Below are 72089 nucleotides of genomic sequence, written 5' to 3' on the forward strand. Positions count from 1 at the left end.
CATACTCATGTTGATCATCCTTTAAAGATAAGACAAATAAAATAGCCGAATTTTTTCATGGAACCTTGTTATTTAAAATTAGTTCGCTTTGTTCAAAATATGAACGACTAAGGCAGATAGATACATACTCGAAGATTTATTACATTTCAGCAAACTATTTTTTTTTATATGTTTGGTTATCATAAACATCGATTCAAAATATAAAGAAATTCTTATGACTCATTAATTTTCAATCAAATAATATACATGTACACAGAAATAATATACTAACATTTAAACGAACCTACTACATGTTATTTCAACAAAAGCTGAAGTTAAAATGATTTTGTAAGAACACAAAGAGACGTTACGACAGTGGGGAAAAGAAGCAGATGCATGTAACATAAGTAAGTGATTTCGTTTAATTCCTTGTAGCACGTGCAATAAATATATAATCTTAATTTGTAAGTAAGTGATGTTATAATATGTGAATTTTTCTTAAAGTTATATTATCGTAGAAACAATAGAATATATAACACTTGCAATACAAGGTGTAACATATGTTAGAGCTGCACGCGGTTTTCAGAAGCATAAACTTATATCTGATTAACCATACCTATAGAATTATTTAAAGAATTTGAAAGAAATGCATAAAAGGTTCAATAATTATTGACACTTTTGTAAGAAATATGATAGGATTAAAATTGTATTACTTTTATCACCATTATACCGGTTTATGGTCTATAGTTGCATATTTTGGCAAACTTCAGATGGCATACATCATCTATTTAATAACTTTATACTAGTAGCTGACGACGTGTTTTATTCAAATTAAAAAGATTTTTTTTTCGGATAACTATTTAAATCTGGAGACGAGCTGAAGTTTTGAATCAACTGTTAAATGTATAGAAAGTGATTATATTTTTCCTTTCATAATTTCATGATAACTCGAACCAATTAAATAATAGTCAGGGATGTTTTTATATACAAGACAAAGAAATCGTTTTGATTGCGCAAAAACCTTCTGAATAATATTTACCATATTCCACCAAGTCTTGTCCCCGAAATAGAAGCCAGGTACTGTTTCCAAATGGTCAGCTGTCGTGAAAGTCCACTCATTAATCGTGTTGATCATTTGGCACAATTTTGTTCTTGGTTCATAATTTATGAATCTACAATTTTTCCTCCTCTTGCATGCGTCTATACAGTCATTTATTCCATACATTGAGAGGTGACTGTCAGCAATGTAAAGATTAACATTGTCTACATTCAACCGACGGGCAAACTTAAACTCTAGTCCTTGTACAGATATGGTTAAAGATACAAAGAGAAAAGCGTTTATTAGCATTGCGAATTGTTCACAAAAACAGTTCAATTTTTAAAATTAGAAAACCCTTACATTTTACACTGCCTAAATTTGCTTTGACAATGTCACTTAGAGAAATTCAAAGTTACAGTGAATTTGTAAAAAGTTAATCAAGTCACGCTTTATAGAAACTTTTTATTTAAACAACTCTACGGACAATATATTTTTGAATATATCGCTTTCCAATTTTCAAAGTACAGCAAGGGTTTTATAAAGTATGCATGAGTCGAGCTTATCAATCATAGTATTTTTAAAATGACTGTGCGACAAACTAATGTATGCTTTATAAAATCATTAATATTCAATAAACCGCTAGAAGTTTTCAAAGTTCATAATTTATATTTTTTCGTCCTCTTGCATGCGTCTATACAGTCATTTATTCCATACATCGAAAGGTGTAAATCTACATTCAGCCGACGAACAAACTTTAGCTCTAGTCCTTGTACAGGTATGGTTAAAGATACAAAGAAAACAAAACACTAATAAGCTACACGAATTTGTTCACATAAAAAATCCAGTTATCTTAACTAAACAAACGTAACATTTCATATTGAAATATACTCTTGCCTACATATGCTATCAGAATAGTATTTAAAACACAGAACTTTAGAAAGTCACAGTAAGAGTTTAAATTTGTTAAAAATATTGATCTGGTAAGTTAATTTAAATTCAATCAGTCACGATTTTATAGAAACCTCTTATTTAAACAACCCTACTGACATAAATCACATATATTTTTGTCAATTACCCACGTACGAAAAAAGTTTATAAAGTATGCATGAGTCGAGCATATCAATCATATATTAATAAAATGACTGTGCCACATGGAATTCAAACAAATTCATTTGTGATTAATCAAACCATTTATATTCAATATAACGCTACAAGTTAAAGTCATTATGTTATTTTACGATACCGTTGAATACTGTCGTTTGCTCTGTAATTTGGTACCCGGATTTTGTTATGCATCCATTCGAATAAGGATCATTCCTGCTGAAGCAATGTTTAAAGAGTGAGGGTCTCGGAAACGACGCGTGTTGAAGCACAAATGGGCAATAATTTACATTTGTGCATTCGCTAAATTTGGAAGCCCTAATACGATTTGTTATGCAAGCACAGTTCGCCGCTTTATTAGCCGTGCCTCATGCACCCTCGTACCCTTGCTCGTTGTCACGGCTATTTCTTAAGAACGGAACTCCCTCGGCGTCATTTAGGGTAAAGATAGAAGCTGCCAGTCTTCAGGATTTTCCACGATGTAATTGTTGAGTCGATCTGATATGATATTCTATAATGAAACACATTTGTGGCGCCATTTGTTTGTTTGTTTGTTGTTTTTTTTTTGTTGTTGTTTTTTTAAATTTCTGTAAATACCGTTCGGAATTTATTAGAAAAGAAAACGAATGGCGCATTCTTTTTATAAAAAGGAGGTATAAAAGTATATCATCCTAAACATTTTTTTTAATTCAATAATAGGTGAGTCACCATTATAAAAGTAAATCTTTTGAAATATTTTTATTAATTCAGCTGAACATGACAGCAAAAATAATGAGCATATTGCACAGTTATAACGAAAACTTTGCAGAAAACATATAAGGGCATGGGCTTGGTCATTAGCGGCGACCAAATTTAATGTAACCTTAAACAAACGTCTCGTCCCTAATGTATACTAAATGACGCTTTAAACATTGTCTACTGAATCTTTTTTCTATATACTTTAAATTTCAAAACTACTACAAAACTTTACATCAAAATCATTAAAATATATTACAAAGAGTTTAATCGTAATTTACTTTTATGAAAGTTTACGGCATAGATACTGATATAAATCATGTAGAATGAAGAAGTCAATATGGTGGCTGATGTGTGCCATTCGTGTTAACGCCCTTCGACCCCGCCAAGGGAAAAGTCGAGAACGAAGAAGTTAAAATGGCTGGCCGCGGAGCCAAAAAACGCTATTTTGCAGGAACAAATACAAATTTGCCAGCGCTCCTGCTAATTAGCTTTTTTTCGCCCCGCGCCCCGTCGTTTTATTTCATAAATCTCGCTCCATACCCACGCGGAGCGAATTTTTATCTATTAAACTTCTCCCCGCGCCCTGCTATTTTAAATTGTTAATTCTCGACATATCGCTTGGCGAGGTCGCGAGTCGAAAACATGATAAAAAACAGGCGTGTGGGGAGAACTTCTATTTATCAAATTTCGCTCCGCGCCGCCGCTAATTAGCATGTTTTCGCTAAGACCCACGCATTTTAACTATTTAATTCTCGACTTTTTGCTTGGAGGGGTCGCGGGGCGGAAACACAAATAGCACAAATTAGCCACGTACAATAAAGATATTTAGTAAAATTCCTCTATCAGTCTAGTCAAAATGATCTTGCGGGCTAGTATAGTCTGTGGATATTGTTATCTTGGCTTAGATATTCATTAACAGCAATCTCATTTCATTTTATATTAATTATTACTTTCAAAAGCTATAATGTATAGAAAATATGATAAAAAAATTTCTTACATACAGATATTTCAAATCGTAATAATTAATTTCTCATATAATCTTGTTCACTTATTTACGGAATTCCATAAACGACAGTCTACTGCTCACTGCCTACTGCTAACTGGACAGCCTGCTGCTCACATCCTACTGCTAACTGCTTATTGACAGTCTTAGTCTATGTATGGATCAAATAGAAGTATTCCGAATGTACACACATGTGCACCCGCCATTTTGTTGAAAAAAATCTGCTGGGAAAACAATTGTAAGTAAACTAAAAAGGATTATTTTATAATTAAGCCTAATAATTTGTAATTTTGAATTCATTGCAATGACTTGTGTATGTCCCACCATTGCACACTGCATTGATTATGTTATGAAATGGTTCCACGTGCCTCTTGCACAGGTGATTGATAAATTGTCAAATATAGGACTCATTTTAGGGTAAATCAACTTAATAATAACTTGTTCACAAAGAATCTGTGTTCAACAATTAACATGGATGGGCTTGAGCTCACCACTATTCCTCGGTTGAGAGGCGGAGATCTGGACCATTATGTCAACACTCCCTTATCTTATTTAGAATTTCATAGTTTATTACACGTTCATTTGACAATGTAATACATTTCTAGAAGAATATCTCTAATATACTGGTGAAATCACTGGTGAAATTTAAGCTAAACATTCTCTCATAATCAAAAATATGTGAGTTCATTTACGAGATCATTTAGGTTCAGTTTTCATTGCCTGTTAGTTATAGCTTTACAGTGGCGTAGTACTATTAGGCCATGTAGGCACGGGCCTACAAAGTGGTCAAGAAATTGACATTTTTAAAAATCCCCAAAAAAATACAATAAAAACATGCGAGGGTGGGGTTGGTAGTGTATTCAAGCTGTTTAGTATAATCAAGTGTGTGCATGATTTACCATCCTCAGTAAATTTGCATTTAATCAATATCATAGTTTAAAATTATTGTTTTGATAATTTTCCTTGAACATACTTTGAAACGCGCATTTTACTCTTTTTAATCTGAACTTGTTTTTGGCTTCTGGGACTAAGCCTCCACATCCCCTTTTCATGTGCCTACAAGTTGAAAAAAGCTAGCTACGCCCCTCGCTTATAAATGTGTTATTCCTTATTAGATGTAATGCATTTTTGTTAAGTTGATTGTATTTTTGATAGTTTATGTTGCAAAGATATGTGTTTTGAATGTTAATAATTCAATTGTAGAATCAATTTTATTCTAGTACAGAGGATAAATCTGACGGAGGAACAGCCTATACTTTCATTGGCTTCACAGACAAGTAACATAACCAATACACCTGTATGAAAATATTGAAATAACAGTGGAAGAGGAAAAGAATGTATTGGATCTTAAAGGCGAGTTTAACTCGGCTTCCTTATGAAAGCATAAACAAAGACAAACTTGGCTGTATTCAAATTGTTTCAAAAACGTTCAATATTTCAATGACATAAAGAGTGCAAACATGAAGTGATAAATTACAGTTTGAACCAGCTTATTTTATTTTTATGAAAAGCCATCGTTATTCTCTTGTTTAAATTCAATTGTGCTATTGAAAAACTATGAGAAATAATAGATTCTTAACTATTTAAATTAACTTAAAAATTTCTGATAGACAAAATGATCATGTTAATGTTACAATATATTTTTTGACGTGTTTGTTTAAAATCCATCTTTTATATATTTTTTATAATTATCTTGTTAACAAACACACTTAAAAGTAAACTTTTAGGTTGGTTATTTTTTCTATTTCTTTTTGCAATTACCGCAAGTAAAACCAATGAGCAAATCTGCCTTCGTATTTGCGAGAATCATCCAATGAAAGTCATTACTATTTTTATCAGGGTTCTAGAGGTTTGACAAGTTCAATTGACAAAACAATGGTAAACAGTTCTAAGACGTCGTGATAGTGTAGACCTTCTATGATATGATATGAAGCATTTTAAGTTACCTTTCTTACAACATGTATATCACTTTACATTGCAGAGTATATTTACATTAATATAATTTCATAACAACTACATGTATATAATTCATAACAGAACTTTTAATTATAATTCTGCTTTTATATTAATTGCTTTCCCCGAAACTTTACAAATATTTTATATAGATTTTGATTTTTTACAGGCGTGTCATAGTTTCTATTTTAGATAACGGTGTATACGAGAAAATATTAGCTTACTGGTCTCATTATTGGGGCTAAACATACTTTTTATGTGGTTATCAATAAGTGTATTTTGTTTTCGTTTTAATTGTAAATAAAAAAGTTCTTTAAAAATAAAATATCATAATTTTCTTGTAATTTTGTTTATGTTTAGCTCCCCGGAAAACAAAATTATGACAAAATGAATTGAAAATGGTTATATTAACCATAAAGAAAAGTTTGTTTGTTGAATGTTGTAACATGACCAATTTGAAAAAACAATATTCAACATTGTCCACATTTAACCCATTACTTCATGAGCATTTTGTGAAAAATGGCTGTTTCATTGAAAAGTCTCTCTTTACAAGTTCAAATTGCTATAAAACTTTAAAAACTGCTTCAATACTGATCAAACTTGGCACAAATGTTGACTTGACCATTGCCTTTGTAACAACATGCCCAGGCTTAAATTTCCTGTTACCATGGCAAGGAAGGGACATCTCAAAATTGCCAAAATTCACTATTTTGCGTTCATTTTTCCATCAAAATTGATTTCAAAATGCTGCAACTTCTAAATGAATGATAAATGAGATACAGTCAAATGCTTTTCAGCGTTGGTTACACGTTAACTTATAATCGATCTGGGGTCATTTAAAGCCTCCCAAAAGTCCAAAACTTTCTTGTGCCTCCTTCTGGCAACCCCTGATGTATCTTTTGGTTGGGGGCCGCGCCGAAAATGTGGTCACATTTTTAAACAGCATTTCTCAAACAAAAACAAGTGCTGGGGGCCTAAGTAAGGCATTTTTTCACCATTTGAGACAACAAAAAAAGGGGTGAAAAGGGCGTTAAAAGGCGTGTATATAGGGTAATGGGTTAAACAGTGTCTTAGTCCATCAATTTTAAATGGATGGGATCGCAAAAAGTATGTATTAGGAAGACGAAAATTACGTTATATCGTTAGCTCCATAAGAAATACATCAGAAGCTCGAATATCTGGCAAGTTAGCTGAAAATTTTTAAAAACAGCTTTACAAGTTTACCTAAACACTCTTTCTTAAGGCAATGAAATAAAAAGACGGCCGTCCAGTAATATATTGATTAATCTGTTTTCTATCATGTGGTTTTAATGCCTTTAAATCAGAATGTAACACAGGCAATACTGCAAAAACTAAGAAACTACATGCGGAAGGCATTACAGTGACTCAAATTTAGGATACCGCAGTTCATCATACCGATAAACAAATACTTACAACACTTTGTATTAATAATGCCCAAGTAACTCAAAGACCTTTCAATGATTTTATTATGCATCGACTTTCCAATTATAACACAAGAATTGACATGTTACTCATCATGCTTTTTTAACATCTACTAAAGTAACATTTTCTTGAGTCAAAGAATTAAGGTATAAATGTACGGTTTACAATCACCAGAACAAGTAGTAACCTTTTTAGATAGAACTAAACGGTTCCGTGTATGATTTGGACCACGTGGTGTGTATACTCTCCCAATACGTTAAACGTTCATCAGAATGAACTACTGGTAATCCGAGACGTGACTGGTATATATATTTTTTTCTGAAAATCTATATATCTATGTTTTGAGAACACATTACCTAGATTATTTTTTAATAAAACATTATAGCATTATTTTCAAAATGCGAACTTAAAACTGACCATTGTGATTTAAATGTAAAAACAAAGACGTTCATGACATTACAAGGCCTCCGTTTAAAGATACCATTAAGCTCTATAGTTATAGGGTAGGGTCAATATCATTAAATGAACAAATATTATAATATACATGTTTCATAGTAGATGTATCTAAGCTTGAACAGGGATATACATGTATAAGTAATTAAGCAAGCAGTTATATTTGGTAGCTAAAAATTACCGAACAAGATTTAATGACAGAAAAAATTGTAATATTTGGTTAATTAACATTTCTATAAAGTTCACAGGTCTATGATTTGGAAAAGTTCCAGATGCCTGCAAAGATATATACTTATTTTTCTGCTTAAAGTAAAACGAGAATTATACATGTACATGTATTAATGTAACAAGTTCCAAGGTTTCAGTCAAAGTCTTCATAAATGATACTGAGTAATTCCTTGACCAATACTGTTTCAAACGGCCTCATTGTAAGATATAAACACATTAGAAGAAGGACATAGAAAGTCAACATTCAAGTATAATTGAGGTGCATTGCATTAAATGCTAAATAAAACAAGGTAGTACTTGAAGTATGATAAAGAATAGGAATTAAAATTGTGGACTTTATAATGGATTTTCAGGTTTCGGGTTGAATTTTACTTGTGGATCATATAACCGTTTAAAGTTTGAAATAAAAAACAGAAAATTATGTCCTTTTATTATATACTTATAAATGAAATATTATAAATTATTGACAAAATAACATGCGTATTATTATTTTCCATATTTTCACTAGATTTTTTTTTCACTGCAGTGAAACATATTTTCTATATTTTCACTGGTGTCTTGCCGGATTACTTTCTTCTAAATTCAGCCAATACACAAAATTAATAGGAAATTCTTTCTATTTATAAGGTTAAAACAGAAAAAGTATATAATAAACAGAAAATTCAAGTTTTTTTTCTATAAATACAGGATTTATTTTCATCTTGTGGTATGAAAATTTATAAAATCATATTTTACTTGTGGCTACTGTGGCTTCTTAATTTAGGTTTCTACTGCACAAAATATGTTTGTTGATATTTAAGAAAAGACATTGTTTAAATTCTACCTTGAATGTGAGTTATTCTACAAAGGCTTAGTTTCCTTCCTAACACTTTAAATATCATAACTAGGGTCCTATATATAAATTATGCTCCGGTTTGTCATTTGTCCAGATAGCTTAAAGCATAAATTTAACTAAGCTCTTCTAAACTGAATACTCACACAATAAATAAGGTTTATAAAATTAAATTTGTTATTTAAGTATTATTGGATTCCATAAAGAAAACAACAAAAACAGACACACGTGCATGCACAAACACTAAAACACACACACGTACACGCACACATACATACACACACACACACACACACACACACACACGCGCACACGCACGCACGCACACACACACGCGCACGCACAAACAACAAAACACAGCAATGAGGTAATTATGAATGTAATAACGACACATCTGGTACCATTAAAATGAGAATTTCATTTATAAAAAACTTTACATTAGACATCTGCTCCTTTATTTCTTTTAATTTTATTTCCCAATATAACAATATTATTGATCGCGTTAATGTCATATATTCAGTATGTTACATCTGAATGTTTTACTTTGCTCATTGTAGCAAATAGTATAAACAGACAATAAGTTTACTTAATGAAAGATTTTATATTTCATTTCACCTTTATTCCTGGTCAAAGGGGATAAATTGCATAGACTTTCAACGAGAGTTTGGATTTTTTACACGTGAAACGAATTATTCTAATCAAACGCTTCTATTAAATATTAGAATTTGAAACGAAGGAAGAGTAAAAAGAATAACTAGTTCTTCAATTGCCATTTAGGATTCTGTTTATCTCATTAAAGAATGCCATAAAATCGATAATTTGGAGAATGGAATAATAGAAAATTTGTTACCGATTGTATTAGCGACAACTCACAAACATCTACGCAAATCATGAAGGTAACAAATGTTGAATACACGATAGTTACTTTAATTTTGATTATTTTATACTTCACATATCATATACATACTGGTATGTATGACTTTTCGATGTACCTTGATGTTCAAAAATATCAAGTTCCTCCACAAAATAAAAACAAAAGCGTTCTTGTGACTGTTGTTGCGCAAAGTACACAAACATTTCTTGAGTCAACTCTGAATGCACTGAACAATTCCAAGCATGAAGCTGGGGTTTGGATATTTAGAAATTTCACAGATGGTGGGCAATTAGAACACATGTACAATAAGTACCCTGGTGTTAAAATTGTAAACGTTGAAGAACAGAAATATATGATACATTTTGTTTTAGATAAATTTATATCCTCTGAATATTCTGTTTTAGTATATATTAATTCGTATTCAATCTTATCCACAAACTGGTGGGATATACTTCAAAAGAGCTTGGATACATCACATGGTGTCATTTCTTTATTCAGTACAGCGCATAATAATTCAGCAATGTGTCGTGACCTATTATGCTACACAACATGGTTAGGACTTGTAGGATCCGTATGGAGAAAACAAACAGCAAAGAAAGTTTTATCTGAAACAAAACACCTTGAAGGGTATCCTGACAGAAATATAGAAGAATGGTGTGTTATAAACAGTATTCCTTTGCAAACAGTTCGATATCCAGCAATGAAATTAGTGCAAAGCAACGCAGAAACCAAGCTTTTAAGTCGAACAAAACAAATTGATAGCAACAATGAACTTTTATATCAGACAAGCCATAAAGAAACAAGCAACAAAGAAGTAAAAGGTAAAGTAGATCAAATGAATATTGGACCTATTGAACAAGCTAGCAGATTACTGCCGAAATGTATTGCCGCCGTTATCAGAGTTCGTATTTATCGCGATGACAAACCAGAATTAACGGCTTATGAATTGGAACAGTGGATTCGGTATGTTCAGTTTGCAGGGGCTGACAAGGTATACCTGTATGATGCATATGAACGTGAGGAAGAAAAACTAGACTATTGGACAAAGCAGATATTTGAACCAGGAGAAGTCGTTTATCATGACTGGTATTTTGACAGAACATACGATATACATACGTCCCAAGCAAATGCTTATCAGCATGCTATAGATCACTACAAGACTGATTGCGAATGGCATCTCCATATGGACATGGATGAGTATCCATTCGTACCCAAGGACACTAAAAAGGGTTTCTTGAAACGTTTGATACAACAAGTTCAGAAACAGAAACCGAGCTGTTCTGAACTTTCTTTCCAAAATTTTCTTTTTATTAGTTACCCTACAGAAGAGCATTGGCTAATACAAAGGTTGCAACGTAGAATGCCTAATCGTGCCAATGGACTTGACAAACCTCTTTGCATGGCACAATTAGTGACACATGTAGGACTGCATCATAATAAACTGGCAAAGGGACAATCAGTGGATATAAAACCTAATATAGCAAGAATGAATCATTACTGGGGATCACGTATACAAGACTGGAAACCTGATACTCCTAAAACATTGTCCAGTACAATTCATGATTCTTCTGTGTTGCCAATATTAAAGCATTTGAAAAATATAACATTATTGACAAACAGGATGCCAATGTATGTAACAAACCGATTTTGGAATTTATAATAATGATTTCCAACGTTATATTGATTACAGGTGATACACGTTGATTAGTTGGATACAATTGAGATAACAACAATGTTAACTGCTTGAATGTTAAAATGTTAAAAATGATCTTTTATGTATAAAAGTTAAACTACTATTATAATATCTTTTATAATTACATATACTAATTGGTTTTTAAAATGTAAGTTGTAGAAGTTACACACTGCTGATTTTGGTTATTGAGGATAGGAACAATTTTGAACAATTAAGTTTCTCTTTTGAAGAAAACAAACGACTTTTCATTTAATACAATTTGTTGTGAATGCGCTGCTCTTGATTTGTCACACTTAGAATGCAAATAAAGCATTTTGTGATGGGGGTATAATAACTATATACTGTGCAGTGTTCGCGTACCCGTTGAACGATTGGCCTCATCTTGTTAACATGTGTCTTTGTCCCGGTTTTCTTTGAAACAGTCTAAAGTTGCAAGGTTTTCTTGTAAACTTGCCGTCAATAACAATAAATTCGCCAAGAGATATATGAATTTCATTCAGGCTATGTTCTCCTGTATATCCTGTTAACAACTTGTATAACTAATTGTCTAGATTTCAGTTTCATGTGTAATAACTTCCATACACGTGAGATAAATTCTATATTACAATTATTACATTATTGTATTTCGTAGAGTTCAAGTGTCTTTTATAAAATACAAACTCTTTTCAATATAATACACATTTTTTTTTAATAAACAGTGTTCATTCTCTTGATAGATTCTATTCCTAAAAAAGACAAAATTAATAATTATACAAAAGATTTGAATTTTATATTTACTTATAGATCTACAAAACATTGCCACTTACTGACAAACGTGGATATTCAAGATAAGGATCTAACAATGGCTGCCATATCTAGCACGAGGGTAGCTGTTGGCGGTGATAACGAGGCTTTGCTTTTCTTATAGCAGCTTATGAATTTTCAACCTTATAACGGCAAAATAACGTTATCCTAACAACGCAATTCATTTTTAAATGGCGCGTGAGAATGACATCATTTAAAACACACGGCTTGTCTTATATGGGATGTAAGCACAAGAGTTAACAGTAGATTATCCAGTCTGATATGCAAGAATGATATAAATAACTACAAGAAAAGCATTGATGCAATGCCAAGCAACGAGGAGACATCGCGACAACGCGTCGCACGACAACACGCCGTTTGGCGTGCTTCGCTAGCGACAAGATGACAGGACGAAAAGGCGATAACGATATAGGTTGTCTTGTCGCTATCGACAACGCAACGCGCAAAATGCCAATAGATAGGAGAATAGTGTGGAGCGTGTAAGAATATACATTTTTTTTTACCTAAAACGCTATTTGAAGCAAAGAAATGATACGCCGGACCGACGCGCCGATCAGCCAATATACAACATGTCGTCGCCTTTGGTGCATCGTCTTGATCGCTTTGGCATGTTGTTTTGATGTTTTATGTTTATCAAAGACCGTGGATGTGAAGAAACGATAGCCGTTTCGGAACATCGTAGTCTCTTTAAGGGTTAATGGTTGTCCCTCTTAGGTGATTACAATTGAAACATATTTACTTGTTTGAACTTCATTCAAAATGAAATAATACGATACGCTAAAATTATCTACAGTAGCAATGGGTCATTTATACTAAGTACTTGGAATAGATACATTTCAACAAAGCAGATACTGTTTTGAAAATAGCAGGTCTTCACCACTTTACTTATAAAATATATAGTAATGTATAGGAATCTAATGGTTGAATTTCAAATGAAAAATACCACTGAAAAACACTAGTACAATGTACATTTCGATTTGAAAGAAAATAATTTGAGTCATTGACTACTTATTCTTTTAATGATTCGAAAAAAGTGTCAGTTTGATGTAATTTGAAATCTACTGAATATCAAAAATAAAGGCAACTAACAACAACAACCACAAAAAATGTATGAGTGTCTCTTTTAATTTAGCTTGGTTTTACGATTTCCTTCACTGTTAAAACTAAATCAACTTCAGAAATGTCTTTTTTTTAATCAAAAAATTAATTCACAAATTGCGAAACACAACGATTGACAACTTTCGTCGTTCCATTTGAAACCAAACCATTTCCTCAACTGTACACACTTCTCCGTTTTCGGACTACTTGGTTCGTTTTTATACCAGTGTCCGCCTTCATCCCCAACAGGAATTTTTAAGCCGTCTCGCCACACCAAAGTTCCATCTGTATTTGCTCTACCACCAGTCCAGAAACAATATGCGTTAAACGAGTCTGTAATTAAAAAGCAAAAAAATATTGCCCGTAAAAATCGCATTAACTGTAGATTTTAAAGTGTATTTATCAAGCATGCATTGGAATTCAATTGTTTTATTCATATGAAGCTCCAATGATTTTTTGTCGTTTCATCACGGGCATTCTCTGGTATTTTAATCTCTCAAATTCTTGACATAAGTATTAAAATTACGTTTGCTATTGTTTAACAATATATGCAGATTTGTATATTTTGATATGACATATCTGTTCAAACTTTTGTGATACTGATTGAATTGAATGTGTTTTAAGTTTAATCATTTCAGCACGTAATATAACGTGTTACTATATATTTGATCATAAACATTTATAAAACAAGAAAATGTTTATATGCGTCACATATGTATATCTGTTATTTATCAGAACAGAATATCCGATTTGCTCGGGCAAAAAACTTGCACAAAATGCATCAGTATTTAACATTTTAAACATTATGAGTTGCCTTGATTTTACTTATTTTTAAGTCGATCAAAATTAAAGTAGAAAGTATAAATAGTTTAAAATAAAAAAAAGACTTAACGATGAATAAATAATTGTTTGTTTTTTTGTTTGTGTTTTGTTTTAAATATTTCTTAACTTACTTTCCCTAATGAGTTTTATAATGTAGTCTTGTTCCTCAGCTCCTTTGATATTTACTAGTTGCATTGTCCGTATTTTGCAAATCTTCTGATGTTTAAAGCAAATAGATAAATAAATAAATAAAAATAATGATAATAATAGTTATAAAAATAATAGATAAAAATAATTTCTTTTCCTAGACGTTCTATCTTTAAAATAGTTTGAAAATATTGTTGTAATAATAATTGTAAGACAACAATAAAATACATTGTATCATAGTTTGGGGACCTTTCTGTTGAAAATGTGTTAGAGTTAAATCGTATACATATACATGCACAGTGCATTAACTGGAGTGCAGGTATTAGTTACCCGCACTCCAGAGCATGTCCATTGATTGGCTCATTTTTGCTGGGGTTTACATATTGTGACGGCAGAGTAAGGGGAAGCGACAGAAAAATCAAATTCAGATGTTCGTTCATTGGTTCCTTTTTGCCGGGGTTTCATATTGTGACAACAGGGAATGATACAAAAGAGAAAGAACATCAAAACACTCGGCAATCTGATTAATACTTGGGGGCTATGCCCCCTCGTACAAATCAGATAGCCTCGTGTTTCGATGCTCTTTCTATTACTTGTACCTTTCTGTTAAAAATGTGACATGAATATACATGCACAGTGCGTTAACTGGGGTGCAGGTATTAGTTACCCGCACTCCAGAGCATGCCCATTGATTGGTTCATTTTGTCCGGGGTTTACATATTGTGACGACAGAGAAAGGGATAGCGATGGAAATATCATATTCAGATATTCGTTCATTGGTTCATTTTTGCCGGGGTTTCATATTGTGACAACAGGGAACGTGCTTTTATGTTTGACTATGATACAAAAGAGAAAGAACAACAAAACACTCGGCAATCTGATTAATACTCGGGTGCTACGCCCCCTCGTACAAATCAGATAGCCTCGTGTTTCGGTGCTCTTTCTATTACATGTTCACTGTTATCTTAAGAGCTGCTTGGGTATGTGTTTTTTTTTTTTTTAACTTTATTCATTCAAAGTGAAATTATACAATTGTTTTTGTACATGATAAATAAAACAATACCGTTTATTTTCATTAAATTTATTTATTTTTGTCTGCTAAATGAATTAAGAATAAGTACTAATTATGTAATTATAACTAAGAATTAAAAAAACCTACATCTGCCTCGTCCCAGCTATATGATCTCTCCAGGATGATTTTGTAGACTTTGTTGTCAAATGTATATGCATCGTCATCAAAGGCGGCTTCTATGATTTAAAAAAATGGAATTTTTCATTATAATCTATAATGTATGTATTCGACTGAGTTTGTATCTGTTACGTTTTATCAATAAAATCCAATGAATAAATTAATTCAAATTAATTATAAGTATAGTAAAGTAATTATGTCAGTAAAAATGGTTCTGTTTTTGGTAAAAAATGGAGTGTATTTCGACGATTTTTATCGCTAAGTATAATCATTTGTATTTAGATAGAATTATAAATGATAAAAATGTTTGAACTCGTACTTAAATTGAGAGACGAAAAAAGGTAAATTTTCGATAAAACGGAATATTTTGAATAATAATTCATTAAAAAAATTCTTAAATATCAGTTATTTTGTTTGTGAACATTTTTAATATTATTGTAAGTTTTTTCCCCTATTCATACTAGATCTAATATGATATAATAGGCCCAATATGCCTAAAAAAGAAATGCTTAAATTAATTTTATTACTCGAAAGCTTTTTTCTTTTTGACGTCAAAAAAGTAACTCATAGGAAAACTACATGAACCATCTATTGCTTCTATTTGCTTATTGACAATGATCTAGTATTTTGAATGGTCTTCCATTCAAAATACTATATAAATACTGATTATACTACTCAATAATTTCAAAACCAAAATACCAACCGGGTAAGCATTCTACTCCAACAGTACTCCACGACCCATTATCAAGGCACACTGACGTCATTGGTTTTGGGGTTGCCTTATTGAAGCCTTCCTTACATTCATACTCAATCTTATTACCTATTGAGTACATGTTCCCGCGCAAAATGGCGTTCTTTTTCATATCAGGTCGTTTGCACCCTGGAAAATAAGAAATTATATTCATTTAAAAAATCGATACATATGGATAATAGAGTTGCTGATCGACTACAGGATGTCTCTAAGAACGAAACAACATTTCTACAAATAACACATACCTTGGAAAATGAATGTGAATATAGAAATCTTGATTAATAAAACAAGCTATCACCCTTGATAGAAAATATTGATTTCGTATATCTATGTTCAGAGGTTAAATCATTATAATGCTGTTTATGAATACTCCAAAAATAAAATAAAACTCTTACCCGAGTTGAGGCACTTGAAATCTTTGTCTTCGCTGTTAACTTGGCAGACACCATAATCATGGCAGTTTGAACAGTTCTCATAACCAGTCTAAATATAGAATAAAGTTCTCGATCGGTTAATATTTATGAATATCTGAAATGACTGACATAATATACATTTGCTCTGACTGAAAATAGTATTCTATACGACGTAACAAGCGTCAAAATGGTTTTAGAAAAGGACATGACACTGTTGATAATATTCAGTCATTGACCAGTATATAAATACAAGAAAAAATAGTTTCATTGGTTTATCAGTTTTTTGTCTTCTTATATAATAGATTAATACTACATTATTGCACCAAAATATATGTCTTTTTATCAAAAAAAATGCAACGCAATACTCGTTTTTTCCGCAAACGTTTTGTCATCTTTTAAATTATGCTTGTTGTCATAATTCACTGGCTTTGTTGAAAATAAGATTTTGCATTGTATGTGTTATCTCTGATGCTTTGATATATTGTCTTGATAAGCTAACTTCGTTAAATAAAGAGTTTATAATTATCATTGTTATTATTACTGCTGTCTTAAGCGCGTTGTGCAACAACGCTTTAAAATAAATACTAGGTTTTTGTTAAGAAGCTGATATAAATCAGCTATTATTTCACAGTATAATAACAAAACAATAGAACAATAGTTCTTTGATAACAAAACTAAGCCGCTTACCTAAAGTACCAACAAATGTTAAAATGAAAATGTACTTTGATAACAAAACTAAGCTACATGTATTCACCTAAATTACCAACAAATGTTTAAAAGAAAATGTACTTTGATAACAAAACTAAGCTACATGTATTTACCTAAATTACCAACAAATGTTTAAAAGAAAATGTACTTTGATAACAAAACTAAGCTATCTACCTAGTTAAACAACAAAAGTTTAAAAGAAAATGTACTTTTATAACAAAACTAAGTTATTTACCTTAATTACCAACAAATGTATAAAAGAAAATGTTCTTTGATAACAAAACTAAACTATTTACCTAAATTAAAAACAAATGTTTAACAGAAAATGTTCTTTGATAACAAAACTAAGTCACTTACCTAAATTACCAACAAATGTTTTAAAGAAAACGTTCTTTGATATCAAAACTAAGCTACATGTATTTACCTAAATTACCAACAAATGTTTAAAAGAAAATGTTCTTTGATATCAAAACTAAGCTACATGTATTTACCTAAATTACCAACAAATGTTTTAAATAAAATGTTCTTTGATATCAAAACTAAGCTATTTACCTAAATTACCAACAAATGTATAAAAGAAAATGTTCTTTGATCACAAAACTTAGCTATTTACTGAAATTACCAACACATGTTAAAAAGAAAATGTTCTTTGAGTACAAAACTTAGCTATTTACTGAAATTACCAACACATGTTAAAAAGAAAATGTTCTTTGATAACAAAACTTAGCTATTTACTGAAATTACCAAAACATGTTAAAAAGAAAATGATCTTTGATAACAAAACTTAGCTATTTACTGAAATTACCAACACATGTTAAAAAGAAAATGTTCTTTGATAACAAAACTAAGCTATTTACTGAAATTACCAACACATGTTAAAAAGAAAATGTTCTTTGATAACAAAACTAAGCTATTTACTGAAATTACCAACACATGTTAAAAAGAAAATGTTCTTTGATAACAAAACTAAGCTATTTACTGAAATTACCAACACATGTTAAAAAGAAAATGTTCTTTGACAACAAAACTAAGCTATTTACTGAAATTACCAACACATGTTAAAAAGAAAATGATCTTTGACAACAAAATTAAGCTATTTACTGAAATTACCAACACATGTTAAAAAGAAAATGTTCTTTGATAACAAAACTTAGCTATTTACTGAAATTACCAAAACATGTTAAAAAGAAAATGATCTTTGAAAACAAAACTAAGCTATTTACCTAATTAAATTACCAACACATGTTAAAAAGAAAATATACTTTGATAACAAAACTAAGCTAGTTACCTAAATTACCAACAAATGTATTATAAAAGAAAATGTTCTTTGATGACAAAACAAGTTCTCACCATGTCCCAGTCTCTCTTATCGCCATAACTGAATCCAGGTTTCCGAATTAAATAGTCTTTAATGTTGCTATCGTATTCAGTCAGAAACTTAGTGCTATCACAGGTAATATGATAGCAAAGTTTGGCCCGATGATCATAATTTATAAACTTACATTGTTTCTTAGTCTTACATGACACAATGCAGTGTTCAACATTTTCCTTTAAGGCCATTTCAAACGTATATAGCTCTGAATTATTTTCTGGTCCATCTGTCAAGATCATGTTTCCAAAATAAGTGACTTCAGACTTTGATTCAGATGCTATAGCAACTAAAATCATCAGCAGTTGTTTATAGTTAAGCTCCATTATACTGTACTGAGACAATCACTAAGTTTTGCGATGATACAGTTATGACAGTTAAAATTATCGATATGTAGATCTATTTAGATGTAAATAAATATCTTAACGATAGCTTCTAAACAATCTGCTAAACAAGGTTAAGAAAGTGACATATTTTACCCAATTTCTAACAAGAAATAATACATATTTGGTCGTGTTCACTTAGTCAAAATCTTCAGTCAGATGCATCACCTTTGAAATATTATTATTTTAGATGAATTTTAATCACAGAGAATTAGTTTTACATTAATGATTCAGTATCGCGCGTAGGCATGTTATTTAAACAATATGTAAAACAAGACGAGTAGGCCTGAAACTGCGTTGTCAATAATAAAATGAGCCGCGTCACGACAAAACCAACATAATGGGTTTGAGACCAGCATGGATCCAGACCTGCAGCCTCCGCTATCAGTTACTCTACTTGTGATAGGGTTGGTAAGCGAACAGCATAGATCCTGATCAGACTGCGCGGATGCTCAGGCTGGTCTGGATCCATGCTGGTCGCAAACCCATTATGTTGGTTTTGTCGTGACGCGGCTCAAATTTAGATTAACAACGTTAAATACCATTTCAATATCAATATGAATTTTTTGAATGGCTGATTTATTCAAGTGGCTGTAACAATGTGTCGTATTCATTAAAATGCATTTCTCGTATGATATGTTGGCATGTATAATAACTTATTTAAAAAGCAATAGAATACAAAATTCTGCACAATTTTATCTAAACCATCAAGTTTATGATGCATTGCTTGTTGTTGGTGGTATTGTTGTTTTGTGTGATTTTGTTTGTTTGTTATTTACGGAGTCAGGTTGCTTTAATTCACTCTTTGAATAAGATAAATAATTACTTGGAACTTGACGTCAACTGTTTATAACTTGTCTAAATTAACTGTATGCAATTAATCATATCTTAAACGAAAAAATGCTTACCCCCCAAAACACACCAACATTTCTGACAGAATTATGCTGTGTTCTCACCGCCGATCAGATTAACTTGATCAAGCACGATCATATGATCGGGTACCGGTCTAGCTCGGTCTGCGTGCGTGATCGGGGGTGGTCGGAGTGGTCTGCCTTGGTCGGCATGGCTTGGGCTTCCTACCCGAATTTTTTGACATGTCAAAAAAAAATCCAGTATGTTCCAGATGATATTTACCATTAATTAAGTGGTTATAGGAATTAAAAGTAATTTTGTTAAATAATTCATTTCAAACATCAGAACTTTCCGTTTAGCCACGGATTTATATTACATGTAATATAAATCCGTGGTTTAGCATTGCTTAAAAATATTTTTAATGAATTATTCAATCAGTTCAATCAGTGTAACTTGGATTACTATAGTAGTGAATTAAACAGTAACCGTTTATATTGATTATGAAATTATCTAGTGAACTGGTCTAGGTTTTCATAAAAATGTCATTGAATTAAAACTTGTAGATTTGTTTCCCTGCTCTCTATTTCCTAGTGTTTCGTTTTCGTACTAGGGTTAGACGAAGTCTAAATTATATATATATACAAGTATTTTTCCACGTCTTAATTCTTATTCAGTGCTATACTTTTCAGTTAGGGGCAAATCATGTAATTGTGCTGTCCAATGTATACATTTTATAGATTACTTGCATTTGTTTCTTGTAATGTATATATCACATTTGTATACTTGTTCTGTCTGTAGTTATTTGAAAACTGGTTGTGTAATTGTCGTTCAAATCTTCATGTATTATGGAGGATAATAAATAAAAATAATAAATAAAATAAATATGGTCGGGTGGAAATCTGGCAACGATCGGGCAGAGGTCCAGTTAGTCTAGTTGAGATCGTGTATATATGACTTAATTGCGTATTGGTCTGGCTGATCGAGAAGAAGTCGGGATGTTGGTCGGGTTGTAGTCGAGAAGAACTCGTAAAACATCGTGTAGGGTCGACTTGATGTCGTGTAGGAGTCGTGAATGTGCATTTAATCCAGCTTGGTCGGGCTTTATCGGGGAATTAATATGATCGGGACGATCGAGTTGATCTGATCGGGGGTGAGGACCTAGCATTATATAGGCCTATCCTCTTTTTAACATATGAAAGAAAGAAATACAGCTAAGTATGCTTAGATTAATTAAAATATTTCCTTTGAAAATTAATTTCAAAGCATAACATACATGTAGTTAAAATTACAGCTAAAATAATTATCTTAATTATATTTACGGATTTCGCTCTGTAATACAATGTTCGCGCATCTTTCCGCACTGAAGACTTTTGCCAAGTTATTTTTCGTGAGGTTAAAAAAGACGTTTCAAGATGGCTGCGTTCAGGAGTTTAAATAAAATTGTCAGAAATTCCACGGTTACCCGTCGAAGTAAGAGATAAATGATCAGTTTTGTATGATTTATACAAAACACTTTAATCAAACATTCATTTAAATTATTGTTATCGAGTCTTATATTTGTCAAAATAGATCTGTTATGTAAACCGGTATTTGTTTTGTAAAGAGCCAAAGGTCAGGAAGTGTAACGTGCAGCGAAAAATTTCCTATGGGGCCTTCTGTATTTTGCCACTTGGCAAGAATAACTTTTATTTCCAATCAAGGGTCATGTTAAATGACATGTGAATCACTATAATAATAATGAGATCAAAGATCAAATAAAGACGTTAAAGAAACTAAAACTTGATTTGTATTATCCCGAAACAACCAATTTTCAATCACAACCTAAATTCAAACACATTCTTAATTCTGTGGCACTGATGTCATGTTGGACTAAATTGTATGAACTCACATGTTGTATTAACTTCAAAACTTGCAGAAATGCCACACTTGATTAATTGTCAGATGTTATCAGAAAAACAATAAGAAACTGTTTGATTTAAGTGACACAATATAAATTGTCCAACTTTCACTATATATCAAAATAGACACTTGTTAAAATAGTGGTAAAAAATTTTCTTAGCAAGTCAATTTTTTTTTATAAAGTATTGGCTAAAGAGTTTTACCATTTATCTCAGTCCTAGGAGTAGTTAAACATTTATTTATATGATGTACCACTAAATATTCATCAGTCTTTACATTGGGGTCCTTATTAATAAAATCTTATATTGTTATCAAATTTTTTCATGTGATGATTCACTGTGATTGTAGAAGAATTGTTTTGTAAGCGATACCAGCTGGCAGATCTAGACAAGTTTCCATATTTGCTAATATTATAAAGTGGGGAAGGTAAAATGGCTGTAAAGATTGGATGCATTTATCATTTTGCACCCCAAATAGCGTACTAAGAAGTGACACCTTTAACTGCCTTTTTATACACATTGACAGTAGTCATACCAATGCATTGTGTTGTACATATGTTATAACATTGAGTGTAAGTTTTTTAAAATCTGGAAAAAAAACTGTTGAAAATTGTTGAATAGACTATTGTGAAATTTTTTACAATTTTTAGTGGCCCTGATTAATCTTTTACAAATTTTCCAAGGTGATTACCCTGCTGTTTGAATTTAGGTTAAAATATTCCTGGGACTAACCCAAGTGGGTCATGTTGTTTTTATTGAATTTCTAAGAAAGATCAAGACTTGTTGAAAATGTACCAACCTGAAAATGAATAAGTGTTAATAGATGCATTAATAGCTAAAATAAATTTAAAGTATAATTTCCCCTTCCATTTATTATTGGCTAAAAACAGCTTAACTGATTGAATATTGGTTGTCCCGGGATATAGTAAGAACAATAAACTTAAAGAAAAGAAAACAAAAACAAAACAAACAAACACAGCAAACGACAGGGTTCCGCGAACCACAATTAAACATCATAACTACATATATATATGAATTGAAAATTACATTTTGTTTTTACTCTTCATATATCATCTAATTTACACAAACAGATAGCGTACAGTACCTGTTTTGTAACAAAACTGTACAATACACATGTCTCTCTCAAAAAAAAAGAATAAATATATATATATATACCAAGTTAGATTAATTTATGTTTTCCCATTATCATTTCTGAGTTTAAAACAAGTAAAAATAAAATCTACAAATTGTTTTATGATTTTTTCATCTTCGTTGCTCATTAACCAAATGAATTTGCTTATTTCAGACATTTTTTCAAAGTTTAAATTCTTATCTTTTATTTCATTATATATAATGCTGCGTTGACTAATAAAAGCATTGCAAGCAGTTACAAAATGTAGCTCGTCTTCAACTTCATTTGAGTTGCAAACTTCGCAAAATCTTTTATCAGACTTGATTTTTTTATATCTCCCAATCTCTATTTGTAATTTGTGAGAACTTATCCTTAACTTTGTAAAACAAGCTCTAATAGTTTTATCTTTGATTACTGCTAAATAAGGTTCCCTACAAAAATTTGTTTTAAACAGTGCATAAGTACGTAGTTTTCCATCATTATCAACAGCATTTTTTAATTTATCCATAAATCGAATTTTAAAAGTGCTCAATAGTTGTTTTCGAACAACAACATACAGATGCTTATCACTATATTGACTTTCAGGTATTTTAAAATATTTTAGTATGAAGAATACATTGGATAACCAACTGTTTTTTTTACAATTGTACAATTTTTCACTTTCAACATAAGCATTTTTTAAAAGTTCACTAATTGGAGATTTGGTTAACCTTGTATAATACTTAATACAACTGATTATGCAATCAAAATATAATGGAAATCTCCCTAATTCACCTAAAACAGCATCATTGCATGCTTTTTTGTGAACCCCTAACACATGTTTTAGGAATTTTGTATGTAGGCAATGACTCCAACATTTATTGACGTGAGAACAAATATTGGACAATGTTTCCAGATAATTTAATTTACGATACAAATACATCCTAGATTTTCTAGAAGAGTCTAGCTAATGTTTTTGTTGTTATAGTACTCCCCGCGGGTACCGCGTCCTTGCCCATTCCGATGTAATCAGAAAATTTGTTTCTTTACACATTGAATGCCACCAAATACTGTTTCCACCATTAAAGTGAAAGTGCTGCTTTTTGTGAATTTGGATAGAAATTGTTAGAATTTTTTTCATTTCAAATAAATTCTGTCATTGATAGGAAAATCCAAAGCTGCCGGTGTGTGTTAGAAATACTTCTTTATTTTACCCCATATTTAACGGTAAAACTTAAAATTTCATGTTCCGACAAGTGAAGGTCATCTGCTGAAACTGTAGTGACATCATATTCTGTTACAAAAAGTTCTACTGAATCCAAAAAGGGCCATCAATTAACATACCACCGTACCATAGTGCTCTCAGTTTAAGCTCCCATTCAAAACATGGCTGACTGACCATAGATGTCTCTAATTTAAATCATGGAGTTATAGATTGTTTATTTAACAAAAGCACTAATTGCACTGTATGTATGTCTGATATTTGTTGGGCAAGTGTAATTTTTCAAAATAAGAGTCACGAATCTACTAGAGAATAGCATACAATATGAAGTGCAGAGCTACAGATAAGCTTTTGAGTTAATTGGGTATTTACCCCTGGACTTGACAAGCAATTGGGTAACACAGAAACAAAATTGGGTATCATCGAAAATTTATTGATTTGCATAGATTTGCATCGGTAAAAGTATTGTCCAGTATCTCGGAAACAATATACACAAAGACTACGAACAAACATTGTCTAAAAGTTCATTTAACAAATTTCTTACAACATCCTTAGGCTCTGGCTCGGTAAGATAACCAAATATTTTCTTAGACTGCGCTGAAATGATTGATTTTTTTCGGCTCCGTTTCGCCATTTTGTTGTAGCAGAAAGTAAAAAAACCTCAGTCTGGGCCGCGATTTAGTTATCTCTCATAAGTATATAAAGCTTTTGCCGTGAAAAAAGGACTTTAATATAACCAGTCTACTCAAATGTACGTGGTTAACAAATGGAAAATGAAAGTACAGAAAGGAAAACAGGCTATTTTGGGATTTGTTTGGCAGTTTTTACTAGGTGAATTACGGTCCGAGATATTGGAAATACGCTAGAGTATCAAAACAAATTGGGTACTGATATTTTGATTTGCGTTTTTATTACGCAAAGATTTTATTTTATTTGGTGAATTTTCAAATTATTGGTAATTACGAAAAATACGCGTTACTTAGCTTTGTGAATTTTTAAAAAAAAATTTAGATGGCATCTGGAAGCGTTAGGTGCTTTTCCTCACCCGGGGTTTTCCATTTTGTCAGAACTCACAATTTTTGGAAAAACCCCGGTTTTTGCTGAAAGGGAACGGGCCCCCTTAGCTCTAAAAATGACAAAGCATCCTTTTTCAAAAGCGGGAAAACAAAGCATTTTTGACTCAAAAAGATGTAATTTATCCCCCCCCCAATTTTTCTTTTCTGGTCTTTAAAGTCTTTCTAAGTCTTTTTACACAAAAAATTTTAATTTAAACCATTTAATGATTTGTATTTTTTAAATATGTAAAATTATTATTGTAAAAAATATTAACAAACCAATTTTTTCCCCAACTTTTTACTACCATGTTTTTATCATTTATGGCCTTTTTAAAAGGGAACTCATCAAGGAATTTTTCAAATGTTTTACAGATTTTTTTGGAAGGGGAGTTTTTTTTCTAGTGATAAAGGCGTCTACCTCTTTTGATGACTTATTTTTATTCGGGGAAAATGAAATTTTTTCCTAATAAGGGCAAACTGGTTACACTGTATTTTTAAGGAAAAACTTAAAAAGTTTTTTGAATAGTTGTTTCACTTCCAGCAGAAAATTTTCAAATTTTTAGTTTTTTAGATTAAAATACAAAGAAAAGTTGACAATTTTGAAAAAAAACTACCATTTTGAGCTTTAACTTAAAGGGTGCTTTGAGGAAACCCTTTTTTTTTACGCAAAAGATATATATCAAATGATTTTATCGTAGGGAAAAACCTTTAAAAACATAAGACTTCTTTTATTTTAAGGGTAAAGTTTGGAAAAAAGGGGACTACTGTGTGTTGATATATCAGAGGAAGATGGTGGTACAGGTTTAGATTATCTAGCATATGCTATAGCCATGGAAGAGATCAGTAGAGGATGTGCATCAACTGGCTGTATCATGAGTGTAAATAATGTAAGTGGGTGTTTATCTTGGCCTATTTAAAGGGAATGAATTCAGTTCACCCTATGGTCACAGCTACATTTCTCATTATGGTAACCACTTATGTACATTTCTCATTATGGTAACCACTTATGTACATTTCTCATTATGGTAACCACTGATGTACATTTCTCATTATGGTAACCACTGATGTACATTTCTCATTATGGTAACCACTTACTTATTTACTTGAACCTTCAATGCCTTTTGGTTATTGTATTTGATTCATCATTTCAAGTGTAGCTGTTTAGAATTACACTGAATTATCTCCCTTTGTGAACTAAGAATGCAAGTTTGTGTAACTCTGAAGTGGTGACCTTGAAACTTTATGCATGATATGTGTCTTCATGATCATAATTGTAAATGATTGAACCAAGACCCATTACTCTAGCATTGTATTGTACAGATTATTCCCCTTTGTTAACTTAGAAAATTATTGGTTATAGAAAATTCCTAGTTCATATAGTGTTCAGGCCGGAACATCATCAAGGATGCTGAGCTGAGCTTCTTAGCCTTAGGCCTAGTTTATTGTGTAAGAAGCACTTCTATCTGTACCGTTTATGAAAATTATGAAAATCGGAGGTTTAAAAGTTGGTAATTTTCCCCGTCCCAAAAATTAAAAGGATATTTACTAAAATTCCCCTTCCCAAAACCCCTTTTAACTATTTAAACACTAAATGTTTAAAAAGAACCTTGTGAGGGGTTTTATTAATTGGGGGGAAATGGGGTTTTGTAAAAAAAATTTAAAAAAAAGCATTTTATGTACAGTATTTTTTTAAAAAATTTTATGTTATGTTTTTTTCCCGGGCAAACCGGATTTTTTTTATTTTAAAATTGTTCTACAGCTCTCAGTAGTATTGACATATCATCATAAAATTTTCTTCTGAATATCAACCTGCAGGCATATCTTTTACTTTAAAATGATTTTAATTGATTTTGACTTTCAAATTAACTAGGATGTAAATAAGTTATGTGTATTGGTGCATGTATTAATTGATGCATGTGGTTTGTAAAGCATTTTAGATGTATGTATATGTACATGTGTATATGAAAAGAGTGTCATATTAAATAGTTCTTGTTATTCTTGTATATTTAATTATAATGATGATAGCGGTAATAATGATTTTAATAGTAATGTGTGAAATTACAAAAATATAGCAATACATAGTTATTTCTGTCGAGGGATTGGGGTAACAGAAGAATTTCTACATGTATATAAACTTTAAAGATTTGAGAATTTTTGTTTGTCATTTCCAGTCATTGTACCTCGGACCTATCAAGATGTATGCTACTCCAGCACAGAAAGAAACCTTTATGAAACCCTTCCTTCATGGGGAAAAAGTTGGATGCTTTGCCCTGAGTGAGCCAGGTACCTATACAAATGATAATATAGAATTTTTAGTCAATTGCAGGGAAAGGAACTATTGTACATTTCACAAAATTATTCTTAATTTGAATGGTCTCCCTTTATGTGCATAGTTCTATTTATCAGTGTTCTAGTTCTTAAATGAGACCTTTATTATCTTTCATGGCTTTATGTAGATAAAATCACAAATGTTTTAAGTAGAAATTGAAGATTTTTTTTTACTTTTATATGAATGAACCAGTTTTACATTCAGTTTTAACATATTAGGAGTCTTCAAGCAATTTTGTCATGAAACCAGAACTTTTTCTTGATCTTAGAAGCTAACTGAAGGTTTATGATGAAATTTATATTCTGTTTTAGTACACAATAGCTGTGTGGTTAAGGTTGCAGGGTACTTCATATAGATCACCGTTAGTTTTTCTACCCTATCAATTTAAAACGAGATACAATGAGTTTTCCTTAACCATTAAAACTGGAAACTTTCCATGTTATTTGTACACTGGCTACATGCATGTAAAATGAAACCTTTACAAAAAGGCTTGAAAAGATATGCTGTTATTGATTATATGAATTATTAAAGGTAATGGTAGTGACGCAGGGGCAGCCTCTACAACAGCTAGACTGGAGGGAGATGAGTGGGTTTTGAATGGAACAAAAGCTTGGATAACAAATGGATATGAATCAGAAGCTACTGTGGTAAATATTGATTAACTAGTTTTTAGATTGATTGTCAGCAAAATAGTGGATCTGTTCAGTGCACCCTTGTTAAGGCGTTGTCATAACATTTGGGTAGTTGTTAGGGTCCATGTTGGTGACAGCGTCAAACATTGGTTAAGATTTTCTTGAATGCAAGTTGGTATCTTCAAAACTACCGAAAAGAATCCAAGGCCCATAACTCTTATTATGGTTTTGACAGAATGATAGTCCTTTTTGAACATAGAAATTTCTACATTTTCCAGGCTCTGATTTTACTTTCAAGCACCGAGGATAGTCAAACACGCTGTCCTACCAACAGCATATGTTTCAATTTAGCCTGTGAATTTATTTCTATCTTGCCATTGGATGTATATGTTGCAGAATAAATAAATGTCTTACATGTAATTTCTAGCATTGACCTTTACTTAATGTTACCTCTTTGTGAACTTTGGAAATATATATAGAACCTTATGTTAGTATAATACATATATCAGGAATCTCGAATTTGTGATATGTCTTATGAAAATACTCTACAAGTTATCGTGATGTTAATATTTTAAAATGTCATTTTAGGTATTTGCTACAACAGACAAAAGTAAAAAGCATAAGGTAGGTTGTGTAAAATTATTGTCAAGTTAGATATCTCATTATCATTAAGTGTGTATTTATCTCATAACCATAAATATGTACATGTAATTATCTCATAATCATTAAATAACCTGTATTTTTTGCAGCTACAACTTTGGTTTTTAAATATTTTAAGATTTAGTTCAGCTAACTTTACTGTAATTTGAAAACATATTTTAGCAAAAAATGCTAATTCTGATATATGACGATCAGAACTTGAACACATAATTATAACCTTGACAATCAATGGTAAATTTTACAGTTCAACATGATTTTATTGTCTATTTAACAAATATGGAATGGTAACTTTATTGAATTTTCAGGGTATAAGTGCCTTTTTAGTACCAAAGCCCACAGAAGGTTTGTCTTTAGGTCAAAAGGAAGATAAGCTTGGAATAAGGGCCACCTCAACCTGTAACCTTATATTTGATGAATGTAGAATACCGAAAGAAAACTTGCTTGGGGAACCTGGTCTTGGATTTAAAATAGCTATGGTAAAGTAATTAGGAAAAATATGACATATTTTATATGTGTGCAAACAAATTTCTAAAATAAATTTTATATAAAGGCGCTTTTGTTTTTATTATGTGCCCTAAGTTACCCAAGATATGCATTACCTTTATGAATTATTAGGGAGGTCATCCATTGATTGATACGCGAATAGTTAACTTTTATATCAGTTATTACCTAGACACCAATTTCATAATGTGATTTATGCATATTAACTAAATATCGGATTATCCTGTGTTTAGGCTTTCTTTATATCCTCATACCATTCAGTCAGGGCATCTGTACTGTAGAAGCAAGCATTTCAAGACCTTCATATTATGATGGGAAGCCACCCTTATCTGCACATATGTATAAATAAACAAAATTACAATTATGTTTACTTACAAAAATTAACATGGTTTGAAGAAGAAGAAAAAATTATTTGTGTTCGTTGAAATGTATTAGATAATAGATTATGCTTAAGGAAAAAAAGGGTAAATGCTTGAATTTTAATGAGTTTTACAGAATTGAATGTATGTGATAGTTATTTGTGTTAGTTTATATCCTTCTGTGTTTTTTTCAGCAAACATTGGATGCTGGGAGAATTGGAATAGCTGCACAAGGTCTTGGAATAGCTCAGGTGAGTAAATATAGTAATCCTCATTTACGAGGACTGTTTAAAAAGTTTGTAGACTTCTATATAACTGTACATACATACTACAGAACATAAGAATTTAAAAGATTTCACCAAAGTATGTAAATACAGTCATAACATATATATGACAAACCCATATCACAGTCAAGAAAAACGCAACATCATCATGATGTTGATACCTATAAACAGTGTCTGATTAAAATACATGTAGTTAGTGCTACTTGAACTCAAGTGCTCTTGAGCATTTTGTCGCAGTTCCAAGCTTCAACAACACTTGCTGAGGTCATTTGAGCAAAACTAATACATTTGGAATGCTATTTATAGAAATGTTCTCGTGTCATGTGGATTTTTTTTGCATCAAATTGAACACAATTACGGCAAAATTTAAATTTATTTGTAACTTTTACTTGTGCACTCACTGTTACGCATTAAATAAATGCAGTTATTTGCAGATAAGAGTAAAAATGTAACCTGTGGAGTCATTTAACAATAAAACATATTCCAAACAATAATGATCAAAAGAGCTGTGTCCAATGTATCACATTTGATCAGGAAAGGAAAAAATAGAATTATTGTTCTATTTTCACATTACAGGCAGCTTTAGAATGTGCAATAGATTATGCCCAAAAGAGAATGGCTTTTAATGAGCCCATATCCAAAACACAGATGATTCAGGTACGAGACCTTTTCTATTATTCTTTTCTAATTTATAAATGTATAAATATGTGATTAAAAGTTATTGAATTTTTCCATGTAAGTAAGGTTATTTGTAAACCCAGAAGAAGAGTCATAGGAGTGGACATATTGGGGTTAATTTTTTTACCGTGAACAAATTTTTAGCTTGTCTGGTAATATGTTAGTATAAGCTATTTTGATACCTATTGAGAGTTGGTGATTCTTCTTTTGTGCCCACAATAAAACATATTAGAGCAAATGGTTCTATTGCACCAGAAAAACATTGAAAAATGAGAAAAATGATTGAAGACTATAGTGAACTATTACTAATGTGGCTTAAAACAAAGTTGGACGAAATATTGTTAAACTCTGCAAGGAAACAGTTAGAAAAAGGATTACTAAATACTTTTTATTTACCAAACATATTCTTGTTGTTTTGGTTTTTTAAAATATTTTTTTCATTTGATAAAGTTTAATTTCAAGAAACTATGCTGTTTAGGAGCTGTTTTGTTGCCATTGTTTTTTCTGCTGTCTTGTTGGTTAGAACTGCAAAATGTGATCTTTGAAATTAAATTATTAGCTCACCTGTCACAAAGTGATAGGGTGAGCTTTTGTGATCGCCTTTCGTCCGTCGTCCGTCCGTCGTCCATCCGTCCGTAAACTTTACTTTAAATGACATCTCCTCATAAACCACCAAGCCAATTTCATCTAAACTTCACAGGAATGTTCCTTTGGTGGTCACCTTTCAAAATTGTTCAAAGAATTTAATTCCATGCTTAACTCTGGTTGCCATGGCAACCAAAAGAAAAAACTTTAAAAATCTTCTTTTAAAAAACCATAAGAGCTAGAGCTTAGATATTTGGCATGAGACATCTTCTAGTGAGTGTCTACCAAGTTTGTTCAAATAAAAGCCCTGGGGTCAAAATTGGCCCTGCCCAGGGGGGTCATTGATTTTCCCAATATGCATATAGTAAAAACTTAAAAAAATCTTCTTTTAAAGAACCTAAAGAGCTAGAGCTAAGATATTTAGCATGAAACATGTTCTAATGGGTGTCTACCAAGTTTGTTCAAATAAAAGCCCTGGGGTGAAAATTGGCCCCGCCCCGGGGGTCATTGATTTTCCCTATATGCATATAGTAAAAACTTAAAAATCTTCTTTTAAAGAACTCAAAGAGCTAGAGCTTAGATATTTGGCATGAAACATCTTCTAGTGTGTGTCTACCAAGTTTGTTCAAATAAAAGCCCTGGGGTCAAAATTGGCCCGGCCCCGGGGGGTCATTGATTTTCCCTATATGCATATTGTAAAAACTTAAAAAATCTTCTTTTAAAGAACTCAAAGAGCTATGGCTAAGATATTTAGCATGAAACATGTTCTAATAGGTGTCTACCAAGTTTGTTCAAATACAAGCCCAGGGGTCAAAATTGGCCCCGCCCCGGGGGGTCATTGATTTTCTTTATATGTGTTTAGCAAAACTTTAAATCTTCTTTGAAAAAACCCAAATAGCTAGAGTTTAGATATTAAGCATGAAACATCTTCTAGTAAGTGTCTACAAAGTTTGTTCAAATAAAAACCCTTGGGTCAAAACTGGCCTGGCCCCAGGGGTGTCATTGTTTTTAACTATATGTGTATAGTAAAAACTTAAAAAAAATCTTCTTTTAAAAAGCCCATTGAGCTCGAGCTTAAATGTTTAGCGTGAAACATCTTCTTATGGGTGTCTACCAAGTTTGTGCAAATAAAAGCCCTTGGGTTAAATTGGCTCTGCAACGTTGGGGGGGGGATGGGGGTTTGGGGGGCTTATATACAGGTGAGCGACCTCAGGGCCATCTTGGCCCTCTTGTTTTTGATTAAAATGATTCAATTTTGGATGAAATAAAGTTAAACATTTTAACACTTGAATTACAGGACAAACTAGCTAATATGGAGGTACAGATAGAAAGTGCCAGACTACTCACATGGAAAGCTGCCATGCTGAAGGATGCTGGGAAACCATATACCAAGGTACACAACCTTGCATTGATAAATATATAGAGGACATTAAATGAGTGTAAGTTCAATACTGAATTTATTGCACGAGTTGAATAAAATTATATTATGCGAGCCTCTGGCGAGCATAATATAATTTTATTCAACGAGTGCAATAAATTCAGTATTGAACTTATATGAATTTAATATTCTATTTATCACACACCCAAAATAAAGACTGTTTAAAGTGTAAAAAGAGTCATATTTCACTGATGCGCCTATAGTTTAACGCTAACAATTGGCGCGTCTTTACACTATGTTTGTATAACGGTAATGACGTCACGTCAAAATATATGCACGGCCGTGCAATACCATTTTTACGGAGTCGCAAAATCAGCACGGTTGTGTGATAAAAATAAATATCAACATTTTTCGCAGTTCTGATCTGTAATGATAAAAAATGATTATGTACTCTTAAAATTCTTAAAGGCCCATTATGCCATAGAAATGCTTTTACTTCTCAAAAGCTTTTTAATTTTGTTGTACTTTAATAGTACCCAAAATGTTACTCATTGGCCAATAACCCGAAACATCTTTTTCCTCTGTTGCTTTTTGGCAATAAATACAGCAATAGTGAATAAGTATTTTGTATTGAAGTCAAATACTATATTTTACATTTTGTTACTTTTCTGACAAATAATTTCACATTTATTGCTAATTTCTTCAGGTGACTAGCATGTAACATTTTCTGTAACTATTAAATAGATATAAAATTTATGCTTTCCATCTTTAAAGAAGTAAAAATTTATTCCTTTCTGAAGCATAATGTGCCTATAAATTTACTTGGTCTCAGTTGAGTTGTATTGCAGTTAGATATGTATTATAAGTACTAGACCAGCATGTTACGCTTTCTTTTTGGTGCAGTCTTCTAATTGATTTTCTAATTTCAAACAAATATATACAATGTATGAGGAAAATATCCCACCTGTTCTAAAACTGTGGTATTGACAGTAGCTTTGCTACTTGCAGTGCTGCAATAATGAGTCAAGATCTTAATATTGCTTTCAGTTAAACTATGAACAAAGTTGAAATTTTAATAGTTCAAGCATTTTTAGCTCGACTTTTCTATGAAAAGGGGAGCTATCCTACTCGCCCCGGCGTCGGCGTTGGCGTCACACCTTGGTTAAGTTTTTCGTACCACCCCACTTTATTTCAGAAGTATTACAAGTATGGCTTTGAAACTTACCATACTTGTTCACCATCATAACCTCCATCTACAGACAAGAGTACATAACTCTGTCAAGGTTTTTGACAGAATTATGGCCCTTTTTTGACTTAGAAAGTGTATTGAGCTTGGTTAAGTTTTTTTGTACCACCTCACTTTATTTCAAAACCATTGGAGGTATTGCTTTGAAACTGACCATACTTGTTTACCATCACGACCTTCATCAACAGACAAGAGGACATAACTCTGTCAAGGTTTTTGACAGAATTATGCCCCTTTTTGACTTAGAAAATAACATTGAATATGGGTAAAATCCACTTATTGCCTTAACCCTTTGAGATATTGCTTTGAAACTTTTAATGCTATTTCACATCATTACCCCCATCTGTACGCAAGAGAAGGTAACTCTGTCAAGGATTTGTTTTAAAAATTAAGGCCTTTTATCGACTTAGAATCTTGGTTAAGTTTTTAGTACCAGTCCACTTTTTGACTGAACTGTTTGAGATATTAATTTGAAAGTTGGAATACTTGTTTACAATCATGATTCCCAAACATGTCCAGGAGAAGGTAATTCTGTCAAAGATTTTATTTGAATTATGGCCCTTAACTGTCAATGTTTTGTATTATAGGCAAGCACTAAAAAAGTTTTTTTTTCTTTCTTACCAGCCCTCTTTTGACTTAAACATTTCAAACTTTGCTGCAGTGTTCAAGGGTATCACACAATTCAGTAAAATAATTCTTCACTAAATATCTTAATGCTCATGGCCATTGTTCACTTTAAAAATACAGAGATTCTTGTATTGCCTTTTACTGCAAAAACTTTTTTTATTGGCAAGCAATAAAAAAGTCGAGCGCGCTGTCTTACGGACAGCTCTTGTTTCTATAACTGTTTTTGATAAGAAAAAGTTTGTGCCATGTATAAAAAGATTCTTTTTTTTTTTTAGCTTAACTTAGTCCATAATATTTATATAATAATGAAAGCTATTCTTCCTGCATGTCAGTGTTTCTTTTTTAACTCCAAGTTTTTTTTGTACCAAGGAATGATTTGAATCATTGAATCAACAGCACAATACAATGACTATCAACTCTACTATAAGGCAAGAGTACATAACTATGTTTTGAACTTGTACATGATCATGTCCCTTACTTGACTTCCAAATTATAAAAAAATGTCTTTGTGTATAAATGTCCAGTACTAAGAAAAGTCAAGCACACTGTCTTTAGGACAGCAGCTTGTATTTTGTCTGGTGTCACAACATGGATGTTCTTCTTTAATGTTACAGGATGCTGCTATGGCTAAACTTGCTGCTTCAGAAGCTGCCACATTTTGTGCTCATCAGGTTTGTTGATCTACACAACTTTTCTTTCATTTATGACTTTGTTTTATGACTTTGTTATTTCCTAAACCATTTGACTACTAATATGGTTTACCATTTGAGTAATAGATTGCTAAAAGTCTTCATCTCTAGTACAGAGGCACGCCAAGGTTGTTGACTTCAAACCACTTGCCTCTCACTGCTATAGGTGGACTTTGTTCTCTTTTATGTGAGGAAGCTATCCAGCTAGGTTACGGAACGTTGGTGGTTCTACTCAGGTGCCCATTCACACAGAACGGCACCTATGGTCTTCCACCTCCAGTAAAGCTAGAAAGTTGCCATTTGACCTATAGTATATATGTGAGTCGTAAAACCCAGACATAAAAATTTTTTAGAAAAGTTAATGCTTTACCTGTACGCTTTTCTAATGTTTACAACATAGCATAAGCTGTAAATTAAGAATACAATATCAATGTAAGAAGACTATAAGGAAGAAAATCTGCAGCCAAAAGTATAACTAAGAAAAGTGGCATAACAAATACAACAACATATACAACAACTTATTTCAGATTAGCTGATATATATAACCCAAATAGATTTATTGACATGTTTGGTCATTCTCTATCATGGCGTTCTGTTACAGACTGGTTGAAGTTGCTTAGACATTTGCCTTTGATCACTTACTTTAACTGCTGTTTGTTCAAACCCAAATATTGACATCACAATTTCTAGTGTGGAAGCTATTCACCTGACTTGTGCTAGTTTGTTCTACTAATAAGCTGGCCTTTATGAGCCTGAAATAATGCATCTAAAGTATTTCTTTATCATTGAAAGTTGCCTTGTTAAACCCAATCAGGATTATCATGAGGCAAAAACAACAGGTATGAATATAAAAAATGAATTTTAAGTTAAAAAATTGTTACACTTGAACAAATTTGAGTTCTACTGATCAGTCAAAAGGGTTTTCACCCCAAACCAAGTTCCTGTGACCCTAACTAGATAGGAAAATTGTATTTGTGTAATCATTAACATAATTTGAGCTGCGTCATGACAAAACCAACATGATGGGTTTGCGTCCAGCATGAATCCAGACCAGCCTGCGCATCCGCACAGTATGATCAGGATCCATGCTGTTCGCTTTCAGTTTCTGTACTTGTAATAGGGTTTGTAAGCCAACAGCATGGATCCTGATCGGACTGCGCAGACGCGCAGGCTGGTCTGGATCCATGCTGGTCGCAAATGCATTATTGGTTTTGTCATGACGCGGCTCATTTGTTTTTCATTTCAGGCTATACAAACACTAGGTGGTATGGGTTTTGTAACCAGCATGCCGGCTGAGAGATTATATAGAGATGCTAGAATTACAGAAATCTACGAGGGAACAAGTGAAATACAGAGACTTGTCATTGCTGGACAGTTGCTCAAACAATATGCAGCACATTAATATAAACTGAGAGATATAAAAAACAAATGAAATTCATATTTGAATAAAGATTGACAGATGAATTCATAGGAAAAAGGAAAAAATTAAGAAAAAGGTAAAACTTCAAAAATGGAAATTACTTTTCTTACATGGGTTATTCTAAATATCATGACATGGTTAGAAGAAAACTGTTTTGTTAATAGGCTGAAATGTTTTGTGGTAAATTGTTCTGAAAAAAAGTGAGTGCTTCCAATTCACTCCATAAAAAGCCTGAGGTGAAAAGATTTTTCTCAGATGTTTTACAAAATAGGTTAAAATTTTCCTTGAATATATATCACAAGAAGCACTTGTTATCACACTTACATTTTGTGTTCTAAACATGATTTTTTTTAAGAGATTTTACATTAATAAAGTTAATATTATATGTTATATGTCTCAAACGGAGTTTGTATAGATATTATACCAATATATGATCTCTCATCATTTTATTGTTATTGAAAGTTATGAGTCTGTATTCAATACATTTTAAAAGGGTAAATTTAATTGTGTATGTATTTATTAACATAGACAAAAAGTATTGATTAATGAACATTAATCATAATTATAAACTTCATTTTTTTTCTCTAGATAATTATATTCAATTTACTATCTGAAATTCTAAATATAATTTTATCAATTTGATTTTTATTGCATAGTGCTGTTGCACTATGAAAACAGCACTATGAACATTGAAGATTTACAGTGTGACAATAGTTTTACTGACGTTGCTTTAAACCAAACATGTACATTACTTGTATGTGTAAATAAATGTTTATCCAGAATATCTTATTATACTACGACTGTTATAGTATTGTATAGATGCTAGAGAATTATTTGTTTTGAAGCAAGTGACGCTGTGTGTTCACTACATTGTTTTGATTATTGAAATGCCAAACTTAAATAATATAAATGATTAAATGTGTATATTTGATTGAAGAAAATACACATGTATATAGTTGGTACTAGACTGTGGCCATAGTGTTATATATAGATAAAAACATGATTTGTTTTAAAGTAAACAAATGCTGTGATAAGTAAATATGTACAGTGTTTATTTGTGTAATAAATATAATTATTGCTACAGAATCTGGCTTTTCCTTATTTTGGCAAAAAATATGGTTAAAAGAGCTTATTTAGGGGCGTAGGTGGCTTAGTGGTTAAGGTCGTTGATTTAAAAACCACTGCTCTCACACTTTGGGTTCCAATCCCGAGAGAGCCTCGTTGAAACCAGCAAAATCTGCATGTACCTCTTCCTATTGCATAGTTTGTCGTGCACATGCTTTGTAAATAACTCACTCAAGAGAGTGTCGTTCAACTTTTTTATATGAAAGACCCTGAGTAGATGTTGACATGATCGTCAGCATAACAACAATGTACTTAAAACTAAAGTCCTTTATCAACTAAATTGCGAGCATATCCAATACTATTTTGATATGAGTGTAATAATAAGTGCAAACTTAATGAATGAAGAATTGGAGAAACATCAGAAGTGTGTTTATATGACCACCAATAAATCTATACTTTGTGCATTGGAGACGACAGAATATGTTAAAAATAAGGTAACTGTCAACTGGGATGCAGAAAAAAGTATTGAGTAATTTGTTAAATTGTTAAATTTCGTCGCTTGAAAAACGTTTTGTTCTAAGTGCCAATTTGTTGTTTTTGAGAAAAAAGCATGTAAAGATTTAGTATTGCATAACTTTTTTATTTAATGTCGGATTTTGAAAATTTAAAAACTACTAAACGTGATGTCGAGAGAACATCTCAATATCGTTAAAGATATGTGGATTTTAATTTTTCCTCGCTAAAAAACCTAAAAAAAACATTTGGAGATAGAACAGTCCTTGTAACCTTTTTTCAAAAATTGTTAAAATCAGAGTGTTCAATGTGACTTAGAACATTATGTCTTTTAAGTTAAATTGATTTATAGCATATAAAACAGTATGTTTTATCTTTAAAAGGCTACCAAAAATGCTCTCGGCTAATTATCCCTTAATTAGTTGACTTTGACACTACACTATTTCTTAGACCATATGTATCTTACTACATGAACTACGACATTCGAAATCTTATTAAAATCCTTAAATCCATTACATTATTAAATGACATTTAAACAAATAATTTAAATAAATAAAGATAAAATACCCACATAATTTTTGTTGACATTTTATCTATTTTTATAACTTTGGCCACATTCAAAGTGATTCAATGTCTATGAAAAGAAAGTTATAGCCGCAAACGGGAAAAGAAAACTTTCAAATCTTCTAGAATGCTGGAAAAATCTTTCAAGATTTTTTAATGAAAATTCAAAAGATGGTCAAATTCAAATTCCTTCCAAAAGTATGAAATAGTAGTAATTATTTTGTAATGCTCTTTACACATTCTGTTTGTGTTGGTAAGAAGTTCTTATAATTGAAGGTATGTTAAAAAAATGTTTCTATAACTTAAATAGGCAATGAAAACATATCTAATAGAAAAGACCTTAAAGGTGAAGCAGGCATGACTAATATTTGAAAAATGTCATATTTCAAAATTGTTCGTGTACAAAAACATTACAAACATAATGCTATATAAATATTCATTTAGAAATTCAAAGTCAAATTACAAGACAAACAAAATATATGTATAAGAATATTTTTCTTCCTTCTGTCTTTGGGATAAAATATGTTTACTTTAAAGCAATCTATTAGTTATATAACATTAACGCATTCGAAAACATATATTATTTGTAAACGAATAATATCTATAAATTTTCTTAAAGGCCTTTTTTGCCCCAGAAATGCTTTTATCTTAATCTCTCAAAAGCCTGATATTTGGAGTTCTGTTATAGTTTCCAAAATATTCCACATTGGTCAGTAACCTAAACCATCTTATGCTTTTGATTCATATTGGCAATGAGTACAGTCAATTTTCTAAACTCATATGTGTCTGTTATAAGGATAAATAATTGGTTTCTGAGACAGAATGTACCTTATGTTAAAGAAACGTTAGAACATATAACAAATTTTCTTTTTTACGAATTTGTTAGATGAAATTGTATAATCACAGTTGTTTCTATCCAAAAATACACATCCGAAATTACTTTCAAATCATGATCAGTTTTGCTTGTTGTTTAATTACATGCAGTGAATTTACAAGACTTAATACTAAAATGTCAATGATTGGAGGGAATAAATTAATACATAATATCATTCAATACTTATATTTAGTATTAATATATTAAATAAACAACAAACCATCTAACTCATATGTTTCGTACAACATGGCGGGTGTCCTGCTATCACGTGATTTGATGCTATGTTTTGATACGATAATTTTGGATTTAGAACAGTATGTTGCATATATCCCACAGGTCACGTGATATTTATCGATGATATGATTAGTCCACTAAGTTAGAACAGTCTATTTATCAAGACATAGTAAATTTGTGGAGATATAACAGAATGGTTTCGTTATAATTTATTTATGAAGCTGTGAAGCACTAATATAACATGCCAAGGAGAAAGAACAGTCCATTTTGGACAAAATTGTGTATTTAACTTGATTTTGGAAAATTTGGAGATAGAACATTACAGTTTTCAAGCGACGATTTGTCTACCATACCTATGGAATTTTATCCATAGAATTTTATTTCTTGTTACTAGTACCTCAAAATCCAATTTATTGCACATTCGTATTAGTAAGAAGTGCAGGGACAAATACCAGAAAAAATTCTATTCTAAACCAGTTTTTATAATCTATTCATTGATTTTCACATGATACAAGAAATAGTCGTACGCATACATCGCTTCTGGTCGTACGTAATGGAAAGATATTGCGTTTTTGCTCATGTACTTCTTGCCCTGTAATTGATATTCAATAAATTTATGAATTTAAAGTCTAAATACATATATGTCAAACAACATTTTTGTATTAATGAAAGTGAATTAATAAACATAAAATAATTTATTAATTCAATTTTTTTCAACACGTTCTTGTAAAATATCTTAATATGTTTGTTTTTCGCCTTATCAATTTAAACCTTACTGTAAAATAGACATATCTTATTGGACTAGTTCAGTATACATAGATCAAACTTCATTGTATCTTAAAAAACATACAGCAGACTTAACCAGCGTCTTTAAAAGCAACGTGCTGATTTGTTACAAACGGTATCGTTGAACAACAATTATTGATTTCACAGTGAAATGTAGGATTCAAAGCATACCTTGAGTGCCCCACCAGCGTCATACCTAAGATACCATGACGGATAGTTTCCGGTAAGATGTGACGCCGGATCAAAACAGTGGAAATATTTTTCCCCCATCGTAATGAACGAGTCCCCTTTTATTACAACCCTAAATTTGCAAAATTTGCTTTTTACATTCAGGCCCCCATCTTGCTGCAGACGACATGTCTGTTCCATTGGCCCAAAGGTGAGGGTCTGATAGAAAAATCCCGGGGCCACACTGCATATCCGCCCCTTTATTAAATTAGAAATGATGTCCAAAAAATAAAGGAGCATTTCTTCTTTTGATGATTAGGAAAATTTTTTTGTTTTCCCCAAAACACATAGGGATTATCGTCTGCTTTTTTGAAAAATCAAAAATTTTAAAAATGTTTTTTAAATATATTAAAAGAAAAAATGATTTGGCTGTTAAAAGATCTCGTCCCTTTGATAGTTTTGCCGATCGAGGAAAGTATTTATTAGTTACAGAGCTGAAATAAAGTGTTTTGTCACATCTTGATCCCCACGTCTGTTTTACATGAAACGCTCTTGTCCATAGAAATGTAGGGGATGTAACGATATAGCATAAAACTTTGACCTTTCTTGTTGTTTTATAATGAAGCTGTTCTGAAAAAAGTAAATTATAACAATTGTATTTCGATTCTTTGAATTGAAAGACACATTTATGTCAACTGCACTTAACAAAAACTGCAAAAATAGTATTATTTGATTAATATTGAACTGGTCACGTGCCGGAGCTGTTGCGTTGTTGTAAAAATTGCGACCTCATGTTCTTAATACGTGCCCACCTCTACCAAAAAAGTAACTCATACACGAAATGGCACTGATGGTATTCTTCAAATTATCTTCGAGCATAAAATTTCAAGCAAAATGTCTAGGGAAGATTCTTTAGGGACTTTTTTAATCACATATTATTGTTAAAGAAGCAAAGAAGTAGTAATAGAGTATGTAAAGATTTAATATGTTAGAAAAAAAGAAAGTTACCTCTGTTTACTTGATCTTTGTTTATCTCAATATTGTTATAGATAGAAATGTTATCCGTGGTTTTGTCTCCATTAGGCAATGATATACCAATCATATACCCTGAAATTAAAGCAAATTAATATAGATATATCGACTGGATTGGAAGAGATGTTTGCAAAATAAAGCATCATTGATTCAAACTTTTGAGATTTAAGATTTTTTGTTGAATGAGTATAGTGATCGAAGATGACATGGTGCATATCGCATCGGTTACTAAATATGGTAATGGCAATTGTAACTGATATCTACTTACTTTTTTCACTGAAAATAGTTTATAAATGTGAATGTTTTATTTTCTATAATAAGCCGCACGTCAATATTATTAGTCACTCCTCAATAACCACTATGCAGCATGTGAACATAAGATCTGAACTTAATTCGATTGACTGCAGAAATGAAATCTTGTGGAATATAAACAAATAATGTGCTTAACCATTAGTCTTTCAAACCACTATAGATCCAGGCCGACCTGCACATCCGTATAGTCTGAACAGGCTCTGAACTGTTCGTATCTGTTTTTTTTTCGTTTATTTTTATTTTTTTTTGTATTTGATATTGAAAACCCTTATTTGAAAATTTAAATGAACTGTTTCAAATGGAAGATGGTTAAATCATGGTCATGTTAATAAAGGGTTAGTGAAGCAGGGTCTCGGTCTTTTTATAGTTTTACAGAAAATACAGATAACAAATGACTAGAATTATCTCTGCCTATCTCTAAGTATCTTATCATCAAAAAATTTCATTTTTTAAACATAAGAATAAGCAGAAATTATAAGATATCGCGTGAAAAGTTTATACAAATAAATTGTGTGTTTAATAAGGCTGTTCCTTAAGGAGGAGCTTATTTATTTTTTAAAAGAATCAAATAGATACCAAAATATATATTTCCATTACCCCTGCGTATTTCAAATTCTAGACATCTTACGCCACAAATTTTAAAATGCCGCGCGAGGAAAAGAGGGGCATGACCAAATTAAAACAACACCTTCTGTTCCAAGTTGACTTAACTGTGCTAATATATATTTATTATTATCTGCCAATTTCATAAATCTAGAAATAAAACCATTTACAACAAAGAAAATGAAATTTAAATCGCTCGTATTTAGATTTAAGCCTCCATTCTATGTTTTCAAACAAATTTGTTTAAGATTTGTTTAAGTTGTGATTACCTGTTAATATTAGGCAGCTGTAAAATCCAACTTGAACAATAAACCGAAAGAACTCATTAGTTGAGCGCTTTCGTTTGAACAATAATGGCTGCATCTCCAGTTTATATAAAAAATATACGTGTTCATGTTAAATTATTAGAAACCACGTAAATCACATATTATACATACATGTTTTTTACAAAAAGAAGTTAATATTTCTCTGAAGGAAAAAAATCATACACAATTTTCCTAGATCCGATTTCTAATGAATTTTAAATACATTATAAATATGGCAAGTATTTTTCATTATTTTACAAAACTTTAACGCAAGAATGAAAGATGTCTGAATTATAATAAATTGAACATTTCTCAATTTCTTACTTGTGTAACTTTCGGTTTTTTACCTTTTCATGTTGGGCATTCAGCTATTCAAATCGAAATGAAAAGATGTTCACCGCCCCGTAATGCACAAAGGCCTCCCGCTTAACTTACTTATAACGCAATAAACTCAGTATTGCGATATCATTTTAAAATTCAAATCGCTTCTTTTATATTTACCGCATATAGATATTTGTGAATACTAACGAGGAAAATGATATATGTACATAATGATATGTATGTAAACTATATTTTTTTGCATATAATTACATACTGAGGATGAGTGAATATCGACACTTGATTGGTATTTTCTCCATATGAGTATCTACAGTAAATTTGTCATTATTGTACGCAGCATTAAAGATCACTGTACCGTCTGTTTAAATTTTAAGATAGTGACCTTTGAATAGCTTACTCATGAAAATGGGACGGGCCGTTCTTTCCTTAAACAAAAATCTCAAAATTATAAATAATATAATTTTAAAAATTTAAGCAGTCAAATTATACGGTATATTCTTTTTTTTAATAATGAACATAAAATTGACCAGAAAAGAGACAGATTGGGTTCAATAATAATAATATAATTTTTAGGCCTTTTACATCTGATAATACTAAAAGATATATTAGATTAGAGAAATTGTTATTTTAAAAATCGTTAAATGTAGTCGAAAATATGCGCCGCAATCTGCGGTCCCGTTCTCGAGTTCCTATGATTTTCCCTAATATGAGTGTAATCTACAGTAAATTAGATCACAAGCTACTGGTGAAGATACACTGTACACGTTTTAAATAAGAAATGAGTTTTGATGAGCTACTCATGAAAACTCGGGAACGGGACCCAAGCTTCCGTTCCTGTAACGGTAAAAAATATCAAAAATTGACTAAAACTGAATAAAATATATTTAAAAATTAAAGCAATGTCTAAAGTCGGTACATGATCGGAAATATGCGCCGTAGTACCGTTCCTAAGGTCCTAAAGTTCTTCTAAATGAAATGAAATAAATTGAAATGAAATGAAATGAAACGAACGAACGAACGAACGAACGAACGAACGAAGAACAAACGAATAAATAAATAAATAAATAAATAATAAAACGGTTTCCTATTAAATAAATGACGTTTAATATGTCTAAGTTAAGTTAAATATATATACTGATTAAGTAAGAATTTTGTGTATTTTAAAAATTCGGTGCATATCAAGCATATTAAATGTATTGGATTTTCGAATATTTAAACTCTTTGTACATAAATATAGGGTAATGGAGCACTTCTTATCTATATTAAGTTAAAGCTTTTTAACAAGTTATTTAAATAATTGTACAAAATCTGTTATTATGTATATATCCGATGTCTTTATAAACCTTACTTCTGACCCCGGTTGCTACTACAACAGTTTAAATTATTTTCGTTACACTATTGTGAAAGTATCAACTAAATGAAATATCCAAATATCACGCCATGTTATTATTAAACATAAAACTTTTAAATATCTAGTCCTGTTCTATTTTAGAAAGCTTTAACATGATAAATAAATCTGTTGGAATAGTAATGATTAGTTATTAGTATTTTAGTAATTTGTAATTTGCATTTATTTGCTATAACGGTTATAATGGGATGTGGATGTTGTAAGCATGTGGAAGGTTCAACTAAAGTGACAGCTGATAAACCACAGGCAGTCAAAGCTGAACCTGTATTTCACGTTAAACAAGTAGCAGACAATGAACCAATTCGTAATGAAACGCGAGTAGATCAATATACGGCCTATAGTATATCACCGATACAGGAGGAGAGGCAAACTAAACGAAACTTAAATGACAAGGCGTTCGTGCGACAAAGACTTTCAGTGGACTACAGACAGTTTTGAAAAAGAAAAAAATAGACAAATTTTAGTAATCGTAAAAATGACTGAAAAGTCAATTTTAAAAGTTATCGTAAATAGATGAAACTCTTTGACCAAGTTTCCAATCTACAATTGTACATGAATTCACAGGCTTTAACACGGAGGTTTTCCTAACAAATGATTGTACAGTAATAGATAACGGTTCGGGAATGGTATTGCTATCATCAATTAATACGGCATGGTTGAACTTTTACTTTTACTGGAATGTTTACTTTTGAAAAGATGATCCCTTATTTAGAGACGAAAATCAACGCAAATTTGAATATTCAAATTGAACCGCGTGTATATGACTGGAAATAATTATTACAGATTATTACTAATTATTTAATTATTGGTTTGATATTAACTTATTGACCTTTACGTATTTGTGAAAGTAAGAAACGGAAAGAAGCAAGCTTGATAACAGCAACACTGCTATTGACCCTGCCGTTCAAGTCGTCTATCTGTGCTAGGGGCTCACGCACCCTAGCACACCATCCTCGTCGACTGACAGCCTTCTTTGTAAGGTCACTCCCCTCGGCATTTGTCAGGACATTGACAGCTGGTCCGCAGTACAAGTTCTGATCTTTTGCGCAATCCCAAGTCTTCAAATCTTCTGCCGATGCCTTGTGCCTTCTCAGCGACAAGCACGCTCCGAGGGGAAGTGAGAAGATGCTAATAGGTAGGAATGACACGGGCTTAAATATCATTGGATTGTTTAAAATATAAAGAAAACTACCGGAAGAATATTTTTCATATTACAATGAATAAATATTAAACATTGTAAAGAGAGTAAAAACTTAAAGCTATCGGTTTAATGAATGTAGTGATCCATTTCAGTATGTAAGCATACTTTGGATTTGGTTTTGTAAGATAAATACAGACAAAAATGTTTTTCATGCTTTATTAATATTATATACATGCATACAACTGAATCAATGTGAAATGAAGCTAAAATGGGCATGATACTTGTGCTTATTTTGAGAAGTAAAATGTTATTTGAGAGCAAACGAATAGAAAGACAGAACGATTTATTTACTGCTCTAGTTACCAGCGTCCTTGTTATCAATGAATTAGTCCACGCTTTTGTTCCTGAGATTGACTACATTTTAACCTGTCTTTTTAAAAATGGGAAAATGTGGTCTGATACCTATCTTCTTGACATTGACAAGTTTAATACAAATGAGCCGCGTCACGACAAAACCAACACAATGGGTTTGCGACCAGCATGGATCCAGACCAGCCTGCGCATCCGCGCTATCTGATCAGGATCCATGTTGTTCGCTATCAGTTTCTCTACTTGTAATAGGGTTTGTAAGCGAACAGCATGGATCCTGATCAGACTGCGCGGATGCGCAGGCTGGTCTGGATCCATGCTGGTCGCAAACCCATTATGTTGGTTTTGTCATGGCACGGCTCATATGATGTTTTTGTGGTATTTAACACAGGTCTGACAGGGTTGTACATGTACAACAATTATCAAATAAGCCTCAGTATATTACTTTATCAAAGAATGCCATTGCTTCTACATTTTGGTTATATAATCATGTATTAATTTAAACTTTAACTTTATTTCTTCTTATTATAACATGGTCCACTCTTAGGCGCTGTATTACAGAAACAGTACATGCTGATGGTCTCGTTCGAAATAGAACTAAAACATTCACATACAGTAAATCGTTTCTTATATACACAATGTATATTACATTTCATTCTTTAAATCAAGTATGTAGTAATTATGACATCGAACGTGTTTTAACCTCTATGATTTTGTTGTATAAATCATGTTATATTTCATTTGCAAAACTCAATTCAATTTCAATTCAATATTTTATTAGGCATATACACATTATATACAGTTTTTTGCCTAAATGAATATATTAGGCGGCAACAAATATCATGAGAAGAGTATGTTATATACAAAGAATGATGATAAATGTCAATTATAATATATATGTATATGGAAACACTCATATTTATACATTTCAATTCGACAGCACATAAATATATTTGCAAGTGACTACTACATTGTCCGATTAAATACAAATGTATTCCGATTACCGACTCGTATAATTATAAACCAGTATAATACAAGATCGGTACGGACAAAAATGAAATGTTATCAGGCCACACAAACAAAATTATGTGCTTTACATGCAAAAAAGTAATACAGTATTACATTTGAACTAATATAAATCTAATCAGTAAACGCAGTGCGTTTTATATTTGCTAAATATATAAATTTTGCTAACTTATTTAAAACATTCGACTGTTGTGTAGTTAACAAAGTTTTAAATTTCTGAGACGTTGGCCAATGGCAATAATATTTAAGGAGATGTTGTGCAGCCGAAAAATGATAAAATTCATTTAAAAAAAAAAAGAATAAATATGCATGATGATTTTCTTTTAAACACAAATATCTTTTAGAAAATGATTATATATATAAATATTTGTGTTTAAAAGAAAATCATCATGCATATTTATTCTTTTTTTTTTTAAATGAATTTTATCATTTTTCGGCTGCACAACAGAGACATGCATTTCTTATATCTCGATAATGCGGGCACACAAGAACAAAATGATATTCATTTTCAATAGCATTCATTTTACAATATATACATTTTCTATCTTCTCTTACAACATTTCTGAAACGACCTTCTTCAATTGAAAGTCTATGGGATGAACATCTTAATCTAGTCAATGCGATACGATAAGCATCAGTTTTGACACACGTCAAATATTTTTTCAAATCCAATGCAATCTTTTATAATTTTATAGGTACTCAGTTTTGTCATTGTATCAATCATTGAGTATGAATCTTGATAATATTGACTTTACAATCTTTCTATCACAGCATTCAATTGATATTGAGAAATGGTAATACAATTCCATAAATATGCAAAACCTAAGTTTTCTAGTAGTAACTGAGAAGTTTATTTTTATGACCTATTAAAATTGTCTGAAATCGACAATGCCTAACTTATTAAGTACATACACTAGACACCCTATTTATATTTAGAAAGGGTCATTTTTCTCATGTAAACATGACATCTGTTTATCAGACAGTGTTATGAAGAAATTTGACCAACTGACCACAGGGAAATAGGGATTGCCCTTATTAAGCTTATATGTTGTCCTTATCAAAGGCAATATTTAGACATTGACTTACATAAAACGTTACAATTTAAACTGTACTTTTATTTAAAATTAGCACATGAAACATATTAGGTTTGAGCCTTTGTCGCGTATTTATGGGTGAAATGGAACAGCTCAATTAGATATAAATACAATACGTTAAACGTACAAGTTTCGTAATATTATGTTAATATATTTGATATACGAGTCTTAGATACAATTCATTTCTGCTCTACTTGTACTGTCCCAGTATGTAAATTATTCTGCTCTTCTTTAATGAAGACGAAGCATTTGTTTATGGGGCCGTCACACCATGACGTTCTGGTGAGCGTTCTATGACGTTTGAGGAAACGTTGGTAGTCGCCCATGGTTGCTGGGATAGCGCCAGAAGAACGTTATGTGAACGCCAGTGAACGTCGGTAATCGCCGGGAATCGGCACAAACGTTTTAAGAACGTTCATTGAACGGTTTACTAGCTTTCCCCAAGTGCTGCACACGTTCGACTATCGTTAGTCAGCCGTTAGTCAATCGCTGCTTGGTTGTTACTTATCGTTTGCTTTGCATTGAACGACTCACTAGTTACTCACTGGCGACATGTCAATGACCACTGAACGGTCTTCAAGCGCATAAAACGTGGACTTAAGGTAAACGATCGTCCATTAGGCGTCTCTTGAGCGTCATTTGAGCGTCATTCGACAGTTTCACGAACGTCTATGCATATGTAAAAAGCAAGGTTCATTTAATTTGAAGGCTATCTTAGAGAACACCTACTATGGAAGATAATGAAAGATCTAGTATGATATATATGTTTGCTATAGCCAAGCATCAAGTAGATGTACTGAACTTAAACATAGTTGAACATATCGAGTGAATTCATCCGCAAAGAAAAAGACCCCGACGAAGACGACATTGTTGGACTAAATCACGAATATAAAGACGTCAAAGATTTGGAAATACAAAATGTATCTAGTAGGAGAAGCCCTCACCCCAATATTTTTTCTAGGCAACACAATGCTGACTATTCAAACTCACAAGAACAACTGATATCACAATTTCCAGTGTTCTGTACCCGTTTAGCCGTACAAATAACGCGCCATCGAGACACTATTCTGTCGTTATTCAAGCGTCAGTCACAATGCTCGTCAGGCGTTAACAAATAGTTTGTCCCGCGCCACACGCTTATGGGTTTAAGACATATCTTACTTGGTCGCTGTTACACGCTTCTTGTGCGTTAGACACACGCTAGTTAAGCTTTAGGCGCACGTTAATCAAAGAACGTTCAAAAATTGAACGATAGAAACGTTCAGAGAGAGTTAACCAGAACGTCGTGATGTGACGGACCCATTAGGAGTGATCTAGATATTGAGGCAGTTAGAGCTGGCTTGTTACCGTCAGGTGTATGTTTTATTTTTGAGAAAGCGAAAAGAACGAATTTATATGAGGTCCTTATAAATAATAGACTTTTAGAATTGTGATTTTTCATTGCAGATCATCAACTTTATAACTCTGTTCCATCAACATGCATGTCCGTACTATTTAAAAAATACACTGTGCAAGATGTCTACTTAGAGATTTGTTTTCAGAGAAAAAGAAAATAAGATAATTACAATATATATGTGCTATTGTCTTCATCCTAGTATTTCTATAGATGAATCTTTATAAACGATTCTGCCGCCGATGTTGCTGTTACTGCTGCCGCAGCTGCTGCTGATGATGATAATAATAATGACAATTATGATGATGATGAGGAGGAGAAGGATGGTAATAAAACTGTACGAAAAACAATATAAGAATAAAATTTGACGATGGTGATGGTGTTTTTGATGACGATGATGATTGATGGGAAAAGAACATACTTGAGAATAAGAATCGATGATGATGATGCTGATAATAATTTACAAAAGCAAAAAGCAAAAACAAAGTAAATAAAAAAATATCAATGCAATTTGATATTATTGATCACTCGATTATAAGAATATTATAAATTGGAAGAACATGGTTTTAGATGATTCAACAGCAAAACGTAAATTCATGGTTGTAATATTTGCCATGTAATGCACTCAACTAGATACCATTTTGAATACAAACTTTTCAAGTACTTTATTGAATTATTTACTAAACTTTACAATATAACCAAATAGTTTAGTGATGGGCGATACGTGTACAAATAATAAAAAAAATCAAAATTGATAAACTAAAGGTAGAGTTCACAGAAATGAATACATTTACAGTCAAATGAAAGAATAGATATAACACATTTATTGTTACTGTATCTATTAAGCATGTAGAATATATGATACTATTTCATCATAATATATGATACAGGCATAACTTTGTTTTTTTTTCTTTTCCTAAACCTTTAATGTATTTTATAAAGTGACTTATGTAGTTGCGTCGTTTTATGTTTTAGATATTGTTTAATCTTTAGTTATTTATATTTTATTATGTAAATAAATCAAACTAGACAAACAAACAAGTTATCAAGAGTTGAATTAGTCCCCCTTCTTTGATACTTCGGAAACGGAAACGTGTTTTGTGAGTCAATAAAACACTACGAAAATTTCCGCGTTTTTTAGTTTTCACTTTTTAGAGCTGATTTATGTCGGTAATAACTAGATTTATGATCATCTTCGGCTTGGCGACATGATAGTTATTCAAATTGTCTTGTTAACATATACAACTACAAGGCTTTTTGCCAAACACTTATTGCGCAAGGAGTGTGCTTGCTTTGATTTTTTTTATCAATTAGTTATGACCCATCATGCGGTCAGCTGTAAACGTGCGAGTATCGACGCTATGTTTGACAGTTGTGTTAACAACAACATTGATGGAGTGCGCTGATCGTATAATGACGAAAAAACCGTGCATTTTATACTGTTTTATTTTTCAAGAAAGATGTACTTTTTGAAAATATCTTGTACTGCGGTCATAAATATGTCATTTAATAAAATAAAGGAAATTATGAAAAATCTTTTGAAGAAGATGTTGGACACGAAGCTGTTGAACTTGAGTGGGTATAAATACTGGAAAGTTTGCTTGAAAAGGGCACAGTTGTGAAACTAGTCTGTTTTGGATATCTGTCCACCATTATAATACAGGTAAGTGAAATTTTCTACTGCACAAGTAAATTAAAATCATTTAGATAAGTAAAACTATAAGTTTTGGGCAAAGTTATTTAACGTTTATTACAATCTGGAGTGAATACGTTTGTGTATTCTAACTAGCATTAACAATTATAGAATATTGGTAATTTATACGTAAATAAAACATTTTTCAACACGTATCTGTTTTAAAAAATCATAGCTTCTAAAAAATGTAAATCTGTTTAAGTGTTTTTTTTTCTTTTTTTTTTCTTTTTGAATTTAAAAGGCAAAACGCAACATGAAATTTATTTTAGATTATATCTAGTTTTTTGTAAAAGTCAGATTATTTCAAATTGTAAAAAAAAAGTATGCATTTAATAGAATTTTTATAAGCTCTTTCAATGAAATAACTGCGAAGCAATGCTAACAGATTTAGATTTCAAATAAAAATTTCCGGTTGGTTGCAGGTGAATGGACAAAAGTAATACCAAAAATTGTTTCTGCTTAATTTCAATACAGTCAAAACAAATACAATAAATTACAATGAACTTGTGAAATGTGTAAATAGTACTTTCGTTTACCAGTTTAAAAAAATGATAACCACTATTTGTAATTGAAACTGAAATCAAACAAATTTTGTGCAACAACTTTAAATGAAATTTTATATTGACAATAATTTAGTTGAAGAAGTAAGTTAAGAATATGCGTGGCTGATTATGGAATTTGTATTTTATAGAAGCCATTTTCAAAGTAATTTACAACTGAAAACTGAACAATCTTTTTTCATGATACATTCTGCACCTTTCATGGCCAGGCTTAATTTTGTTTTCAATAAGTTCAAGTGATCTATTTTCTTCAGAAATTATAATGATGAAATCTGCGCAATGAATACAAAATAAATAAAATAGACTGGAAGCGTGCTACGACTACCGTCAATCAAACCAATATTTTAGCATTTTTGCGTTCTTAAGGGATGCCGCAGTTTTCCTCTATTTTATACATCAGACCAAGCAATGTCTTCACAAGCTATTGGAATTAATTATGGCTAATTCATACTGTGTAAAGAAGCAAAGAGTAATGGCAAGTTTTATGCATTTTTCCATGTTCATTTTAAATGTTCAGTTCTCCCTTATTATAATGCGGCGACAGAAGGCGTGGAATTATCTTCATTCTCAATAAAAATAGCCTTAAAATCTTTTTGTTATAAGAGTGCTTTAAGGTTTCCGCTATTGTTTATATTTCTTTTAAACGTAAAATGTTATTTGTTTGCAGAATGAACTCCGTAAAATTCACTTTAGCCTCCTTGTGTACCCTCTTGGTAGTGTCTGACGTCATTGCTTCCGGCTATGGTAAGTTTTGATATTTTAGCGAATTTTAGAAAAAATATTCAGGTAGAAATGTACAGTTTTATAGGAAATCAAAAACCGAAATCCTTTTTAAATGACATAAGGATTAAATTCAAAGGAAATAATTAATAGGACTTAAATAATAATATTTTTTAAACAAAAAGTTACATGCAAAACCATGAATGAACCATATAAATGAATACCGAGAAAAATAACTGTAAGATTAACTAAGATTTTTAAAGAAACTGAGTTTAAAAACACCATTGTAAAATCGAACACTTAATCATCTTAGGAAAATATTCAAAATCCCATTTATGATCCAGGTGCTGGTGGAAACAGCGGATGGAGCAGTAGATTCACAGGTGAGTTGTGATCTGAGAAACCATCTGGAAATATGGCATGCACAAATATATATAGTACTAAAAAGTTTTTATAGGATTTCTTTGAAATACGTACAGAAAAAAAATCATATTGTAGCATGCTCAATTTATATAAAAATATTTTGAAAAATCTGTTAATCATTATAAGCCGACTGAAGCTGTATAGCATTTGCAAATAACAAATATTTTTCTGAATTCAGGTGGATACGGAGCAGGCGGGATGGGATCAGGCAGTATTAATGGTGGGGGAGGTTTAGGGGGCAATAACATGCTTGGAGGTGGGGCTGGTATTGGTGGAGGAAACATGTTTGGAAGAGGGGGAGCCGGTATCGGTGGTGGGAATTTAATTGGTGGAGGTGGCATCGGAGGTGGTAGAAAAATGGGCGGTGGAATGCTTGGCGGAGGAGGTGCTATTGGAGGCGGAGGTATAATCGGGGGTGGAGGTATCGGGGGAGGCGGTATTATCGGAGGAGGAGGTATCGGCGGCGGAGGTATTATCGGGGGTGGAGCTATCGGAGGAGGCGGTATTATCGGAGGAGGAGCTATTGGTGGCGGTGGTATAATTGGAGGTAAAGCATTATAATCAGCAATAAATTCATATGATAAAACTGCATTTAAACAACGAAACAGACAATATCTGTCAAAATAAACTACTAGTAATCGTTTTTCTTGGAAAAGTTTGAAATTAATTCGAGGATTTTAGTTAACTGAATTAGATATTAAGGTAATTAATCATGCTTCAGGTGGTAACCTCGGTGGCAGCGGAGGAAAAATGGGAGCTGGCATTCTTAATGGTGGTGGACTCGGTGGCAATATGATCGGAAATGGCGGTCTGGGAGGCGGTATGATCGGAAATGGCGGACTCGGGGGCGGTATGATTGGAAATGGTGGACTGGGAGGCGGTTCATTGAACGGAAACGGTGGCATTGGTGGTGGATCTATGCTTGGAGGCGGAAAGTTTGGTGGTGGAATGGGAAATGGAGGTTTCGGAGGACTCGGAGGTGGAATCATGAATAATGGTGGACTAAATGGAAGTAGGTCTAATGATAACAAGAAAAATTAAACAAAATGTTGATTCATCAATATAATGTTTAAATATTAAAAAATTATATCTAAAATTTTCAGAAGTAAAAAAAGTAAAAATGAAACTTGGGGTTATTATGCTATTGTACATTTATATTATGAATTTTAATTTTTACAAACGTATAAAAAACTGGTTTAACAAAACTTGTCTGAAAACGGTTTTTTGGGGGCAGTAAAAGGACAATCGGGGGAAAAGGTGGTTTGGAGGCATGGTGGCCCCCGGGGGGTAATGGGGTTTCGGAGGCAAAGGGGTCTTGGTGGAAAGGTGGTCGGGGAAAAGGGTGGGGAAATTGGTTGGTGGTATGGGTGGTCTTTTGGGGGCCCGGGGGGTTGGGTGGATTGGCGGTGGATTTGGGAAAAGGTTTAAAGGAGGTTTCCGGATTTTAGGTTTTTGTTTTGATACATCTAAAATTTTTATGAAAAACCAAATTTATTTTTTGGGTGTATTTTGAAAAATGATTGAATACTGTTTTACATACACATTTTTTTATAAAAACACGATTCGAACATAAATTTGAAAATGCTTGTGCATTGTTAAAAACTTGATTTGATTCTCTTTCATTGCATATAAAGGGACATTCATTCAATTTTTGGCAAATCGTTACTTACATATAGACAACAATTTGTTCAAAAGAGACGAAAACGAGTTGAAATGTTATTCATTATTTTAAAAGGTGGTGGAAAACCTTGGAGGCTTAGGTGGTGGAAACTGGAGGCGGTGGTTTAGGAGGCGGTACATCGGAGGCGGAGGCTTAGGGGGCGGTACATATTGGAGGCGGTGGTTTAAGGAGGCGTTGTTAACATCGGAGGTGGTGGATTACGGGGCGGTACATTGGGAGGGGTTGGTGAATGGTGGCTTTGGTATGGGAGGTCTTGGTGGATCAGGTAAGATTAGAGAACTGGGAAAGGATTAAAATATAACTTTCCGTAGTCTAATGTTGTTACTGCTAAATATTTTAGCCAGTTGTTCACGTTTATTTGGGTTTGCTATAAAGTTTGCCTTCAGAAACATACAGTGACATTGTTTGTTAACAATTACTTTAAAGACCTAAAAATCTAAATTAACCTTTGCAAAAACATTATATTGAACTCTAAAAGCAACCTCTTCATTTTTTTGATCTTATTTTAGTTATTTTTAACATATAAGTCACTTAACTTTATACAGATTAACTTTATCTTTATAATTTTTTATTTAATTATAGATTGTAAGTCGACTAAATACACATTACCTTTATTTTCAGGAGGTATGAACAGACTAAGAAAAATCCTATTAGATACTTGTGACCAATCCTTGGAAGTCCAATTCTTAAAATTTCGCTTTTTTCGCCCGCGTGATTGCATCTCATTAGTTTTAGATCTACTGTGAAAATGAAATTATGACATTATGTCGGACACTGGTGTTTCCTACAATTATTTATACTATTTCTTAACTGTTACTATATTGACGAAACTTTGTGGTACTTGAAGATTAAAAGATGATTTAAATGTAATGATGATGATGATGATTAATAATCTAGATTGTTACAAAAACAAGATGAAATGAACTTATAATTAAAATATATGGATGTCGCTTCCTGGCTAATGGTTCTATTAGCACCTATCTTTATAGGAATGAATGTTTCGTATATGAGCTTCGTTTATATACGAATGAATAAGTTTAATGTAATCGGAATAGAGATAGTGTATATAATATTTATGTCATATCAATTTGGTGTCCTGTTTTACATTTATATATTAATAATATTTTATAATGTGAATATAAACTTATTGCTTGCATTTGAAGTTTGTGTTTGTGTGCTTTTTCCTTTTGTTTGGAACGGTGTTTTTCAACTTGACCCATTTAGTTTTTTCTTACATGACCTTTTATGCCTTAACATTCGTGTCCGTCTGGAAAAAACCTCTGCTTCAATGAATTTAGATAATATAAATCTATGATTGTCAATGTTAATCCAAATTTCAAAAGAATTTAATTTTGTCAAAGTTTGATTTTTTATTTTTCTGGATATAAAATCGGAAATTTTTGTTTATTATGAATGAATATAAACAGATTTTTAATGAACACACGAGGTTTCATCAAGATAATCCTGGTACCATGATAAGAGATTGTATATAGATGGAAGAACTTCTCTGTGAAACATACAGGAATAATATTTCAAACATATACGCTTTTTGTGCCCGCATGAATGTCCAAATATTTCGGTATTGAAAGTAATCAAATATGTTTTTACATTGAGCAGATGAGTTTTCGTGCCTCCGTGTACTTTTTCATGATAAAGTAACTCTTTTAACGACAAACAGCATCCAAAATATATATTTTTTTTTTGAAAAAAAGAAAGGTACGGAAAAAGCTGTCAAATTATCTTTCCATTTTTGTAAAGAGTTTGGATACTGGTTTTATATATTTTGCATTGCTTTATATATCAGATTCTACACTTTTTTAATCTTTATTTAAAGTACTCAGGCTTGAGGGAATGTGGATACTATAGTTGAACTTCTGGGGCAAATGTAAAATATTTTAACTTCTGGTATTTTTTTAGGCTATTTACAATACCCCTATATTCTAAAAATTACTTCTAATATTTAGGTTGTAGTAACTCATCAAAGAATAAATTCCTCATCTTGATTAAGGAGGTCTCCTAAAAACAGATTCCTTTCTTGAAATCCATCTTTGTAAATACACACTGAGTTACCAATTTATCCTAGGATTTTCCAGATATGACTGAAAAACAATTCTTTGCTGTTTTCAGGTTTAAAGTTTACGAAAGGGTAAAATAACTGTATAAACATCTTCCAGAATGGATTGATATCTTCATAAGTTTTGATTAATAAGTCTGTACCAAATTTCAAATATTTCGACTATGAAGGGCATGTACCATCATAGAACTACTAAATTTACTATTTTGAGTTGATCAGTCTTCGTAGCCATGTCAACTTTAGACTATTAATAAATATTTTCAAAATATATCATTTTGAGTCTCTCATACTTGTAGTCCTGTGTTATAGCGCTTTTTCCTTTCTAACTTTGGTCATGAGATTCATTCATAGAAATTTTAAAGAATAAGTTTTGAATTATATTTGATTTTTACTAAAGAACGGATTTGGAATACTAAATCAGATGATTAGTTTGCTAGAGCAATGGGATTTAATTACTACAAATTTTACCTATAGGGGAAAAGGACCTTTTTGACGCAATTTGCAATAGCTTTCTTAAATTTCTCAATTTTTAAATCATAGTAAAGTCTACTATTTCTGAGAGATTAAAATTCAGAAAATTTGACCCCATAGAACACTAAATACTTCATCTTCATGCCAATTATTCTGGACAAATAATGGTATATATTTTTCTTGTATCAATCCATATTGCTTAGTTTTCTCTGTATTTTATATTCAGGGCTGAACACCTAGCATAGAATTTTAAATGTCAACATTATGTTCTTAAAGACTTTTGTACCATCCAAAACAAACTTGTGTCATCAGCAATCACTGTGATTTTTTATATTCTTTACCCTGAATCAGTATACCTTTAATACTGTTTTTGTTATCCCTAATTAGAAATTGAAAGTATCTCACACATAAAATGGACAGGTAGGGTGAACAGAGCATCGCCTTGACGGCTCCTTATGAAAGTAAGAACAAATCAGACATGTGTCGTTCACAATCACACACGATTCTATTTTGTATAAAACAATTTTATATTACGATAGATGGACGCAAAGTTAAAGAACTCTACAGATGGTGCCTGAAATCCCATGACACAAGTGTCCGGAAAGCAGCACAAAGTCATAAGGAGAAGTAAACCAGGGATCATTAATTCTTGCTCGTATAAAAATAACAATTGCATATAAATTCTACATATTAAGATGCCAATTAATCGGCCAGTAAAAATCCTGTTTTTGGTCCTCATTAAATAATTTGCAAAATATTTTTAAACGAAATGCACGAGGCAGAAGCGATTTATAATGCCACATTCTAAAAGTGAACATAGGCCCTCCATTTTTTTTCAAATAAAGTTTATCTTTATTTCCCTTCACGGTATGCAAGTTTGACCCCTTGTTTTTTGATGTAACTGATAATCTTCCTTTTGCATAGGCAATAATTTATCAGATCTTACCAAGAAACCCCTATGTCTTTTTCCGCAAAAAAACTTAAAGAATTCTACTGTAAAGCCATATTCAGGGCTTGTATTAATTTGCATTCTCTTTAGAGAGTTTAAAACATTTCATTGCTATGTCAGAGTTACCTTCAATGGACTGCTTGATTGTTTCTTCTGAGAGTTTCTGGTATAGTGCCAAAATGATCCAAAAGTATTATTTAGAGATTACGTTTCTGTCTCTTTTAACTTATACAAGTTTTCGTAGTGATGTTTTGTCTCTAAAGAATTTCTTTTGTGCATTTTAAATGTTGCGTTTATCTCTGAAATAGTGAGTTCATAAGTTTAGAAACATAGTTCTGTTTTCTAAGATTACAGAATACTGTGTGGCTTTTCTCCTTCATGTACCATTTTGCTTTAGATCTAATAAATAACATTCATTTTTTTTCTTTCTTATCTGAGAGTTTCTTTTTTTATTCTAGAATGGTGGAAATTTATGTTTTGTATCTTTTTCAATCTTTCGAATTTCTTTCCAACAAATGTTTTCTTCCTTATTTGCATCTAAGGTTTTTCTTACTTGAAGTCTGGCTTATTGTTACCTCTCAATGTTTTAATAAGAGAGTTTCAAAAATAACTGATCATTTATATTGAAAAAGCAAGTCTTGTGATGGAATATTATCTACCTCATGTATATTGTCTGGTTGGTCAGCTATATACTGTAACTTTGTTAATCATTGAATAATCTTTTTTCCTTATCTATATAAACTTCAATCCCTAAGTAAGAATTATTAAACTTCCAATACTGACAAAACTTTTTTAAATTTACCCCAATTCTAAGATATGATATTCGAGATGATCAGTAATGAATTATCCAGGGTAAAATAACAGTAACATATAATCGTATACAAATTGTTCGAAATAAGAAAGAAATCTAGGCGTGCCTTTTTGATAGGATTTTTCCTAAACCATGTATATTCTCTTTTTATGCCCCCGCCATGTAATGGCCGGGGCATATAGTGTTACCCTGTTCCGTCATTCCGTCCTTCCGTCCTTCCATCCTTCCGTCCTTCCGTCCTTCCATCCTTCCGTCCTTCCGTCATTCTGTCATTCCGTCATCATCAGTTTCCGTTCATTATCTTAAGAACGGTTGCACACATTCAACTCAAATTTGACATATGGATATGTCATGAGAAAATACAGGTCAAGTTCGAATTTGGTCATGGTTCGATGATTTTTGGCAGAGTTATGCCCCTTTTACTTTGAAAATTTTCAGTTTCCGTTTATTATCTCCCCAACGGTACAACACATTCTACTCAAACTTGACATATGGATATGTCATGAGAAAATACAGGTCAAGTTCGAATTTGGTCATGGTTCGATGATTTTTGGCAGAGTTATGCCCCTTTTACTTTGAAAATAATATGAAATTTTCAGTTTCCGTTCATTATCTCCCCAACGGTACAACACATTCAACTCAAACTTGACATATGGATATGTCATGAGAAAATATAGGTCAAGTTCGAATTTGGTCATGGTTCGATGATTTTTGGCAGAGTTATGCCCCTTTTACTTTGAAAATAATATGAAATTTTCAGTTTCCGTTCATTATCTCCCCAAAGGTACAACACATTCAACTCAAACTTGACATATGGATATGTCATGAAAAAAATACAGGTCAAGTTCGAATTTGGTCATGGTTCGATGATTTTTGGCAGAGTTATGCCCCTTTTACTTTGAAAACAATATGAAATTTTCAGTTTCAGTTCATTATCTCCCCAAAGGTACAACACATTCAACTCAAACTTGACATATGGATGCGTCAAAGGAATGCGCAGGTCAAGTTCAAATTTGGTAATGGTTCAATGATTTTTGGCAGAGTTATGCCGCTTTCACTTTGAAAGTAATATGAAATTTTCAGTTTCCGTTTATAATTTCCCCAATGGTTCAACACATTTAACCCAAATTTGACATAGGGATATGTTTTTGGAATGCCCAAGCCAAGTTCGAATTTGGTCATGGTTCAATGATTTTTGGCAGAGTAATACCCCTTTCACTTTGAAAATAATATCAAATTTACAGTTTCTGTTCATTATCTACCCAACAGTGTTACATATTCAACTTAAATTTGACATATAGATATGTCAAAGGAATGGGCAGGTCAAGTTGGAATTTGGTCATGGTTTGATGATTTTTTGGCAGAGTTATGTCCCTTTCACTTTGAAAATAATATAGATACATCTTAGGAATAAGCAGTTTAAGTTTGAATTTGGTCGTGGTTCAATGATTTTAGACAAACTTATCTTTCCTGAATGTTGGAAAAATTTTGAACTTTCAGTTTCAGCACTCATACTTTTGGCCATTATTTTAGCTACAAATATGCAATATGCTATTTTTAAAAGGGTAAGACTGAATAATTTCAGTGCCTTGAACATTGTATGAAAATGGTTTGTGTTAACATTGAAAAGTTTTAAGGGCTTTGAACTTAAAATGAAAAAAATAATTAATGCACCATCTGAAATTTTGGCTGCATGCGGGGGCTGGATGCAAGTACTAAAAGTTAAAATCCCCTGCCAAAATAAATAAAGAGTCCTCAATTTTGGAACATTTTTTTCAAACCTTTTTTTCATAATAAATATTGGATTGTCTCCCTATTTTGTCCATAAATGTTTACAAAGTGTAATATCTTTCTACATATATCGCAATTCAAGATCAAAAGGTTACCATCATACCATCCTTTTCCATGTTCTTTACTTTGCACTCAAAATTGTTATTTATAAAAATTGCAAGCCCCACGTGACTGGCTACTAAAATTAGAAAAATATGTATCAATAGCCCAAATAGAGCGTATGTACTTTTCATCTTTAGTAATAAAATGAGTATCTTGTAAGAAACATATCGAATATTTTTTAACTCTCAAAAAAATTATAACTCTCTTCGCTTGCTTCTGTCACCCAAACCATGCCGTATTCATGGAGTATTGAAACTTCTACTTAGTCATTAATTTAAATATCAAAGTACGCAGATTGATTGAAAGAACATGTGAAGATTAAAACAAAAATTTACTCGAAAAAGATTGGGTTATATAAAAAGTTCTAGAATTTATTGGTGCACATTTCTCAATTAAGGAGGCAAATTTCACGCATGCATTGTAGGGAAGCCATCCCACTAGAACTTTGCCGATACTGTTCATAAAGCTTTGGATTAAACATATAATGGTTCAAGGAGCTTGGGTTTTGTTTAGGTGAAGATCTGATTTACTTTATTGCAGTTCTGTTAAACAAAAAACACAGGCATTTTACATGTACATAAAGATACCAAATGGAAAGGCCGAAAAAATAAAAAAAAAACCTATTTTATCAAAGATATTGTATTAAAAATAATTATTTATTTTATATATGTGATACATCCCTGGAAGTCAAGTATACAATGTATAAATGTTCTAGATTTTTTAAAATAAATTAAATAAACTTTTCCATTATTTAATATCAAAGATAAAATCATACTGTTTTGTCTGTTGCCTCCATTTTTTTGGTAACTTTTGGAAAATTCTATACAAAATGTTACTTTTTGGAAGTTCCTGCACAAATGTTCTTTTCTTTGTTTCTGAAAAGTAAATTAACAGACCACAAAAGAACCAGGTTCAGAAAAAATACAACTAAATAAAGAGTTATTTGATTACCAAGCTATATACTGTAAAGGTTAGTCAAAACACTAACTTTCCACATTTACATGAAAAACATAATATCAAAAATAAGAAAAATGGAAAGAAGTAAAATGAATAGAAAAAGAATACGCTAAAAAATTGACTTCACTGACAGCCATTGATTAGATCTAGATCTAGTTGCGAAAATACATTACACTATATTTCAAAGTGTTCAAGTTGAACTTCAATTAACAACTATATTAGTTATCTTATACGCTGTACATAACATTGGCGAAACCCTATTCATTGTTCGAATATATTAACCTACCGTAATAGCTCATAATCATCTCATTTGTGAGTTCTTAATATTCATTATATGGGGGCAGCCATTTTCAGTAAAATCTGTGTAAACAAACGCTTACGTTGCGCAGTGCGCATGGTCATATGAAGTAGGCAGAGCATCCAAAATATATATGTACAATAAAATAATTAATCTTAATAAAATTAAACTGCCAATGATAATTCTATAAAAAATATGTATTATCGTCACATTTTAAAGACAAAATTAATAGGTTACTTGAAATTGTTCTGTACAATACGGGATATATTTGGGCTCATACTCGGACTGCTTTGAAATCGTATAATGGTTTCTTCAGCTCTAGACTTGACCAAATATATTATTGCATTTTACGGAGCAATATTAATCATGATAGCATATGAATATAAACTAACAAACATCTATATCTACAGAACTTGCAAATATCTATGATAGAAAACATTGCACAATGACGAGGAAAGAAAACTAAAAAAACATTTAATCCTTTTCTCAGTTTTGTGACTGCACAAAAATATCATATTTTATTTACTATATACTAAACAGTAAGTCGATTTACACGAAAATAAAAAAAAACAATAACATATATATCCTGATTTGAACCGACATATATAAATAAGGTTTTTCGTTTGAGATAGTATACTATATTTACATAAAGTATAGAGAATCTCAAGATAGCATTGTCTTATTTACACCAATTGCCAAACTTATCTATCATATCGGATAGAAGAAAATAAGTGTGTATACACTTTAGTTAAGGTCTTAGACCCATCATTAGATCGTGAAATTTCGCCTAACTCCGCCCTTCCTCGTAACGGTTACGGAGGTACTTCGGGATTACTCGGCTTAGGTCGGCTTAGTTATTCTCTAAAAAATATAAACGTTACAAATTGCGTTTTCGTAAAAAGTATTGTAAACAAAAATTAAATAACTGCTATTTGTTTGGTATATTAACAATATAATATCCAAATTCCCGACGATTCGTTGAAATTATCGGATGTTTGAAATCCACCACTTTGTTGAGAGATTATATGAAACGTCCTTCACCGTAAATGTCAAAATGAAAGTCCGCGATAAAACAGGCCGTTACAAGAAAGTTGTGAATTCTCGGCGATTAAAGAAACAGTCGAATGTTATAGAAGATCACAATTATGTTGGAGCACATTTGTGTAATGGACAAGACTGTGAATGCCAGCCGAAATTGCCTAAAAATGTGTCAAGGATGGGCTGGACAGTCACAAAAAACAATAAAAGTGGACAAGGTTTCATCTCTTTTATAAGAAACAGCATCTGTTAACAGTTGATATAAATGCTTGTATTTTACAAGGGTGGTCGAAATTGCAGCAGACTATCTACTCGTACAGCTGCTTTCGCTATCAAAGAGTTCTTTATGCCCAAAAATTATTGTTTTAAATGAAATTCAATCCATTCGGTATTGTTCGAGTTTATGTTTGATAAAGATTAAGAGTATTTATAATTATTACATTTAATAAATACATTCTAATAGAAATAATGCACGGAGCTGGAACGTCGCGATATGACCAATACTTTGTCGATGTGACGTAAAACCCAAAACAAACACAAAATATGTCGGATATTATTTTCGATTATCACCTTTGTTGCAAACAGCGGGGAATTCTTTTTAGACTTTTTTAAAAACAGGTACTAACTCAGAGACATTTCGGACTTGACATCCATATCTCTCTAGTATGTTGTCAGTTTATGTGATATACGTACGTGATTTAACTGGTAAAATCGTTACAAGTAAGCATGTAAAAGGTCTCACATATTTTCATCGTAAACCTTCATCACACATGACACTTTACCTTTCCTGCTTTTTTTAAATTCTTGTTGTTCCAAACCTGTCCAACATATTTTTTTCGCCTCAAATATTTTGTGATTGTGAGAAATGGAAACAAGTCTTTGCTACAATCATGTTTTAATTATTTTTATTATATTTTTAAGTATTTCAATACCAGAAAAATAAGATGTCAAAAAAGATATATGAGTAGGGCCATTGTTCTTGCCTATAAAACATTCGCTTTCACAACATTGTATGTGTACTAAACATGGCAAGATATTACAAATACTCATATGTTTTTATACGTGTATCTTTCGGTTTTGTTAGTTTTGAGTGTCACTTCCACAAGGTTTATTCAAACGGTTATAGGAGAGCAGAGGCTTTTATAACATGTAATATAAAGCTCCATGGAGTGACTACTCTGTCCCCTACTTTAGTCGTGTTCAACAACAATATTTGGGGAAAATTTAAACAAGATAATATTTTCAGGACAAAATGTTTCTCATCTTTCTTATATTTGATTTCTAAATAAATAAAACAATTTTTGCCACATTAGTCTAATAAAGGTGACTTTTTTGGTAAAAAGTAGCAAACACGTTTAAAGTTACATTTAATAAATTTCATAAAAAAAAAAGAAATAACGACATTTCATTAATAAATTGGGTTTCATATCGAATCCAGATCTTATTTTGGTGTTCAGACAACAAAAATGAGTTTTATTGTCATACAAATGTGCAACCTCATTGTGGCGAATTCGGAAATACAATTTCTGTTTGCATAAGAAACTCCGCCTTCTGATCATCCGTACATCAATGTTAAATCAACAAACATGACTATAAGTAGCAATCCTAATTTAACGGTATATTTCCGCATTGTAAAGGATATTTTCAAACAAATTTAATCTTTTTATGAGATGATTATTTTTTCTGAACCCCAGGCCTAGTGCACCGTGAAACTTAAACGGTCAAAGTGTGTTTGCACAAGAAAATCTTATATTTGCTGTGTTCCGGATAGCAACGATAACACCTTGACGTAGCGCATACAAGAGCTGATTATAGTCTTCATTTGCATGTTAAAATTCGTATACGAACTTTAGTGTTACCGTGGGGTTTTCCATTTAAAATCCTTATTTATGAACAATATTTGATGATATTTACAACAATACTGTACAAAAAGGTTAATAAAACTGTAGAATGCTTGGTTTTTAGGTCGACGGCAAAAATTATTTTTACATATGTATTTAATGTAACTTTAAACATTTAAGGTAAGAACCAAATTCATGATACCATAAGATCTTGCTCATTTTCTGAAAAACACTGCCGCCATCGCACCAAAATGAAATCGGGGACCTTTTTCCTTTCATGATTTGTTGTAGTCTCAAAGTATTACCACATTGAAACAATACTTCGTAAGTTATATTTAAGCTTTCAGTGGATTTCTGATTTATAAATCAACAAGTTAAGTTGATAAATTCACAGTGAGAATTATAAAAAAAATAAGTTTACATCCAATGAAGGATTAAACATTGTTATGTTTCCTATATGGTAACTCACATTTGTTTCTGCTTACAAATAATCTATACCTAATTAAGTATTTTCGTAGCAAAACAAACAAAACAAGGTGAAATTGATTAATAAACTAAATGTATTGATGCAATGTGATTTAAACTTGTAACTAATCACAAAAAAGGTTTGTATTCTTGCTGACAAATTGTTCTCAAATCTGATTAAGAGGTCGTCCGCTGTGTGGTGTTTTACAACAATCATAATCTTGTTAAGCCTGTAATGCTTACCTGTTATTTGTGTTTATTTCTACTTCGGACAAAGTTTGACAACATTACATTAAAAATATATTGAGTCTTGCTTTGCTATTAGAATAAACATCGAAATATACTTCTAGCGATAAAGCTAAAACTAAACATACACAATGATTGACAACGTAGTAACCGTGGAACCGTCATAAAAACAAGTTAAAATTAAAAGATAAAACTCAGTACATTACTTTTACGTCATGCAAGCGCCTGGGGTCTTGCAAATGGAAAAAATAATCAGGATGTAGTATTCAGTGTTAGAAATAGAACACTTAACAAACACCACAGTTTCATTTAGTAACACATATATATATTTTTCGAGTCTTTCCTCGATCATTATTAATTAATTTATCTTACAATTTTATAGATGTTATGCCAATTTCAACAAACGTGTTTTATAGAGCTCTTTACAAATAACTTTTGGATTTTAAGACTTTTTTTCAATTTTTCCGTCAATGTTCCAGATCTTTGGATAAAAAGTTAACGTATCAATTCAAAGACCGAGCGAGTTTTGCCTCATGAACTGGTAATATTTGAATTAAAACCAAATATCAAAGTTCCGCAAAGAGTGTTTTTATTCCTCATTTTTTGCAGCCAGACCTGCGTGTCATCGTCAATTACTTCAGGGTATAATCATTAACACAATGCCACACGTATCTTACGGTAATCATAGACGTATCTTTTTCATTATTTAATGGTTTTATACATAACTTAAACAGATGTCACTGAATATGTGCAGTAATTATTGCAAAGTATTGAATTCAAAACTTTTGCACTAGCGGAACAAAAGTTTTCTATCATATTATTTAAAATGTGTCTAACTATCGTCTATGCCACTATTTGATCTTACATCTTTCATTGCTGTAAAAGATCAAAATTTTAGATATTTACTAGCTTTGTAAATTAGACTTATAGTGTGGAAATTGCACATTCATTTGTAACCACATCAAAGCCAGTATGCTTTATGAAGTTTTATGCTTAAAATGAATTTTACAGCTCAATCTTGATTTATTTTTATAAGTTATAGAACTTACATTTCCATTACTCCAAACAGTACAACAGTTATCAAATTTCAACATTACTAATTGGAAGACGATTTTGTAAAACTTGAGAGGGTCTTCTTTGCACATGAAAAGGGTTAAAGCCCTAACCGAAAGAACATTTCCAGGAGAGTAATATGTCCAAGAGATTTCCGCGTGGCTTGGTCATTTTTTGCACAGGCGAGTTGTTCTTTCTCTATATAAATTTCGTGGAAAAAACATCAATTTTACGAGCTTACCGTTCAAAAACCATTTGACCAATTTCAATGCAAATTCGATTTTGTACAACTTGAGAGGGTCTTCTTTGCACATGAAAAGGGTTAAAGCTCTAACCGAAAGAACATTTCCAGGAGATTTCCGCATGGCTTGGTCATTTTTTGCACAGGCGAGTTGTTCTTTCTCTATATAAATTTCGGAAAAAACATCAATTTTACGAGCCTACCGTTCAAAAACCATTTGACCAATTCCAATGCAAATTCGATTTTGTACAACTTGAGAGGGTCTTCTTTGCACATGAAAAGGCTTAAAGCCCTAAACCAAAGAACATTACCAGGAGATTTTCGCATGGCTTGGTCATATATTACACAGGCGATTTGTTCTTTTATTATATAAATTTCGGGAAAAAACATCAATTTTACGAGCTTACCATTCAAAAACCATTTGACCAATTCCAATGCAAATTCGATTTTGTACAACTTCAGAGGGTCTTCTTTGGACATGAAAAGGCTTAAAGCCCTAACCAAAAGAACATTTCCAGGAGATTTCCGCATGGCTTGGTCATTTTTTTGCACAGGCGATTTGTTCTTTTTCTATTTAAATTTCAGGGGAAAAAACATCAATTTTACGAGCTTACCGTTCAAAAACCATTTGACCAATTCCAATGAAAATTCAATTTTGTACAACTTTGGAGGGTCTTCTTTGAACGTTGTAAGGCCTAAAGCCCTAACCCAAGTAATATGTCCAGGAGATTTCCGCGTGGCTTGGTCATTTTTTGCACAGGCGAGTTGTTCTTTCTCTATATAAATTTCGGAAAAAAACATCAATTTTACGAGCCTACCGTTCAAAAACCATTTGACCAATTCCAATGCAAATTCGATTTTGTACAACTTGAGAGGGTCTTCTTTGCACATGAAAAGGCTTAAAGCCCTAAACCAAAGAACATTACCAGGAGATTTCCGCATGGCTTGGTCATTTATTACACAGGCGATGTATGATCTATATGAACACCTGGTGGTTTTTAGCACATTCACATTTTTTGTTTCTTTCTTAACAATAGTTGCGGTTAATAATTTTCAATAATAACATTTTGTGCCGTACATAAACACATGTTTAATAAAATATTCGGATGAATTCTCATTGTTTTAATTGCATCCTAGACTTAATACTGCATCCATACTCTGGTTAAGTTTCGTTTCTGGTTCTCAGATTCATGACAATATTATAAGTTTTAAAATTTGTTAATGGAATACAATTAATATTTTACAATATAATCCTGGTGTGGCGGCATCACTAAGAGGTTAACCCGTCGAAAAAGTAATCTTAGAATCGCTAGCTGCATGAGTTTAAACCCCGTCAGTGTCAAACCGTGGTTTCCAAGAGCAAGAAATTGTGCACTCATTGCTTTGTACTGATTGGTTCAAGCAACGGCTGCATGAGTATTTATAAGCCCAAAGTATCCTACACAAACGAACTAAAATTTAACTTTAATACATTTCCCTTTACTATGGTACATGTAAAAACAACAACAGAATACGTAGATTTTATTGATTCTTTTTGTATCCTATACCAACCTATTATTGAAGAAATGTGATTTTAACTCGTAACTAAGCATAAAAATAAAAAGAATTTATTCAAAACATACACAATGATTAACAATGTAGTAATCGTGAAACCATCATAGAGACACTTGTCATAAAGACACGTTAAAAATTAAAAGATAAAGCCCAAAAGTCCGAAACGCTCTTAACTATTACAACATACAAGCGTCAAGGGTCTTGCGAATGAAAAAATAATCAGGATGTATTCTTCAATTTTAGAAATAGAATACTAAACAAAACACTACAGTTTCAATTAGTAACACATACATTTCTTACAGTGTTTCTTAGATTTAAATTTTTGTTAATTGATTAATGCTAACGTTATATATTAGATGCTCTGTCAATTTCAACAAACATGCTTTTACATAGTTCTTCACAGATAACTTGCGGGTTTTAATTAAGTATCTCGAGGCTCCAGATCTATGAATGAACAAAACGATGACCTACACACAAGTCAAAGCAGTATTACCTCGAAAGAGTATCTTTTTTCGAAGATACATTTTTGCTTGTTTTCGTAATTTTTTTGGTAATTACATTTTTGTCTTAAGGACTGTTAAGCTTTGAATTGAATTTACACCAAAAGTAATGCATTCGTCATTTTTTGCAAACAGACCATCGTGTCATCGCGAATCACTTCAAGTTATGATAATAAGCACAATTCGGCAAATCGGCGTGGACAGTAACATTTTCCATTACCATTCATGAACAGGTTCTATCAAACTGAATCTGCAACATTTTCAATTATGTCGTTTTGTTCATTCATAAAGGATTTTTTATTTCTCTCTATTTTATCGCCACATCAGTTTTGTTTGTGCCGTACGGGGGCTGTAAAAAGTCGCCCGTACATTCTATAAGGGATGTTATATTTCCTATCCTAAAAGATTTTTTGTTTTTTGTTTAAAATGAATCTTACAGTTCCATTTTGAATTATTTTTTATGTTTTAAAGAACTAACATTTCCTTTACTCCAAAAAGTGCAACAGATATCAAATTTCAACATGACTAATTGGAATACGAATTTACGTTTTTACTCGAATATTAAAGATCATGTATGTTTTGTAATTGAGATTGCATATGTATGTATGTAGTTAATGCTTAATGAGGGTCCATCCGCCTTTTCGGGCACAAAATGCAGCTTGCGCTGTCGAGTACGGACCCCGGACATGTCACCAGAATTTATATGCATTCATTTCTTATTGGAAAAATTGACTTAGAATTTATAGAAAACTAAATTCTAATTACCTTCCTTTATTTACATGAAATATTAAATTCGGTAATATCTTTATAAATAATGTTTTTTGAAACTTACAATATCGATAAATCTTAATTTGAGCATCATAATTTGTATATAAAACCATAAAAATAATGTGTTACAGGATCTTTAACATTGTTAAAATCAAGGGACATATGGTATGGTTCTCAAAAATGCTTAGTTCAGAACAAACTCTTTTATTTTGTAATTCCAGGACATCTTTATGAACACCTGGTGGTTTTTAGCACATTCACATTTTCGTTTCTTCTCAACAATAGTTGCAGTTAATAATTTTCAATAATTACCGTTTGTGCCATACATAAACACATGTGTAATAAAATTTTCGGGTGAATTCTCATTGTTTTAATTGCACCATAGACTTCATACTGCACCCAAACTCTGTTAACGTTTCGTTTTCTTCTCCTTAGATTCGTGACAATATCAATAAATCTTGAATTTATTAATGGAATACAATTACTATGTTAAACTCTTATCCAGGTGTAACGGCATGACTGAGAGGTAAGCGTCGAACTAGTAATCTAAGAATCGCTAGCTGCTTGAATTCAAACCCGTCAGTGTCAAACCGTTGATTCATAGAGCAAGAAACTGTGCACTCATTGCCTTGTTCTGATTGTTTCCAGGAACAGCTTCAAGGCTGTTTATAAGGTTAAAGTATCCTACACAAACGAACTAAAATTATAATTAAACATGTTTCCTTTACTATGGTACATGTAAGAACAACAATACATAGACTAACAATAAAATGAATTACAGAAGACAACATTGAGCTCATTCTAATCGGAAAATTACACTAGTAAAAGGCTTAATCATAGGTCATCATTCTATTATCAAATGAAGTAGAATTGTTACGACAAAAATATAATATATAATTTTTATAACAAATAGATAAAAATATAAGCTATGTGCGGTTCCTGTGTGTTCAAAAGGGAACGCAAGATCACTGCGGAAATGTAAAATACCACGTTTGATTGAGTGTGGTCAGCTATGAACGTGCAAGTATTAACACCATGTCTGACAAACGTGTAAACAACAATATTGATTAGAAACATTGATTGTTTATTGTCGAAATAATCATGCGATGCATTTTGTTTCCTTTTAAAGAAAGTTGTCTAATGTAATACTAATGTAATACTACTTTGTATTGAGGTAATTAATATGTCAATGGACAGAGATGTGTAAATCCTCAATTTGATGAAGTAGCAGTTTTTACTGAACCAAATGGTATTAAATACGTTACATTCGAGTATAAATACGAAGCATTTGTTCAGAAAGGACACCATTGTGAAATTTGTGACCATAGTTTAACTTAACTAAGAGAAATAAGGTAAGTTTAAATTTGTATATAATATTGTTTTGGGGTTTGTTTTCTTCATTTCTATTTTCAGGTTAGTTGAAAAGATATTTAAGCATACAAACAGATAAGTTTGCATAATTATTCGTAGTTAAAGTTTTTTGATAACATTTATATTTTATAAGTATTATAATAATCATTTTTTTTATAATAATGAAACTTAAAACGCTCGCTAAAGGAGTCCATATCCCTTTAGATTCAAAATAAAAACCACTCTTACAACTTTTACATTATAAGTTTGAATATGATATCATTATATTAAACAGAAACATATTGATGATTGTTCAGCAGTTTTATTCATATGGTAATTTATAAATGAATGAATTTGCAAACTTGTATTCTACTGATATTGTTATAAAAAAACTATTCTAAAGTATTGGATGAAAATACGAAAATGTGAATGGATAAATCTAATATAAATTAAAGGATAAACGAATAAAGATTCGACATTACTTAAATATACGCCATTTTTTACAAAGACAAATAAAAGGATAATTGAGCCGCCCCTAGAAATGATTTTTCCTTGTCAGATCATTCTTAAAAAGAAAATATCACTCTTTTTCTCTTTCATCATGCAAAGTTAAAGAAAATTCTCCGCAATAGATTAAATTTTCCTTTTGCTCTACTGAAGGAAACGCCTCATAATATCGCGAAAATGTATATTACATTATAAGTTAATATAGGACCTAGATATTGATTTAG

The 72089-nt window shown here is 31.8% G+C and overlaps 5 protein-coding genes across 5 annotated transcripts in view; 2 read left to right on the forward strand and 3 right to left on the reverse strand.

The window, feature by feature from the left end:
* Positions 1 to 1700, reverse strand: part of LOC132715795 (uncharacterized) — a gene marked incomplete at its 3' end in the record, with an annotated part of 5354 nt that extends 3654 nt beyond the window's left edge. Inside the window, exons 1-2 of the mRNA XM_060698862.1 lie at positions 1019 to 1700; positions 1 to 19 (exon numbers count right to left, since the gene is read on the reverse strand). The exon at positions 1 to 19 is cut by the window's left edge and continues 42 nt beyond it. Of these exons, the coding sequence (XP_060554845.1) occupies positions 1 to 19; positions 1019 to 1327 (328 nt within the window). The remainder of the gene's footprint in view (positions 20 to 1018) is intronic.
* Positions 1701 to 15345: 13645 nt separating this feature from the next.
* LOC132715790 (uncharacterized) lies at positions 15346 to 19275 on the reverse strand. Its single transcript, XM_060698858.1, has 4 exons — positions 18619 to 19275; positions 16543 to 16630; positions 16100 to 16276; positions 15346 to 15455 (listed from the first exon to the last, which is right to left on the reverse strand). Exons 1-4 carry the CDS (start codon positions 18961 to 18963, stop codon positions 15346 to 15348), a joined length of 720 nt encoding a protein of 239 aa, XP_060554841.1. The 5' UTR covers positions 18964 to 19275.
* Positions 19276 to 24869: 5594 nt separating this feature from the next.
* LOC132715791 (short-chain specific acyl-CoA dehydrogenase, mitochondrial-like) lies at positions 24870 to 36931 on the forward strand. Its single transcript, XM_060698859.1, has 11 exons — positions 24870 to 24934; positions 25904 to 26045; positions 27330 to 27441; positions 28019 to 28134; positions 28708 to 28743; positions 29085 to 29255; positions 29834 to 29890; positions 30500 to 30580; positions 32484 to 32579; positions 35052 to 35108; positions 36373 to 36931. The coding sequence occupies exons 1-11, from the start codon at positions 24870 to 24872 to the stop codon at positions 36526 to 36528; spliced, it is 1089 nt and encodes a 362-aa protein (XP_060554842.1). The 3' UTR covers positions 36529 to 36931.
* A 3352-nt stretch (positions 36932 to 40283) lies between these two features.
* LOC132715792 (glycoprotein-N-acetylgalactosamine 3-beta-galactosyltransferase 1-like) lies at positions 40284 to 43278 on the reverse strand. Its single transcript, XM_060698860.1, has 5 exons — positions 42967 to 43278; positions 41759 to 41857; positions 41214 to 41380; positions 40754 to 40942; positions 40284 to 40388 (listed from the first exon to the last, which is right to left on the reverse strand). Exons 1-5 carry the CDS (start codon positions 43058 to 43060, stop codon positions 40284 to 40286), a joined length of 654 nt encoding a protein of 217 aa, XP_060554843.1. The 5' UTR covers positions 43061 to 43278.
* Positions 43279 to 51326: 8048 nt separating this feature from the next.
* On the forward strand, positions 51327 to 55473 carry LOC132715793 (uncharacterized; the record flags this gene model as incomplete). The annotated part of the gene is made up of 7 exons (XM_060698861.1): positions 51327 to 51435; positions 52693 to 52769; positions 53090 to 53128; positions 53347 to 53715; positions 53890 to 54180; positions 54929 to 55114; positions 55471 to 55473. Coding segments are annotated over exons 2-7 (964 nt in total), but the record flags the coding sequence as incomplete, so codon positions are not given.
* Between the last annotated feature and the right edge of the window lie 16616 nt (positions 55474 to 72089).

Source organism: Ruditapes philippinarum, unplaced genomic scaffold (genome assembly GCF_026571515.1).
Source record: "Ruditapes philippinarum isolate M1 unplaced genomic scaffold, ASM2657151v2 ctg5379_1_1_1_1, whole genome shotgun sequence".
NCBI classification, from domain to species: Eukaryota; Metazoa; Mollusca; class Bivalvia; order Venerida; family Veneridae; genus Ruditapes; species Ruditapes philippinarum.

Coding starts and splice junctions, on each gene's coding strand:
- LOC132715790 (XM_060698858.1), bottom strand. CDS start 18,963: ATGGAGCTTAACTATAAACAACTGCTGATGATTTTAGTTGCTATAGCA. Junction 16,631..18,618: donor ATAAGAGAGACTGGGACATG/GTGAGAACTTGT, acceptor TTCTATATTTAG/ACTGGTTATGAGAACTGTTC. Junction 16,277..16,542: donor TTTCAAGTGCCTCAACTCGG/GTAAGAGTTTTA, acceptor CTTATTTTCCAG/GGTGCAAACGACCTGATATG.
- LOC132715791 (XM_060698859.1), top strand. CDS start 24,870: ATGGAAAATGAAAGTACAGAAAGGAAAACAGGCTATTTTGGGATTTGT. Junction 24,935..25,903: donor TGTTTGGCAGTTTTTACTAG/GTGAATTACGGT, acceptor TTAAGGGTAAAG/TTTGGAAAAAAGGGGACTAC. Junction 27,442..28,018: donor CTTTGCCCTGAGTGAGCCAG/GTACCTATACAA, acceptor GAATTATTAAAG/GTAATGGTAGTGACGCAGGG.
- LOC132715792 (XM_060698860.1), bottom strand. CDS start 43,060: ATGCAGCCATTATTGTTCAAACGAAAGCGCTCAACTAATGAGTTCTTT. Junction 41,858..42,966: donor CAGCTGCCTAATATTAACAG/GTAATCACAACT, acceptor CTTTAATTTCAG/GGTATATGATTGGTATATCA. Junction 41,381..41,758: donor CAAAGATCAAGTAAACAGAG/GTAACTTTCTTT, acceptor TACTTTTTTCAG/AACAGCTTCATTATAAAACA.